Source organism: Schistocerca serialis, chromosome 2 (assembly GCF_023864345.2).
Source record: "Schistocerca serialis cubense isolate TAMUIC-IGC-003099 chromosome 2, iqSchSeri2.2, whole genome shotgun sequence".
Lineage (NCBI taxonomy): Eukaryota > Metazoa > Arthropoda > Insecta > Orthoptera > Acrididae > Schistocerca > Schistocerca serialis.
This window is the reverse complement of record NC_064639.1, coordinates 146,500,124-146,572,212: the sequence shown is the minus strand read 5'-3', so window position 1 is coordinate 146,572,212 and position 72,089 is coordinate 146,500,124. Positions and strand designations below refer to the sequence as shown.

General features: G+C 40.1%; 1 protein-coding gene across 1 annotated transcript; it reads right to left on the bottom strand.

Annotated features, from left to right (window-relative positions):
* Positions 1 to 18,775: 18,775 nt before the first annotated feature.
* LOC126455473 (mast cell tryptase-like) lies at positions 18,776 to 52,666 on the bottom strand. Its single transcript, XM_050091227.1, has 6 exons — positions 52,510 to 52,666; positions 50,889 to 51,055; positions 37,906 to 38,128; positions 35,072 to 35,233; positions 21,027 to 21,227; positions 18,776 to 19,008 (listed from the first exon to the last, which is right to left on the bottom strand). The coding sequence occupies exons 1-6, from the start codon at positions 52,601 to 52,603 to the stop codon at positions 18,866 to 18,868; spliced, it is 990 nt and encodes a 329-aa protein (XP_049947184.1). The 5' UTR covers positions 52,604 to 52,666; the 3' UTR covers positions 18,776 to 18,865.
* Between the last annotated feature and the right edge of the window lie 19,423 nt (positions 52,667 to 72,089).

Genomic DNA, 72,089 nt, shown 5'->3' with positions numbered 1-72,089 from the left:
TCGCCTGTTGCATAAAAACGTGCCTTTTCATTGGTCCGCGTCATGTGACGCGGCTTTCCAGAAATTAAAGACTATGCTGAAACAGGCCCCGTGCCTGGCTACTTATCGACCTGGCCAACATCTTGTTCTTGCCACAGACGCCTCTCAATACGGGGTTGGAGCAGTCCTTGCGCACCGTTTTTCTGATGGTTCGGGACAACCCATTGCTTATGCCTCCAAAACGCTCACGGATGCCCAACAAAAGTATTCTCAAATTGAGAAAGAAGCTTTGGCCATCATTTATGCTCTTCATAAGTTTGGTGTTTTTCTCTATGGCTCAAAATTTCATCTTGTTACGGACCACAAACCACTTGTTTCCTTGTTTCATCCATCAACGTCACTTCCCGACAAGGCTGCACACCACCTCCAGCGTTGGGCTCTTTACTTGTCCCGTTTCAATTATGAGATTCATTTCCGGCCAACGGCTCAACATGCGAATCCTGATGCTTTGCCTCGCCTTCCCATGGGTCCTGATCAGGCATTCGATAGGGACAAACTTTTGTGTTTCCACCTGGATGTTGCTGAGCAGCGGGTTGTGGACGGGTTCCCCATCACTGGGGACAGGCTGGCGGCTGCTACGGGTTCTGACCCTACCCTCTCCCGGGCTTTACGCTGTATTCAGAAGGGTTGGCCAGATCGCCCGTCCGCTAAGACTTCTGATCCGTTGCGGAACTACTACACTTTGCGCTACCGCCTCATGGCTAGGGATGGTGTTATCCTCCTCTCCACTAACAATGCTTCGCCGCGTGTTGTGGTCCCTGCGTCTTTGCGTGCTTTGGTCTTGCGCCTCCTTCACCAGGGGCACTGGGGTGTGCCTCACACAAAATCTCTGGCGTGCAGTCATGTGTACTGGCCTGGCATCGACTCTGAAATAGCACACATGGTCGCTGCCTGCGGCCCTTGTGCGTCACAGGCCGCTGCCCCGAAGTCATCTTTGTTACCGTGGCCTTCGCCTGAGAAGCCCTGGGAGTGCATTCATGCAGATTTTGCGGTACCCTTTTTAGGTACTTATTGGCTCTTCGTAATTGACGCCTACTCTAACTTTCCTTTCATTGTCCGTTGCACATCACCTACCACCGTGGCAACCACCAGTGCTCTCACCCGCATTTATTTTTTGGAAGGCCTCCCCTCTACTCATGTTACTGATAATGGTCCGCAATTTGCCTCTTCCAACTTTGCGGATTTTTGTGCTCGTCACGGCGTTAGCATTTCACGGCCCCGCCATTCCATCCACAATCCAACGGTGAGGCTGAACGACTGGTCCGCACATTTAAGGCTCAGATGCAGAAACTTCTGACTTCTTCTGCTGCTGATGAAGCGCTTCTCCAGTTCCTGGCTTCTTACCGTTTCCCCCCCATGGGCGATCACAGCCCGGCTGAGCTCTTACATGGCCGACAGCCCCGCACGCTACTTCATCTTCTGCGGCCTCCCACCTCACGGCCGCGGGTGCCTTCACTTGGCCGGTTCACCACCAACAACCTCGTCTGGGTACGGGGATATGGCAGGCGGTCAAAATGGAGCCCGGGCCGCATCTTAAGACACCGTGGCAGACGCCTGTATGAAATCCAGACGGACATAGGTGTTGCAGTGCGTCATTCGGACCAGCTTCGGCCTCGGGTGCCAGCAACGCCTGTTCCGAATGCCGCCACACCACCTTTGGCTTTACATGATGCTCAGGATCTTGGCATCTTTCAATACTCACAACGCAGCCCTCTCACCGTCATCGCGATGCCAGCACCAGAACGGACGCCACCAGGAGACGTGCCCATGCAGGAACCGGAGGACCATCCTCTGTCAGAGTACATCTACTCGCCTCCTCCTCCAATGGACGCTGACACATCACCCATGTCTCCTGTCATATCAACTGGACTTGCCGCAACAGGCAGATTGGTGCATGGGGCCCCAGCAGATTCGACCCCTACGTCTCCTGTCATCTCGACCCGTTATCATCAGACACACTTCCGTCCGTACGGGAAGCCTCCTCCTTGAGACTTTACGGCGGGTCAAACAACGCCTATGGACGTTAGCCATCTCCAGGACACCTCCATCAAGACCAGTGCAACAATTTCAAAGGGGGGAAAGTGTTGTGACTCACCGATCATTCAAAGTGCCGCCGCGCAATTACGCACGTCCTCTACGTGCGGCGCTGTCTGCCAGCCATGCAGCAGCTGCGCCCCCTAAGCGGCCAGCCGAGCAGCGGCCGCTAGACTGAGACTCAGTGCTTATTCAAACGCTAACGTGTACACATGTCAACTTACTCTGCGACTTATATGTGTTGTTGTGTCGTTCCTAAATATATGTGTTAAACTTGAAGTTCTAACAAAAAATATCAGTGAAACATCTTGGAGTGCAATAAACAAGAAGTGCAAGGAAGTCAAGATTAAATCATTGCTGGAAAAATGGGACGAAGCCAAAAAGGAAATAGTCATTGGAAGGGCTGCTTCAGACAACCTTCAACAAAATTAAAGGTGAACGTGTCAGGATTAAGGATTCCAATGTTAAACATGGAGGAGATAGCAGATAAATGAAAGGAGTTCAGTGAAGGCCTCTGTGACGGAAAGGATTTTTCTGAAGTTGTGTTAGAAGACGAAATGGGAATCAATATGGAAGACATACAGGAACCAGTTTTAGTGTTGGAGATTAATAGGGCTTTGGAAGAATTGTGATCAAATAAGTTAGCATGGTTAGATAACATTCCTCTGGAATTACTAAACTCATTGGGTTTAGTGAAAATAAAATGACTTTTCAAGCTGATCTGTGGAATCTATGAGACTGGAGATGGCAAAGAGCAGGTAAGTGCAAGAACAGCCGCACAGTCAGTTTAAATGCCCATGCATCTAATTTGATGACAAGAACAGTAAAGAAAACTGTGGACCTGTTAAATGACAATTAGTTTAGCTTTTGGAGAGATGAAGACACCAGAGAGACAGTTCTGATGTTGCAATTGATAAAACAAGACTTAAGAAAAGTCAAGACAGCTTCATAGGATTTGTTGACCTAGAAAAAGTGTTTGACAATGTAAAATGATGCACAGTTTTTTTAAATTCTGAGAGAAATAGGAGTGAGCTACAGGGAAAGATGGGTAATATCTAATTTGTACAAAAACCAAGAGGTAACAATAATAATGGAGGATCAAGAACAAAGTGTTCAGATTTAAATAGTATAAGACAAGGTTATAGTCTTTTGTCCCTGCTGTTTAACCTATGCATCAAAGAAGCAAAGAAAGAAATAAAGGGTAGTTTCAAGAGTGGGATTAAAATTCAGGATAAAAGGATACCAATGATAAGATTTGCTGATGACATTGCTTTCCTGAGTGAAAGTGAAAAAGAATTACAGGACTTGCTGAATGAAATGAACAGTCTGAAGAATATAGAACATTAATCGAGAGTAAACTGAAGAGACACAAAACTAATGAGGAGCATCAGAAATAATATTAGCAATAAACTTAACATCAAATTGGTTACCATGAAGTAGACAAAGTTATAGGACTCTGCTACTTTGGAAGCACATGATGGATGAAGCTCAGAGGGCATAAAAGTACGGTTTCATAGGCAAGGAGCGTATTCATGACCGAAAGAAGTCTACTGGTGTCAAACATCAGCCTTTATTTGAGAAAGAAATTACTGAGAATGTACATTTGTATCACAGCATGCTATGGTAGTTAATCATGGAATGTGGGTAAACTGGAAATAAAGAGAATCTAGCGTTTGGGATGTGGTGCAACAGAAGAATCTTGAAATTTAGGTGGACTGATAAGATAAGGAATGAGGAAGTTCTCCACAGAATTGCCAATGACAGAGGAACATATGGAAAACACAGACAAAGAGATAGGACAGAATGATAGCATCTGTATTAAAATATCAGGGAGTAGCTTCCATGGTACTAGAGGTAGCTCTAGAGGGTAAAACAGTAGGCAAAACCAGAGATTAGAATACATCCAACAACTGAGAATGCTGGGTGCGAAAGAAAAGGTACACTGAGGACCAATGTAGTGCAACATAACTTTCCTTCCAATCCTAATATACCAAACATGTTCCACTGGTGGCCAAATCTGCTCCACTTCATGAGGTTCAGAGTTGTTGGACATGGCTTTTTCATTATTTCCTAGTTATCTTGTCTATCAATCTACATCAAGGGTGGCCAAGCTTTTCGACTGCCTGAGTGTCAAAGTGCTCAGACTCACTTCACATTTCCCCCCATTGTCATGCCATGCTGTCTGTGTGGGAGGAGGGCAAAGAGGGGAAAACAGTGAACACACTGCATTTAAATGGCAGTACGGTTGTACTGAATATGACTTTGTTTTATATTTTGCATTTCTCAACTACATAGATCACAAATAAAACAAGTTTTTAATATTAAATAACTATTTCTCCCACACTAAACACATAATATAATTTTTATCTGGTACAAACTGTCTGCATACAGACAGACAGACAGTTTCACAGAGTTTCACACCCAACTTGCCACATAATCATGACTGATTTAGTTTCATAATCAAAAAAATATCTTTCACACAAATATGTCAAAGTATTGTAGCACTTTTGCAACTTGGAAAATCTACCTGAGAAAAGTAATGTAGGCATCCTGGACAATTTTATCATAAAAAGATTTGTAATTAAAACTGGAATTACCTTGCAGGCCAGTCATCTACATCTGCACATAAACAGGGCCACTTTCAGATGAAACAGCAAATGCTCTCCAAAACAGCTTGAAAACAGATGTAAGAGTGACAGCGTCCTCAAAACCTTTATAAAACTGACATAATTCTTGCAAGGCCACAGTGAATCCTTCAAACCTTGCACTTTCTCCAATGCCAGTAACCTTAGCGAATTTTGTTGTCTTTGACAGAATGTGTCCCTCCTACAATGTGATTTTCTTTTTAAATGTATCTCCATGAAATCAGAAAGAAGTTATCTTGCAATGTCATACAGTGGACAGTGTGCAATCAAGTCCACTTTAAAAGCAAAGTCCTAAATCCACTCCGGATGTTCTAATATTCATTCCTGCACTACTTTTTCCTTCATAAATTCGACAATAGTGAGACTTAAATTGAAAAATCATTCTAGCCGTTTCCACTTGACTTAACCAACTTACTTTGCAGTAATATATGAAGTCTCTATACTCTTCATTCATTTCTACTGAAAACTGTTGCGACTGAAAGTGGAATAACGGATACAACTTCAGAAATTTTACTATTTGTATGAACATCTTCTTCAAGTGCTCCATGCCTGCTAATTTAGCACAAAATGCTTCTTGATGTACAGAACAATGAATCCTGTGTGTTGATCATCGTAAGTTTTTGTCCTTTCATTGTCATCTAAAAGTTTCAGTTCTTTCTGCATGGTGCTATAACATCGTTTTGTAGCAAATAAGCAGTACCCATCGCTTAGGTGAATTGAAAATTCTCATCCCTGTCTTGTCATTCTCATTCATTTTAAAGTGTTGTAGTGATGGATTGCTAGATTGCCTCTTCTTGTGCAAACGGCCACTGGACCTATGAATGTCCTTCATATCATGAACAAATGGTTAAAGGTAAACAGCAGTGAAACCACAATTCTGTCAAACTCAGAGTTATGCTGACGGCAAAATGGTGCACTGCAATGCTAAATGAAATGTTGCACTGTTCTGAGTACTTCTCAGTAGGACAAAGCAAAGCCGAGTGGTGGGCTGGGGCTTGGGCTGCACATGGTCCACACACACGCACTGCATGTATGGCTGACCTTGCTCTATATCCACACTAGTATTGCACTCATTATGTCCCCAAGTGCTAATAGTGTTTTTGTAAGGGACATATAATGGAAGTACTGTATGTCAGAGTTTGACATGCACTTGGTCACATGTTTCTATGATCCAGATTGATGCAATAAAGTGCACAATAGTACCAGAAAAAATACAGTTACCACCAGAAATCAGGAGTATCTATGGGAGCCCATCGTACCTGGGGGCAAGGAAGGGCCACAGTCCCCCCCACCCACCCAACTCTCAGGGAAAGGAAAAAAATGTAGTGTAGTCGGGTGTTTTTCTTTCAAGTCAATGATTTAAAAACCAGTATTACAAAGGTTTTTAACAGGGTAGGAATGGGAACTTTTTTATGGCTACTTACAAGTTGGAATTCACCTTCTAAAATATTAAAAATACCTCGCCCCCCTCCCCAAACTATCATATGGGCACCCTTGGAAGTGTCCCTGTTACATTGTTATTTGACATAGGTTCGTCTGTCTCTATGGTTAATAAGTATGTATACTGTAGTACTGCTCTGCCTTTGGACACTGTACAGTCCATATTGTGGGCGTATGGGCATTATGAAATATCATTGTTAGGCCAAATTGAAGTCTCTGTAAAGTATAAACAAGTGACCAGAAATTTGCCATTTCTTGCGATTGCCAATCCATCTGTTAAAATATTTTTGGACTTGATGGCCATTTGCCTTTTGATTTTTCTCTTCGGCTTGCTGTTATTATTACTCAGCCTTCAGGCTTATCTAAAGAAACTGACACTCATCTTTCCCAATTTACACTGCTATATAAGCCTAGGCTAAGAACAGCTTTAAATTTTCATACACTTGTTGTTTTGGAACCTTATATGGTGCTGTATTTTTAAAGCCTGTCTCATCCCACTGGTCCTTCAGAATGCAGTGAAATTTGAATTAGAGAGGTTAGAACAATGGAAATGGCTTTTTTCTATTCTCTTTTGATAATGAGTCTTTCCTTTGGAGTCATGTGTAAGCCTAGTGGAACCCTACACCTATATGACGACTTTAACCCTTTCAGACCTGAATTTTTTTCTGAAGGAAGGAATATTTTTCTTTATGTGGTAATGCTTGTTGGTGACTTTTAAATGATTTTAGATACTGGATTTATAAAAAAATATGTGCCCATTTTCCAAATATACTTTGTACACTTGACTTCATTTTAACTGACTAAAAGAACTAATTATGAAATATTCTGTATTGTTATAAACAGTAAAATGATCATTCAACAATTACCATGAAAATAACAATAAAAATATTCAGTTATACATTGGAAATATAGTGAACCAACCATATCCCTTATTCTAGTGGTCATGAGCTACGCTGACTTGCTGATATTTTCAGAGCAATGCCCAACAGTTGGCAGCACTTGCACATGATGAAAAGGTTGAACATTCACAAATGCGTGCCTCAGGTTTCCACTGGGAGAAAAGTACTTCTGTTGCAGTTAAGACACGTTAAAACTTAATATACACAAATGTAATCAGAGGGTCTAAAATGGTTAAACTTTGTCAGTCCCAAGAAGAATTCTTATCACTTACCCCAGTCTGATGAACTATTTTTCAGACCAGCTGGTGGTGAGTTCTTTTCAAAAACTGACCTGGTGGAGACTTATTTCCATCTTCCATTACCTGCGGAGTCGAAGAAAATCTTGGTGTTAAGTACACCCTCTCGCCTTTACCAGTGTAATACGTTACCATTTGGGGTCACAAATACAACTGCTATTTTCCAGAGATTTTTAGAATCATTGATATTAGATATTCCCCAATGATTCAGCTCTTTTGGCAACATCCTGGCTAAGAGTCATAAGAATGAGCAATGTCCATGCAATTTGCATCCCTGTCTGAATGGGGTCTTAAGTGCAGTTTTTCTAAATGTTCATTTTTTCAACCTTCTGTCACCTGGGACACATTTTAGTGAAGAGGGGTTACACTCTACACTGGACTATGTCGAAGACATCAAAAATATGCTGGTTCCCACATCTGGGAAGGACCTAGAGGTGTTAGGTGTATCTTGACAGAATTACATATTATACTTGTTTTATTCCTTGGTGAGCTTCCATTGCCTATCTTTTGAATCAGTTCCACTGCAAGGGTGTTCCCTTTCAATGGTCTATGGCTTGTCAGGAGGCATTAGAAACTTTGAAAACTTGCCCTTAGTCAGCTCCTTGTTTAAGGATGTACCAGCTTCAGTTTCCATTGGTTTTGGTAATGTATGTCTCCTCTCATGGCAATGGGACCAGTCTATCCCATAGTTCTTGGATGATCCCAAAAGACCTGTTGTACTTGTTTCCAAATTCTTAAACTAGACTCAAGAACATGATTCATAAACAGAAAAGAAAGTGCTGGCCTTCATTTTTGAAGTACATAGATTCCACATTTTTCTTTATGCAAATAAGTTTCATTCAGATACTGCTGGTCTTCGCTGTGTTTGTTTGGGTCCAAGGCTTCGGTGCCAGAATGAATGGCTCACCATTCCCCATTGGGCTTTGTACTTATCTAATTACCAGTGCTCCATACGTTATTGGCCTTCATGTATGTCCATACTTGAAATTTAAGAGACAAGAAACTGTTTTTGGATTGAGTCCCTGGCTGAGCAGCCTTTGGAGGACTTCTCAATAAATTCTAGGGATGTTACAGTTACATCCCAGCAGGATTCCACATTCCAGCACATTTTCTAGTATGCTCGAATAGCTATTCTCCTGACCTCAGCACCACCAGCCTCCATGTTTTCTCATCTGGTGCAACCAGCCTTCCCAAATAGCCCTGCAGCTACTGATTTTCCCTATGTCATCAGGCTGCACGAAAAAATGACAACTGCTATGACCAGGCCCCTATAGAAAAAATTTCTGGAGAAGTTGCCCCTCACCCCTTAGTCATAGATAATGGGTCGCAGTTTATGGCAGTTGCCTTCCAGCAAATTCTGCACCTTTAATGGCTTTAAACATGTCATGACTACTCTTTTTTTTCCTGGCTCCAATGGCCAGCAGGAACATTTGTCCACACAGTTAAGACCCAAATGCCAAAGCCTACGAGGATAGCTGCTTCCCAATTGGCTGTAAATGCTTTTCTTACTTCTTGCAGAGCAACACTCATTCACAGCTGTAGTCCAGCATGTATTGCATGAGTATCCCCAAAAGATGCTTTTTGGTCTTTTACTACCACTGCCTGCTCGAGTCAGAGGGGCATTGCTTTTTGTGTGGGTGCACCCATCTGGGCGTGCACCCCAGGTTGGATCTGAGGGGCTATTATGGCACAAGAGGGCTGTCAGTTGGTTCCAGTGGCAAATTTGTAGGGGTTGTTCCACAGGCAGCCAAATCAGTATCAGGTGCAACATCCTGGCCAGATGCCTCCAACTTCCAGAGGGCTCCCACAGCAGTGGCTGCCCCCATGTTGTGACTTTCAACATCTCACCAGAGACAATGGGTGTATGGTCCTTCCATTTCTTTTGTACCTGGTGCAAGAGGTCCCCATGGACATCAATCCCATTACTCCACCAATGAAGTCACCTGTGCTTCTGGGCATCTCCACCTGAACAGCCAGCTCCTGTTTCTTCATCTCCTCTCCTGACCATCAATGCAATGGGATGTTGTCCATCACTAGCCTACTGCCAGTACACCATTTGCTCTCATATTGTCCAGATCATTATTAGCCCTGTGCACTGGTTCATGGGGGCAAGGGATCTAGTAGTTCTAATGGATGTAATGATGGATGATGCCATACTATCGGTACACCTATGCCTACCATCCAACAGGGTCGCTGTGAGTGGTGAGCAGACAGCTCCTCCAGTCGACAGGTCACATGGGTTGGTTGGCTGGCTGATTTAAAGCCAAGCAGCTGCAAGCACACCCTCACTTCTGTTTAAAAAAGATAATGTGTTCCTTTCCATTGCCAGATGAAATACTGATGACTACTCTGTACTACATCTCTTATTCTTTGAGCTGTTCATATAACAACTGGGCCTGCTTGAGTATAGTGGCATTCTGTTATCACTGTTAAGTTCTGCTTTGGTGGACTGTGATACCATTCAGCCAAGTGATTGATTTCAGTGCAATCTACGAGTTGTTCCACCACCTTAAGCATAATGTGTATCCAGTAAAGCGTTAAAAAAATGTCTTCTGTAATTTAAATTCAGAATAAATGATACATCTGAGACATTGGAGGAATCTTCAAAAACCTGAAAGTTTGCTAATGGCACAAGAAACTAATAACATACCCAAACAGGAAAATAACTGAACAGCTGGTTCACAACCAGCAGATGGATAACAAATTGAGGTGATGCCACTGTGTAGATAAGTTAATAAAAAGGCTCAGTTCTGCCTGCTTTGCACTCAGCAATTTCTTTCATTGTTGACCTGCAGACAGGTTTGCTGTATACATCATTTACTTAAGACTCAGTTCTGTCCTGTGGCATAGCTTCTGAGGCAACACAAGTAAAGTTATAAAAATATTTCTTCTACAGAAGTTTGCAACAAGGATAATATGTAAATCCAGTAACTGAGCACCCTGCAGAAGCTTCTTCAGTGGCCTAGGGATTCTCACACTAAGCTAACAGTACATATACTTGCTAATGGTAGTTGTAGTTAATAAAAGGGGTGAATTTAGAATGAACAATGCAGTTTACAGCCACAACAGTAAATGTGAAGATTATTTTCAGATAAACTATGTATTCCTCTCGAGGGAGCAGAATAAAGTTGTATACTCTGTGCAATAGTCTCTACCAGTAGACATCAGGGAGGGAATTGAAAATCCTCAAGTATTTAAAAATGCAGTAAAGAAATACCTGCTCCTACAGTTTATCAAGATATCTCAAGTTAAGAATGTAAATTCCATGCTACTCTAGTATTTGTGTCAAATGTATCTTCACTTTGCCAGTATATAGCCAACTGGTAGCAGTTTGTATAACGTTACACAGATGCTTTTTTTGGAGTATTAGATAAAAACAGCAGGTGATTGGTATAGCAGAAGTAGTGGCTTATTTCAAAGCACTGTAGACTTTCCACTCTACAGCTCATGACTATCTGCCCTCCACACCATCTGGCCTACTTAATTAATATTATAATAATACTTCTCCATGATAAATCTGAATCAAGTTATTGTATGTACTGCACTTTTCCAAAGCCTAAGTGAGTGGATGTAGGCTACACTCCTGTATGGCTTTTCAGAATGTTTTATCCCCCTTTTGTGCTTCTAGCACATCTGGAATCACAGTTATAAGGAACATACTGCATTGTTAATACTGAATTAATTACCAGAACCACTCTTTACTGAACAATCCTTAGGAAACCTCTTCAAGCATTCACAAACAACAATGAACACATGTAGAGAGCAGCTTTGTTGGCAACCCTTTGTTTCTTCAGTTGCATATCACATGTCCAATGTGCATATGTTGTTAGATTGTTGTTTTGTGCAGTCCTTCGTGTTTTAATTAAACAGTCTGAGCCTGATAAATGATAAAAACATGCAGTAACTTTGGATCAGGGACTTTGCACAGTACTGCAATTGGATTCTGGAGTAACAGCCAAAACTATTGCTTTGGGGTTAGGAGTAGGAAAAAGTGCTATTGGAGACTGGAAGAAAAATCAAGGAGAAATTGAATAGTGGTGTGCTTTCCAAGCAAGTGGAAGTGGCATAAAAGTAAGGAAGACAATGTTGAAAGGGAACCATAAAGATGTCAAGGAAGCTTTATTTTTGTGGCATGAACACTTAAGAAGAAAAAGTTTGCTCATTAATGGGTTAATATTGCAGGGAAAAGCATTCCAATTTCAGTGCCAAATAGAAGGAGAAGATACAGAATTTACTGCCATTGATGGGTGGTTGGATCAGTGGAAGAAACTATTCAGTATTTGTCAGATTACCATTAGTGGATAGGATTTATCCACTAAAAACAGGTTGTACCATTGTTTAAAGTCTTATCTTTCACAGCTGATTAATGAGGAGGGAATGTCTGGTGAACTGTTGTACAGCAGGGGTGAAAATGGTTTAAATTACGAGATGCTGCCTATGAAAACGCTTTCTTCATAAAGGAAGCTGTGGGACCCAGATGCGAGAAATGTATGGAATGAGTTGCCGTATTGACTTGCAGTAATGCATCTCACAGCCACAACCTTAGGCTTACATCAATAGGGAAATCATGGAAACCTAAAGCTTTCAAAGCCTGAAAAATCAGAAATCACTACCCATACATTACACTCGCCAAAAGAAAGCAGAAATGAATTCATATATCTTTAAACCTTGGCCCAAAATGAATTCATATCACCTTTAGAGAAATATCTGAGACACAATAATTTACCAAGGAAAGCTCTGCTGCTGTTTGATAGTGCACCCTCACATCCTGCCAGTGGCGAACTCACAGATGGAGATATCATAGTATTATTTTCCCCACCAAATATGATTGCTCTCTTTCACCCAATGGGCCAGGGCATACTTGAAATGTTGAAAAGGAGTATTTCCACCATTTTCTTATTGTGTTGATATCAACAAGTGATAATAATGAGACTATATAACAATTCTGAAGAAGACTGGCATGCTAGACATCATGAAGTGGTTGGCTGAAGTGTGGGAAGAGAGTCTAAACTTATCACCTGGAAGGTCTTGGAAAACTATTTTAGGCCATGTAGGTGGACATTTTAACTTGGAGTCCATATGTGAAACCAGATACAGATGATGAAATTGTTTCATTGCTCATAAATGTCCTGGGCTGTGAGGACATCAATGCAGAGGACATCACAGAATGGATGGCAAATGATGAAGTTGATTAAATAACTGAAAATGATGTTGTGGAAATGGTGATGCAAGGGGAGGAGAGGAGGACGCAAGGGTGTAACACAAGAGGACAAGGGCAAACTTAGTTGACAGGAGAAATCTCATCCAACATTTGGAAGGGTTATAGATGATTAAGGCAGTGATGCAGTACATTAGTAAGCAGGAGGAAGAAATGCTAGCTGATATCATCTGTTTGCACAAGTTGCAGGTTATTGCAGCAGGCAAGAGGGCTAAAGGAAACAGTCATCTATCAAAGACTTTTTTAACACTTCAACCTGTAAGTTTCACCTTTTTTGCTAGCCACATCTTTCCATATATGTGTAAACAAACATTCATACTTTACAATGTGGATTGTTTTATGTTTCCTTTAATAATTTTTGAAGGGTGCAGTACATACATAACAAGCACTTATAACTAGCTTGTATCACATAATAAGTCAGAAAATGTCAATAAAACTGCTTTTGGTATAAAGAAGGATGGTTTGAGTGGTATGGCTGGAGTCAGGTGAGAGAATTTTGAAGCTCTGGCCTATCCTCCTTTTTTTTCTTTTTATCTAGCTCAACGTTCACCACATTAGGCAGGATAGTCAAGAATCAACTGTAGCAATTTTGCTCCTAACATAAAATCCGTGGCACAGGCATGGGCACCCACATGGTACTCTCCTACGCCAACCTGTTTATGGGACATCTAGAGGAGAACATGCTAGCCTCCCAAAACACCAAACCCCTAGTCTGGTTCAGGCTCATTGATGGCATCTTCATGATCTGGACTCAGGGCCAATAGACCCTATTTTTATCTTTCAGCCTCAACACCTTCTCAACCATCCACTTCAGCTGGTTCTCCTCAAACCAGCATGCCACCTTTCTGGATATGGACCTTCTCCTACCTGATGACTCCATCCACACCTCTGTCCACTTTAAGCCCACCAATCACGAACAGTACCTGCTTTTCGATGGCTGTCATCCCTTTCACACCAAAAAATAAATCCCTTCCATACAGCCTGTCCACCTGGGGATGGCATATCTGCAGTGACAAGAACTCCCTTGCCCATTATACATAGGGTCGCATTAAGGCCTTCAATGACAGGCACTATCCCCCAGACCTAGTCCACAAACAGGTTGCCCATACCATTTCTCCTCACACCCCGAATCTTCCCACCACCTCCAAAAACTAGCCACAAAGGAGTGCCCTACAACTAGCCACAAAGGAGTGCCCTGTAACTAACCACAAAGGAGTACCCCCTTCTTCACCCCTGACTGGAACAACTGAACCACGTCCTTCACCAGGGCTTTGATTATCTGTCATCAAGTCCTAAAGTGAGAGACGTTTACTCAAGATCCTTCCCCCCCCCCCCCCCCCCCCCCAATGTGGTGTTCTATTACCCACTCAGCCTCCATAGCATCCTAGTTCATCCCTATGCCTATTTCAACCTCTTGCCACAAGATCACAACACCCCTGTGGAAGACACAGGTGCAAGACCTACACAATCCATCCACCCAGCACTTCTTATTCCTGTCCTGTCAAAGGGTTATCATATCATATCAGGGGCCAGGCCACCTGTGAAAGTATCTGTCATAGACCAGCTCTGCACAGCTTTTTATATCGATATGACTACCGAAAAACAGTCCACCAGGGTGAACAGCTACTGCTGAACTGTGGTCAACAGCAAAGTAGACAACCCTGTGGCACAACCTGCTTCACTACCTGGGCCATCTGGATCCTTCCCTCCACCACCAGTTTTTCTGAACTGCATAGATTGGAGTTCTCCATTTGCAAAATTACCCCGGCCTCAACCTATGATAACATAATGTTCCTACACTCTCCACCCAACAGTTTCCATCTTATAACCTCCTCCCTATTCTCGTCTCCCACATTCTTTGTGTGCTGTCCTCTGCCAATACTCCAACCCATCTCTCCCAACTCCTGTCCTTTATTGCTCCATTTTCCCCACCCCCTGCCTCAAAGCCTCCTGATGCCATGCCTGTTGGCAGTCTAGTAACTGCACAGTCTGCCAGACAGTGCTCCTCTCTCCCCCCACCCATACACTGCTATCCCTTCCCCTTCTCTGTCCCCTCCAGAGTGCTGCTTCCATTCTACGTGACAGTTGCATTTTGGCGTGAGCTGCTGGAGTTGGCAGTCATGAGTGAGTGATGTGTGCGTGTTTGTGTGAATGAACGGTGTGTGTTCCGCCTTCTTTTTCTGAATAAGGCTGTGGCGAAAAACTTATGTGTAGGGGTCTTTTAATGGTGCCTGTCTGCATGGCCAAAAACTTATGTGTAGGGGTCTTTTAATGGTGCCTGTCTGCACTTTCTTAATGTGATATCTTTATGGTAAGTTGCAATCTATCTTTTCCTTACATTGTTAACTATACATACATAAAGAACTCTAGAAGTAATAACCATGATTGCCTGTGTGACTAGATTAGCACTGGACATAATTTGCTGTTAGTGTATTTTACAGTCACCAGCATTGGCTGCTTCTGCCTGTCAATGTGTAACTAGACTCATTCCATAGCCCTGAAGGCTCTCCTTCATGATAGGGTTTACAGGTCATAATATGTGAATGAAAGACTATGAATCATTCAGTACATTTATTAGGAATTTATGATATAGGAGAGGTAGCACTAGGTTTTTTAAACTATTATGTTTGTGATAAGTATATTATCCCAGGCTATATTTCAAAAGTGAAGGGAACATCCTAAAGTGAAATCATCGTACAAGATCCTTACTTTTTAAGGTCTCACAAGGAAGCACTCATTAGTTACATTTGTCCCTTGTCTATATTAAAGATATCACACAGCCAGAAAAAGTTAATTATGTTAATAATATATCCTTTATTAGCTGGGGCTGTACTGATTAGATCACAGTGAAAAACAATAAAGCTGAACTTAAACTCACATTGAATAAGGATAAGAAAGTCATGATGAAGTTCCTGTAAAATTATAATCAACCTTAAGTTGATATAAATGTTAAATCATTGTCTTAAGGTGAAGAGTTTCATCACATAAATTTTTAAGCATCGTGTGGATGAGCATCTTACATGGAATGACCACATCAGCTACATCCATAAAAAGATTAGTTGCAATATTTAGTTATTACACATGTTGGAACCACAATAACTCCTCCTGCCCTAAAACAAATCTGCTACAGATCAATCCTCTCACATCTGCAACGTGGGTTTCGAATGTGTTAAATGTGAATCCTATGTGGACTATTTCATTAAAGATAATTTACTAACTGCAATCCCTGTGTCTGTTCTTAAGACAAATATGGTTGTAAAAGAGAATGTAGAAAATAGTAAATCAACAGAGACATTCATCTCCACAATATGGAAACCAGTGATGCTTATTGTACAGTACTAAGTAATAAAAGATCTACATATCATGCATACTTGCTGCTGGAAAACATTTTTTTAACAGCAAGTTCATGAAAATCTTGTTTAAGGACAAATTAAAACAGTTATTAACTGAAAGATGTTCATATTCACTTAAATATTTTAGAACTCCATTATCTATGTTTCCAAATTTTTGAAAATATTAAGTTCCAGTATTTTATGGTAATAATATTTATTTAAAGATAGTTGAACTGTAGTATCTAATGTGCTACCTTTTGTTATATAGTCATTGTATTTGTGGTATGTTTTTTTATTGTAATACACAAATACAAAGATATCCAAGACTCAGAAGTTCTTATAGACAAATAAAGATTATGTTATTAAATGGTGAGGTAGTAATATAGGCAAGCTCGTATATCATGATTTTGTTATTGTTGTGGTCTTCAGCCTGAAGATCTGATGCAGTTCTCAATGCTATAGTGGCATGCATGTAAGAAGACAGCAGTGCGACGCATTCTGCATAGAGAGACAAAGAATATTTTGTGGCACCACCACTGTGATCTTTGTCTTCATCCCATGCCTCACATTCTGTCCATTGCCTATCCTGGTAACCACCAACGCAGGTATGAGTGCTACGCCAAGCCACTGTTTCTGCTTCTGACTCTCCTTAGCAGAATTTGTAAACTTGGAAAACTATCACCGCCACTTCTAAATGTACTACTTGTCATATTTGCCTTATGCTGCCCCTAATGAACACCATAGTGGCTAAATAACCTCACCGAACCTGAAATACCATGAAAATCAACACTGAATGTTCTACATGCTCCCCAATGCACATGCTACTGGCAGATGAGGCAGAATGACACTATTGACTGGAGTGTCACTTGATACACCCTGCTCCTTGCCACTGCACATCACCCTACCACCTACCTTCTCATGTGCACACTGCTAGAGTCTATTCTGTGTAAGCCTCTTCAACCCTGCACTACTATTGCAGATAAACTAGTCAAAACACAAATGTTTAATTCCTAAAAAGTGTACAGATTGTGAAACAGTACATGGCAACAGCAGCTGATATACACTGAGGTGATAAAAGTCATGGGATACCTCCTAATATCATGTAGGACCTCCTTTTTCCCTCCATAGCGCAGCAACTCTTCATCATAGGTTGGACTCAACAAGCTGTTGGATGTCCCCTGCAGAAATATTTAATCATGCTGCCTCTATAGCTGTCCAGCGAAAGTGTTGCCAGTGCAGGATTTTGTGCAGAAATTGACCTCCCGATTATGCCCCATAAATTTTTGATGGGTCTCATGTTGGGTGATCTGGGTCGCTAAATCATTCACTTGAAATGTTCAGAATGTTCTTCAAACCAATCAAGGACAGTTGTGGCCCAGTGACTTGGAGCATTGTCATTCCATCATTGTTTGGAAATGTGAAGGCCATGAATGGCTCCAAATGGTCTCCAACATTAGCTCTTAGTATCTGAAATTCAGACTCATTTGACCAGTCATCTAGGGTGCAACCAAAATGGTCATGAGACCACAATGTGGCTTCAGTTGTCTGAGACTTCAGACATGTGTGCAAGTTGTGTTTGCGTGAGTGTGTGTGTGTGTGCATGTGTGTATGTGTGTCTATAGCTGACAAAGGCCTTAATGGCTGGAAGCTATAATTGTGTGAATCTTTTTGTTGTGCCTATCGCGACTCAGCATCTCTGCTACATGATGAGTAGCAACTTTCCTTCTCTAATATTGTTAATGTCATATTTTGCAACACTGTCCTAATTGATACATTAGTCATACATCCCACATTGATTTTTGCAGTTATTTCATCGAGTACTGATAGTCTATTAGCACTGACATCTCTACACAAATGCTGCTGCTCTCAGTGGTTAAGTGAAGGCCATCGGCAACTGCATTATTCATCCCAAATGAAATGTCCCATGAGCCTAGCTCCAGCTGTCATTCCACATTCTGTTAGTTCCCATTGTGCAGCCATAATTATGTCAGACATCTTTACATTATGAATCAACTGAATACAAATGACAGCTCTGACAATGCATAGCCCTTTTAAATGTTGTGTATCTGATACTACCACAGTCTGTAAATGTACATATCGCCATCCCATTACTTTTGTCAGCTCAGTGTATATGTGGCAGCATTTGGCAAAAATGGACCATACGTGCCTACAACTAATAATAATAACAATTATTGTTTTTGTTGTTGTTGTTGTTGTTGTTGTTGTTGTTGTACTAAAGACTATTTTGTATGTACAGCATTAATTCATAGAAATGGAACTGAATTCCAAGAGCTACATATTTATAAAGTTCACTTTCTTGTTCAGAGACACTCATTCTACCCAGTAAATGTCCTATGGTTGCATTTAGAAATTGTTACTAAACTCAACGAACAAACAACTCTGAATGGTAACAGTTAATAATTTCATAGATGACTTCTGTAACTTTTCTTATAAATATTTTATTTGACTGCAAGTAGGGGAATAATGGATTACATGTGTAGTTCTGTTGTTTGTGTGATACAGGACATTTTTACACCCTCAACATTGTACTTGCATGGGATTGCACTACTGTGTACAGAAAGCAGTGCATCTTGTCATTGTACTCATTTGTGACCAGTACAGTGCAAGGATTAATATTTTCAACAAACTTATTATGTCTGATGGTTGGAATGAGCTGAGAAACTTGTCATAAATCTGAAAATGTTTTACTGATTTCATTAGTGGAAGGTAATAGAGCATTAAAATAAAAATGCACAAATCAACAAAAAATAAAATTATCTTTATAAATTAATATGGCAGTCTTTTGGGAATTTTATGCAATATGTACATATAAATTAACTGTACATCTATATACATCATATGTACAATTATTTTTACAAAAATAGTTTCAGTGTAACAAATTTTTGGTATTCAGCTCTTGATTTTTTTTTGTCCCTTTTTGGGAAAAGTATAACATGCTGGGCTAAAGTTCTTGTTGCAAGCCCAGTTTCTTGAAAGATGCATGTATCCAATCAACATAATGTGAAATCCTGGTGTAAACACCAGGTTTTGATGGTTTAGCACAACCATCACCCCACGATACAAGTCCTGTTAGCACGAACCTCCCTGTAATCATATTGAAACAGTAAGTAATGATCTCATGTGAACAAAAATAAAACTTATTTAAAAACAATGTAGTTTATGCATACCATCTATGTCTGCTTCATGTTCCATCATTACGCATATTTCTAACATGAAGGGACACAATTAAGTATACTTTCAACTACAAAAAGAGTAAATATAATTCATAGTCAATAACAAGTTTTTATAATGAACACATTTGCCTAAAATGCTTTCTCACACATCTTTCTTATCTGATTAGGACAACTAATGTAATGAATTATAGCTGAAAACTAGGTTGACATTCATTAGTGATGGTCTGATTTGCATAGTGGTCATGTACAGTGATTTTTAAAACCTATGACTCAGTTCACCATGCCACCCTATTTAAGGTATTGCATGAACATGATATAGATAGCAAAACAACTAACTCAATCCAGTGGACTTTACCAAACACCTTGAAATAAAATTAATGTATGAAATATATTATTTGTCTCTTTATTTCTAAATAAATTGTTATTCTCAACTAGAACTTTCCATGCATTATGGTATTGCATCAAATAATGAATCTTTTAAAATTAAAAAAAAATGTAAGGCAAGGTGATGGGTTATCTCTATCCCTTTTCAGTCAGGTAAGGTCATAAAAACATGGCAAAGAGAAATATCTACAATAAATATGGGAACATAATATATAAAGCAATATCAAGTGCCTCATCTAAGTTGATGACCTAACAGTGATTACCAGGACTACCATAGAATTCATACATGTCCTAGAGAAGCCTCATGTGATCACTACCAAAACTGGCCTCCAAGAAAATACAGAACATGGATTTGAAGTGTAATAGTCTAGTGTCCCTTATGACGATATATGGAAACATCACACAGGTTAAACATGGGAGAAGTTACGAGGAATACTGATAATAGCAGAGTGACCAATAAAACCCAAACAGAAAATATTCATAGAGCCTATAAAACCACCTACAATATCTATAACAAGAAATCCCTTTCCACCTAAGCCAAACTGTTCCACTAACAGATAGTTGTCCTCCCAGAATCACTCCATGAAGTTGAAATATTATCATTACCCATCAAACAGCAATGTCACTGAGAAAATTATTCAGGCCAAAGGTTCAAGATAGTATCTGGGTGGATAGAAACTCAAAACAAATATATGCCCTGATTGAACTATTTATTTTCATTGCAAGGAAACGATATTGTTGAAGTAGAAGATACACTGCTTATTTAATGTATGGTTTGCTTTTTGAATATGTGTTCTTTTGGTTTCTGCATCAGTACAGTTCACTCACCAAGGGTTTAAACTGCCATGCACAGTTATCTCTCATTACATTTATGCCTTTAAAATGACAATATTTTCACTTGACAAAATATCTGAGGAAGTTGAGGATGTTATCTGAATTCATTCCCATAAGTTCTTTAAACATTTGGTATAACTGCAGGAACTCAAAGTTCACAATTATAAACTGGTTTTTCTTGAATAACTGATAGTCTGAATTTGTCGTGGTATTTTACTCATTGTGCCATGACTATTCAGTCTTTTTTCTCTTTAAAAGTAAACTTTATTTCATTCGATTCCATTTCTTTTTTGAAGAATGTATTAAGTGACAATTAAATTATAATGCTGAGTGTAATAGCTTAGGATGTGTGCTACTGTTTCTTCCTGGCTGCCAAACTGCATTTTAAAAGCCAAAATTCTTTAATTCAGTTCAGCTTTTCTCAGCTTTTTTTCTGAACTTCATCTCTTAATTAATTACTCACACAACTTTAAAATGGCATGTTTCAGTTGATTCCTTATGCTAAAACAGTATTTCACAGTAATTTCAATCTGTTCAAAATATTTATATACTTCAAAACTATGTTGTTTATCTTTAATTTCTCCACTTTGTGCATGTATTGTAATTCCAACGTTTGAAAGACATCTCTTGTAATATATGATAAACTACTTATATAAAATATGTGTTTTATTTACTCAGCTGTTAAAATTTAGGTATAAGACAAATCCTTACCATCAACTTCACAAGCCAGGGGTCCACCGGAGTCACCTCCACAAGCATCGACACCACCTTCAAGGAGACCAGCACAAAGCATGCCATCAAGAATCGCTTGATCTCGGTCCCCATAAACTTCTTTTGTGCGGCATGTCTCTTGTTCCAGTAATGGAACATATGCTGCTAGCAGTACATCAGAAAGGCTCTCCATGTCCTGAGCTATAAAAAAAAACAGGCAGTAGCAGGTGAGAAAAAGGGATATTGTCCATACTGAAGATTGAAAACGAGGCTGGAATGATTATGTTGTATCCCTCCTACCCCCCCCCCCCCCCCCCCTTTTTCCTCACAAGAGTCCATAAAGTGTAGAAATATTATCTAATATTCATATACAAAATTGTATCTTAACACCATTAAATTTTAATAATAGGAGATATCACAATCTGTTTAATCAATTAGAACAAGCTGTCACTGCCACAGCAACATAGGATGATGTCATCATTTTTTTATATTTCAGAAACGTTTGGAAGGAGAGAATACAGGGCTTTTCTTAGCCTCTCCACAAAAAATATGGATATGCATGACTTTATTAATCACTAGTTTCTGATGTAGAATACATAATTCCACAAGCAAGCACATGCTACATTGATCATAGCACATGCTATGTTGATCATACTTTGTTCATAACACATAATGTCATGTTTCAGAGTAAATTTTTCCTATCCATAGATAGGTTGAAATTGACCATTCACGTGGATTGCAGGTGGACAAATTGTTGGTGGTCACACCTGTTGTATCATGATCAGAGCATGGCAGTAGCTCCAACATGAATACCAATAAAGTACAATCAAAGCCCATATGTTACACAATAACCACAATAGGTGGTTTCCACTGAGAATTACATGGATGAATAAGCTGACAATAATCTGACCAATTTAAGATGCAGTACAAGCTGAGAATCACATGGACGAATAAGCTGACAATAATCTGACCAATTGAAGATGCAACACAAGTTCATCTTACCAGAAAAGTGCTGAATATTACATTACTAAAACTTACAATTTCATTTCAAGAATCACACTGTATCTCAGGACTTCGAAAATAAATGGTTTACTGTTTGGATCAAATACTTTTTGATTACCATCACCACAACTGTGCTTCATGGAGTGTCCATGAAGAATGGCTATAATACTTGTATTTAAAAAAAAAGAAGGGGGAAACAGTGTTTATGTAGGTACAACATTTCTGGTTTCACTGCTGATCCTACCAAGAAAGGTCAGTGTAGTTGTTAATGAACCAGACTAGCACTTTGGAGGAGCGAGGTTAAAATATCCGCATATTTAGATTTTCTTTGGTCCTTAAATTGATTAAAGCAAATGCTGGGGTGGTTCCTCAAATAGTATATGGCCAATTACCTTCCACATCTTTTCATATCAAAGATTGTGCTCCATCTATAATGTCCTCATCATGGTGTGTTAAACCCTAACTGTTAGTTCTGCGTCTAATGAAATAAGATATGGAAGTGACAGAGATATAACAAAATGTATTGGTTGGATGTATGAGAGCGATATTGAAACTAGATTTTTTTCACATGTATATGACCCATGTGACAAGGGACTGGCAGCACAAATAATCACTTCTCATTGCTGTTGCCATTCTATGTGATGGTTGCATTCTGGCCTGAGCTGCCGGAGTTGATGATCATGGGTGCATGAGGTGTGCTTTCTTGTGTATATGAATGCTAATGAAGGCTGTGACTGAAAGCTTTGTGTAAGTGTCTTTTAATTGTGCCTGTCTGCAACTTAATGTGTCTTCTTTACGGTAAGTAGAAGTCTTATCTTTTCCTACATTGTTGATATCCCTACATCAATTTTCTATTGTATGAAAGATGACACTCATATTTATTAATAATATAAAAGTTGAATTTAGCATATAATTAAATATTATTTTCCTTTAGGTAATCTACCTTGTAAACCTAGAATAGGTGCCCCAATTGAGAAAATCTCTGCTCTTGTGGACCAACACCTTCACCCAGTTATGACTCAGCACCTGCAGCCCACCTGTCTGGCCCGTTTGTGTGGCCTATCAGCAAAACATTAGTAGAAGTGACGCAGTCTTATGACTATGTACTGTAGTACTAACATTTTAAGTTTGATAGGGCCAATATATGGCATGTTTTACTTTTAATTTTATATTGTGATATTTCTAAAGAAGGCTACATTATTATAGCTGAAACCTAGTTAAAGTTACTTTGCTTACGCAACTGGAGGCTGAATTTTAATATTAAACTATAAAGCAGTTTTTAACCACATGGGGACAAATTTTCTTTGAAGCTACAGTCAAGAATATATCCTCATTGGAATGAGAAATGTGATCAAAACAGCAAAAATGTATTTGCAATGTGAATATTAGTAGTATGTGGCATTATCAAAAGAAGAGCAGTGAGAGATAAATATATGAATGAAGTAAACTGGGGTGTCAGGGAACAGTGTAAAAGGCTAAAAACATTATTTATGGGTCCTAAGACGTTTAAAACCACAGGTTGGGTAATAAGTGAAATTTGTGACTGGACCGAAAATTTTTTGGTAGAGAGAAAGCAACATGGTACCTTCAATGGAAAGTCATCAACAGATGTAGAAGTGCCACCAGGGGTTTTCCAGGGAAGTGTGTTGTGACCCTTGCTGCTCATGTTGTGTGTTAATGATCTTGCAGCTAATGCTGACAGTAATTTCAGACATTTGACAGATGATGCAGTTATCTGTAATGAAACACTGTCTGAAAGAAACTGCAGAAATATTTAGTCATCAGATCTTCATAAGATTTCAAAGCAGTGCAAAGACTGGCAACTTGCTTAAAATGTTCAGAAATATAAAACTGGGCACTTCAGGAAAAAAAAAAAACAGAAAAGCATAGTATCCTTTGACTATAATATCAGTGAATCACAGCTGGAATTGGTCGACTCATACAAATACCTAAGTGTAACAATTTACATGTATATGGAATGGAATGAACACACAGTGTTAGTTGCAAGTAAAGCAGGTGGCAGCTTGCAGCCCATGAATAGAATGCTAGGGAAGTGTAATCAGTCTACAAAGGAGACTGCATACAAAATACTCATGCAACCCATCCTTGAAAATTGCTCAAGTGTGTGGGAATCATACCAGATAGAATTGACAACAAATATTGAATGGACATACAGGGTGTTTAAAAAATGACCGGTATATTTGAAACGGCAATAAAAACTAAACGAGCAGCGATAGAAATACACCGTTTGTTGCAATATGCTTGGGACAACAGTACATTTTCAGGCAGACAAACTTTCGAAATTACAGTAGTTACAATTTTCAACAACAGATGGCGCTGCGGTCTGGGAAACTCTATAGTATGATATTTTCCACATATCCACCATGTGTAGCAATAATATGGCGTAGTCTCTGAATGAAATTACCCGAAACCTTTGACAACGTGTCAGGCAGAATGGCTTCACATGCAGATGAGATGTACTGCTTCAGCTGTTCAATTGTTTCTGGATTTTCACGGTACACCTGGTCTTTCAAGTGTCCCCACAGAAAGAAGTCACAGGGGTTCATGTCTGGTGAGTAGGGAGGCCAATCCACGCCGCCTCCTGTATGTTTCGGATAGCCCAAAGCAATCACACGGTCAACGAAATATTCATTCAGGAAATTAAAGACGTCGGCCGTGCGATGTGGCCGGGCACCATCTTGCATAAACCACAAGGTGTTCGCAGTGTCATCTAAGGCAGTTCGTACCGCCACAAATTCACGAAGAATGTCCAGATAGCGTGATGCAGTAATCGTTTCGGATCTGAAAAATGGGCCAATGATTCCTTTGGAAGAAATGGCGGCTCAGACGAGTACTTTTTGAGGATGCAGGGACGATGGGACTGCAACATGGGGCTTTTTGGTTCCCCATATGCGCCAGTTCTGTTTATTGACGAAGCCGTCCAGGTAAAAATAAGCTTTGTCAGTAAACCAAATGCTGCCCACATGCATATTGCCGTCATCAATCCTGTGCACTATATCGTTAGCGAATGTCTCTCGTGCAGCAATGGTAGCGGCGCTGAGGGGTTGCCGTGTTTGAATTTTGTATGGATAGAGGTGTAAACTCTGGCGCATGAGATGATACTTGGACGTTGGCGTCATTTGGACCGCAGCTGCAACACGGCGAACAGAAACCCGAGGTCGCTGTTGGATCACCTGCTGCACTAGCTGCGCGTTGCCCTCTGTGGTTGCGTACGCGGTCGCCCTACCTTTCCAGCACATTCGCCCGTCACGTTCCCAGTCCGTTGAAATTTTTCAAACAGATCCTTTATTGTATCGCTTTTCGGTCCTTTGGTTACATTAAACCTCCATTGAAAACTTCGTCTTGTTGCAACAACACTGTGTTCTAGGTGATGGAATTCCAACACCAGAAAAATCCTCTGTTCTAAGGAATAAACCATGTTGTCTACAGCACACTTGCACGTTGTGAACAGCACACGCTTACAGCAGAAAGACGATGTACAGAATGGTGCACCCACAGACTGCGTTGTTTTCTATATCTTTCACATCACTTGCAGCGCCTTCTGTTGTTGAAAATTGTAACTACTGTAATTTCGAAAGTTTGTCCGCCTGAAAATGTACTGTTGTCCCAAGCATATTGCAACAAACGGTGTATTTCTATCGCTGCTCGTTTAGTTTTTATTGCCATTTCAAATATACCAGTCATTTTTGAAACACCCTGTAAATGAGGGAAGTACAAATGGTCACAGGTTCAAACAATCCATGGAAGAGTATCATGAAGATGCCAAAAGAATTGAACTGGCAGACAGCTGAAGATAAATGGTAACTGTCCCTTGAAAGCCTACAAAGAAACTTTCTAGAACCAGCTTTAATTGATAAGTGTCAGAAGATATCACCCCCCCCCCCCCCCAAACCTACATATTACTCCCATTGGGATTAAAAGATAAGATTAGGCTAATGCAGGATGCTCAGAGACATTTCAGCAATCATTCTTCCTGTGGTCCATATATGAATGCAATGAAAAAACAACTCGCACAATGGGACGTAACCTCTACCATGCACTTCACAGTGTTTTGCAGAATACTGATGTAGATGCAGATTGCTTACTGCTGGATGGCATGTGTATGAACTGGTTAAGGTCTGCAAAATTCAGCAAGAAATTTATTGACATGTACAAAATTTAAAAAAAATAAAAATGAGTGATTTGGGGAGGGGGTGACACTCTCCTAAAAAAAGTCCATTCTGAAAACCATAATAAAATTAATAGACATTTCTAATGCATTTAAGCATCAATGTCTTGGATATAAAATATAAATCCTATACAAAATCAAAGATGAGGTGACTTACCGAACGAAAGCGCTGGCAGGTCGATAGACACACAAACAAACACAAACGTACACACAAAATTCAAGCTTTCGCAACAAACTGTTGCCTCATCAGGAAAGAGGGAAGGAGAGGGGAAGACGAAAGGAAGTGGGTTTTAAGGGAGAGGGTAAGGAGTCATTCCAATCCCGGGAGCGGAAAGACTTACCTTAGGGGGAAAAAAGGACAGGTATACACTAGCACACACGCACATATCCATCCACACATACAGACACAAGCAGACATATTTAAAGACAAAGAGTTTGGGCAGAGATGTCAGTCGAGGCAGAAGTGTAGAGGCAAAGCAGTTGTTGAAAGACAGGTGAGGTATGAGTGGCGGCAACTTGAAATTAGCGGAGATTGAGGCCTGGCGGATGACGAGAAGAGAGGATATACTGAAGGGCAAGTTCCCATCTCCGGAGTTCGGATAGGTTGGTGTTGGTGGGAAGTATCCAGATAACCCGGACGGTGTAACACTGTGCCAAGATGTGCTGGCTGTGCAACAAGGCATGTTTAGCCACAGGGTGATCCTCATTACCAACAAACACTGTCTGCCTGTGTCCATTCATGCGAATGGACAGTTTGTTGCTGGTCATTCCCACATAGAATGCATCACAGTGTAGGCAGGTCAGTTGGTAAATCACGTGGGTGCTTTCACACGTGGCTCTGCCTTTGATCGTGTACACCTTCCGGGTTACAGGACTGGAGTAGGTGGTGGTGGGAGGGTGCATGGGACAGGTTTTGCATCGGGGGCAGTTACAAGGATAGGAGCCAGAGGGTAGGGAAGGTGGTTTGGGGATTTCATAGGGATGAACTAACAGGTTACGAAGGTTAGGTGGACGGCGGAAAGACACTCTTGGCGGAGTGGGGAGGATTTCATGAAGGATGGATCTCATTTCAGGGCAGGATTTGAGGAAGTCGTATCCCTGCTGGAGAGCCACATTCAGAGTCTGGTCCAGTCCCAGAAAGTATCCTGTCACAAGTGGGGCACTTTTGTGTTTTTTCTGTGGGGGATTCTGGGTTTGAGGGGACGAGGAAGTGGCTCTGGTTATTTGCTTCTGTACCAGGTTGGGAGGGTAGTTGCGGGATGCGAAAGCTGTTTTCAGGTTGTTGGTGTACTGATTCAGGGATTCCGGACTGGAGCAGATTCATTTGCCACGAAGACCTAGGCTGTAGGGAAGGGACCGTTTGATGTGGAATGGGTGGCAGCTGTCATAATGGAGGTACTGTTGCTTGTTGGTGGGTTTGATGTGGACGGACGTGTGAAGTTGGCCATTGGACAGGTGGAGGTCAACGTCAAGGAAAGTGGCATGGGATTTGGAATAGGACCAGGTGAATCTGATGGAACCAAAGGAGTTGAGGTTGGAGAGGAAATTCTGGAGTTCTTCTTCACTGTGAGTCCAGATCATAAAGATGTCATCAATGAATCTGTACCAAACTTTGGGTTGGCAGACTTGGGTAACCAAGAAGGCTTCCTCTAAGCGACCCATGAATAGGTTGGCATACGAGGGGGCCATCCTGGTACCCAAGGCTGTTCCCTTTAATTGTTGGTATGTCTGGCCTTGCGGTCCCTTCCCTACAGCCTAGGTCTTCGTGGCAAACGAATCTGCTCCAGTCCGGAATCCCTGAATCAGTACACCAACAACCTGAAAACAGCTTTCGCATCCCGCAAAAGCATGCCTTGTTGCACAGCCAGCACATCTTGGCACAGTGTTACACCGTCCGGGTTATCTGGATACTTCCCACCAACACCAACCTATCCGAACTCCGGAGATGGGAACTTGCCCTTCAGTATATCCTCTCTTCTCGTCATCCGCCAGGCCTCAATCTCTGCTAATTTCAAGTTGCCGCCACTCATACCTCACCTGTCTTTCAACAACTGCTTTGCCTCTACACTTCTGCCTCGACTGACATCTCTGCCCAAACTCTTTGTCTTTAAATATGTCTGCTTGTGTCTGTATGTGTGGATGGATATGTGCGTGTGTGCTAGTGTATACCTGTCCTTTTTTCCCCCTAAGGTAAGTCTTTCCGCTCCCGGGATTGGAATGACTCCTTACCCTCTCCCTTAAAACCCACTTCCTTTCGTCTTCCCCTCTCCTTCCCTCTTTCCTGATGAGGCAACAGTTTGTTGCGAAAGCTTGAATTTTGTGTGTACGTTTGTGTTTGTTTGTGTGTCTATCGACCTGCCAGCGCTTTCGTTCGGTAAGTCACCTCATCTTTGATTTTATATGTAATTTTTCCCACATGGAATGTTTCCTTCTATTATAATAAAATATAAATCCCATAGATGCAAAAACTGCTAGTCTACAAATTTCTGTAGTAGGGAAGAAATATATCAGTCTTTTGTCTAAATGAAAAATGGCTAACAAAAAAACTGCATCAAAATCATTAATGAATGAGAGAACTATGCTGTAGCTATTATCTTTTGTAGAAGTAAGAAAATGCATGTGGGCTCCTGTATACTTATTAAAAATACTTTAGCATTTAAGGTAAGAGATGATTTTAATATTCTAAATGATAAGGACATATTTGAAAGTTTCTGCATAAAATTAAGAAGACAAACCATTCTAATATTTCAATACATAGAATCCCTGGAAAAGAAGTAACAAAAGTATTTCCATTTAACTGTTGAGTAGCAAAGTCAGGTCAAAATAACCTAAGAGATTTTTCTTTTGCTTGATTTCTTTGGCACTTGACATTCTGAAACTTGCCAGGGGCATGAATTTCCTTTTATTGCTGGTCTGTTTCAGGTAATGTATTCAGAGTACTTTCAGTCTTCAATGCTTTGCATTAAAATGCCACTATTCAGCGTCTGACCCAACATGATTTCTGGTGTTTTCGCATTGTTACCCATCTGACCTAACATGTTTGCATTCAGCTGTTTTTGCAGTTGTATTCTGATGTGAGTCTGAGTTATCAGCCATAAAATACAGACGCTACAAGTGTTTGAATAAGTTTAGTTTTTCTTTTCTGTATAAGTAAATCAATTATTAACCAATTTTATTTTTGCTATCACATTTTCTTCTCTTAGTCGAAAGGAAAGTGACATGGCTGTTCTTTTGCCCTGAAACAGAATGCCTAAAATCATGACTGATGAAGAAATTATTGTGCATTTATTTCATGAAGATAATGATGAATCTGTGGGAGAAATCTATTGATTTTGATTATGACGTTGTTGTAGAAAGTGAACTTGGCACTGATTCAGATGTTTCTGCTGCTTCTGATGATGAAATGGTGACTATGAAAAATGACTAACTTTTTCTGGGCAGAGATAGGAGGAGGAGGAGGAGATTACAGTTTAACGTCCCGTCGACAACGAGGTCATTAGAGACGGAGCACAAGCTCGGATTAGGGAAGGATGGGGAAGGAAATCGGCCGTGCCCTTTCTAAGGAACCATCCCGGCATTTGCCTGAAGCGATTTAGGGAAATCACGGAAAACCTAAATCAGGATGGCCGGACCCGGGATTGAACCGTCGTCCTCCCGAATGCGAGTCCAGTGTGCTAACCACTGCGCCACCTCGCTCGGTGCAGAGATAGTAAAACCAAATGGAACAAACAATCATTTAGTCAAAGGGCTTTGCTAAAAAGTACAAAATTATTACCATGCATTTACATGTAGCTCAAGGCACAGCAGTCTTCTCCCTTCATTTCAGTAAGAATGTAATTGGCAGATTGAATGTACACTAACATGTAGATTAAGAACATTGCCACAATTTTTGTTGTTGCTTCATTCTGTTTACACCTATTCATAAATTTCTAGTACTAATAGGGAAAAATTTCATGAAAGCTTATACCCAAGCAGAATATTTGATGATGGATGAGCAACTCATTCCATTTCAGGATTGTTGCTCATTTAGGTAGTATTTGCCTAAGAAACCTAAGAAATATGGAATAAAAGTGTTTGTCATACTAGGTTCTAGAGCATTCTCCTTCATTTGAGGTGTATGCAGGAATGCAGCCTGATGGTCCATTCAGGCAGTCTAACAGTCATTTAAATGTTGTTCAACAACTTGTTGCTCACATTAGAGATTCAGGAAGGAACACAACCATTGATAACTAGTATAATAGTGTTGCAATTGCCAAAACAGTTCTGGATATTAAGCTGACTTTATTGGGAACAGTGAGCAAAAATAAGTCTGAAATTCCTGCTGAGTTTCTGCTCGTTAAACACATGAAAGTGAGTTCAAGTTCATTTGTCTCTTATGTTCCCAGGAAATATTACTCACCTCCACTAATATCATCAATGCACAGTGATGTCAAGGTAGATTCAGAGACAGGTGCTGATAAAAACCAGAAATTGTAGGTTTCTACAATTGCACTATTGACATACACAACAACTATATGGTTGGCTGAAGAACAAGGAAGTAGCCCTTCACTGTGCTTTTCCACTTTATGAATGTCTCTGCATCTAATTTTGAACACTGGCCAAAAGGTACAAAGAAGAATATTTCAGAAGGAGCTTGCAAACAAACTTATCATGGAGAGTGTTGTCAGGAGAACACAGCATATACTCCACAATTTTAGGGAGAGAATAAAGTTGTCTCTGATAGCCAGAGGCACAGAAGTACCACAACAGTAGCAGCAAGACTGTTGACATCAAATACACTAGGAAATAGCAACTAGACTAAAATCATACCAATGGAAGAGATGCCCCATCTGGCCATGTACAGATGACAACAAGCATTCAACAGTGTGTGCTTCTTGTATGGAGCATGTAGGCAAAGTGCCTTTCAAAGTTATCTGGACAAAATGCTTAGCTCACTGAAATATTTTGATGGTCTTTATTAGTGTATAACATTTTTTTAGAGTTAGGGTAAGTTTTCTTTGCCCCTCACATAATAACTCACAGCGTCATTAAATGATATGAAGTACATGGTGTTTTTATTCATTTGTGTTCAAAAACCGTCATAAATCATACCACTTCATTTTTTATAAGACTAGGCATATGTTGCCAGCTTAATTTTTGCCAGGGTCGAATTGACCTGATGCGAGTACTTAAGTTACTTCTCGTCATGTGAATATTTAAGTGTTAAACCAAAAAGTCTCTTACAGAAATTAAAAAAGAAAAGGATTATGATAGCTGTCAATTTTAACATCAGCATAATAAATGAGTCCTATGAATCAGCACAAGTTATTGATCTGGTCCGAGCATTTTGTTTCAAGCTAAAATTCACAGAATTCACAAGAGGAAATAGACTTCAGCCTTATAAATAACTTTTTGACAAATTACACATTTGTTGGTACAAGAAAATTCCCCTTTATTTTGGTATGTCTCATATTGTTCATTATTTTTGGAGCTACCAAAAGTAAATGAACTAGGCATTTGAGAAATGTTCATCAAATGATACTCCAACAATGAAAATATAAACTTCTTTTATTGTAGTCTTGAAGAAGTAAAATGGCCAGTGGATCATCGTAATTGAAGTTCTAAAAATTATGACACATCTTGAAAGATTTTTGGACATTTTTAGCAAATTCCCCTACCATATGCCATTAAAAAAGAGAAGCAAACGGAAGTAGATAACTGCTTGTTTGAAAGTGTCAAGTGCTAGAAAATGACAGTTACACAATGAAGTGAAAAGTAATACAAATTTATACTTTATAAACTATGTAAAAAGATATAAAACTGTATTTTGAAGGATTAGAAAGGCAGCAAACAAAAGGAACATAAAAAATTCATTCTGAACCATACAAATAGGTCAAAGGCAGTATGGTCAGCCATAAAATGTGAACTTAGTGTCATCGCCAGCAGCCCAAAATCTCCAAAATTGAGTTGGTCACAAATTGATTGTAAATTCTCCAGAAATATCACCATATTTCATTGAGTTTTTTGTAAATGTAGCAAAATCAAATGTTGATGTCAGTGGTTAGCTAGATAATATCCAACCCATTAGTCTTGATCATGATAACATAGAAGTTCTCACTTAATTTGATAGAATTACAACTGAAGATATATAAACATAGTATTATCCCTCAAAAATATAAATTCAACTGTGTGGGATGAAATATCCACTAGAGTAAATGCAACAGTTTCTACTATATCATAACCCCTAGTTGAAATAACTAGTCAGTCATTTGAAGAAGGATGCTTCCTAGCTGCTCTGTTTACACTTTAGTAAAGCCTCTACTCATGTAAGTCTCACAGGAAGATGTAGGAAACTACTGGCCAGTAAGTCTTATTCCAGTCTTCTCAGAACTATTTGAAAAGGTTGTTGTAACCCAGATTCAAAATTTCATAGAAAAATCTAGTATCATCACATTACATCAGTTTGGCTTCCAGAAAGATGTGAATACGGTATGTGCAATCAACAAATTTGTTACTGTTTAACAAGTTTGAAAAAGTCTCAGAAATTTTCTGTGACCTTATGTAGTCTTTTGATTGTATAAACCGACCTCTACTGCTACATAAATTAGAAAGATACCGAATAAACAGTAGGACTTTGAAGAGGTTCAAATGGTTTTTAACAAACGGAAAGCAAATGGTGGTTACTACGTCAGGAACAGTAAATTGTTTCTCAGTCTGGAAAATTATTTCACAAGGAGTTCCACAAAGTTCCACTTTAGTCCCTACCCTGTTTTTAATTTATATAAGTGATTTACATCCAAATGTAACACCCCAGTCAGTTTTATTTGCAGATGATACACCTGTACTTATTGAAAATGATACCACAGAATAAGTTCCCCAAAGGGTCATTGATGCTCTAAACAACTTAGAACATTGGTTTGATGTTAATTAATGAAATTAAACAGGTCATAGACCCAACTAATACTGTTTAACTAAACAACCAAAATCAAATGACTTCCAAATTACCCATAAAAATCTGAAACTTAGGGAAGCAGATACTGTCAAATTCATGGTGGTATTTCTAGACAAAATGTATCATGGTCTTCTCACACAAGCTACTTGGCAAACAAGTTAAACAGTCTTGCATTCTCATTGACAATATTGTTCTACGCAAGTGATATCGACACTGGAAAAGTTGTTTACATGGCTACCCCGAAACTGATGTAAGATATAGAATAATCTTTTGAGGAAATGCAAGTAATGTAAATAGGATATTATTAACACAAAAACTATTATTATAAATGTATATAATGTTAAGCCTACTCACAATATTGCAGAGACACTGAGTCTCAGATAGGCACAACAACAAAGACTATCAAAAAAAGCTTTCGGCCAAACAGGTCTTCATCAGAATTAGACAACATACTCACTTACACTCACACAAATGCAACACACACACACATGATCACTGTTTCTTACTCCTGTCTGGCCTTGGAAACCAGAGACTGTGAGTTGCATTTGCATGAGTATGAGTGCCTGTGTTGTCTAGTTCTGATGAAGGTACGTGTGGCTGAAAGCTTTGTTTGACAGTCTTCTTGTAGTGCCTATCTGTGGCTCAGCATCTCTGTTTGTGGTGAGTAGCAACTATCCTTTTCATAACAATTGTCATTATTCCATACTGGATTTTCCATTGTTTAATATTAAGCCTATGAATTAATGTTAACAATGTTCAGGGATCTAAATATTTTGACTATTCTGTGTATTTATATTTATGAATTGTTTATCTTTGTATGTAAGAATCCAGAATTATTTATAGAAAACCATTTTGAATCATTTCATGACAACATCTCTTAGATTAAAACTGTACTCCCAGACTCAGTAATTATGAGATATTGAAGTTGAAACACTTTCATAGTATGCACCTGGGTTCACTGAAAAGTCAGTCAGTAATTTTTAAATGATGATAAAGATATTTTTGAAGAGTAATGTAATAAACTTTTACTGATGATCGTAAATAAAGATTAATTTTGGCTCTTGTCTTGACAAATTATATGTACCTTAATTATGTTACTTCCATCGGTGAGTTTCCTGTGCATTGTATCAATGATTTACGAGTTTATGTAATGAGATAACAAAATTCTGATTCTGACATTTGGCATGACCTGGTGCACAATACAATAAGGGTTAAATTGGGCTTATTATTATTATTATTAATAAGGCAAAATGTGTCATTGAAAAATAAAAAACTAAAATTGCAACCAAGACTGTTTTTAACCAACACTATTATTAAATTTTTTTATTAAAAATCATAGTAGATGTTATTGTGTTAGGCACAGGGAAAATGACACACCATGCTATCTTGAAATTAGGTACTGTATGTGACTGTACCAGTACTGTGATGATGTGCTTGCTGTTGTCCAGTCTCTAATGCAGTGAATAACTGCACTAGACAGTGAAAGATCAGTAAATATTTTTTGCCATGTCATCCTTGTCAAACTTGACCCATCTTATGTGACAGCCCACACCAAGCTATCTGTCCATTATGTCCATATAGCACTGTTTCTCAGCAGCTGCTGAAGTCCAGGTTATTCTTCAAACTTGTTAACATAAACCATTAACGTTTACATTCCTCTAAGTTACTTTTGGAGCAATCCAGCACACTGACACAAAAAAAAAAAAATAATTTAAAAAATGTTGTAAGAAGAAACAAACCTATGTTTTCCTCTGACAAGGGGAGGTGCATGAAACATACAGTATGCAGTATTTGTTCGGTCTGACTCCATCTACACACTGAAAAAATTAAATTGCTTATATTTGCCAAAAGACTGGGCAAATGACAACTGAGGGTTCCTAAAGAGAGACGCAGGGTATACAATTAAACAAATCAGAGACTTACGTTTCTGTGCTCCCCATCCTGTAACAGTGCACCAAGTCCCTGCAGCATTTCTGGTATGTGCAGCCGGGAGACATATGGGTCGTACATGTGAGTTATAACTGATCCCTTTATCATCCGTGGCTTTCAGTTTCAACAACCCAATATCATGACTGTAGTAACCATCTGTAACAAAAGTACTGTGTGTTCATCTTTGACTTTTACCAATAAAATGATTACTTAGTCAAATTTATATATAGAATAATGTTTTGCAAGACAAGTAGCCCTGTGTTTCATACAAATCCTCTCTTCTTGAATTTTATCCATTTTCTGTATTGTAATGTAAAATTTTGTGCTATTTTATTTCAGTATCATCAACTATGATGGTACCATACACATAACACAATCTAATTTATCACTTTAACTGCTCTGGATGTGTTAAAGCCCGCGCCTTTGTACCTGTCCCAGTGTGCTTTGAACGTGCTTACGCGTGCCACCAGTCCTTCTACCTGGTACTCTGAACGTGTCTAGAGTACCAGGTAGAAGGACTGACTGGTGGCGTGCATAAACACATTCAGAGCACACAAGGACAGGTACAAAGGCAAACACGTTAACACATCCAGAGCAGTTAAAGGGTTAAAGCATTGTTTTTCTTTCTGCAGAATTTGATATTTTTAGCTTATGTTCATTTTCAGAGGCAACCATTCAATAGTGCATTACTAATCAACTAATAACTTAATTTTCTGTTACACTAAATATCTGTTTTAACAGCAGTTTGGGGCAGACAATATGCTTCAGAAACTTGTGGATGTTTGTCTTTAAATTTTTCTGTCACAAGATGATTGAATATTGGAATTATAATCTTCCTTTCCTTTTTTATTATGGATATTGCTATTGTAATACATTTGTTTTTTAGATATAATTATAAGCAAAGTTATATGTTCTAAAATTGAAATAACATGCAAGGCAATTTTCAGTCTGCACCTCATCTGAAGGTGGCTCATTTTAGAACTGTTTTTGCATGTATCTCCATTGACTGAAGGCACCTGATAAATTTTAATCTTCCTTTGATTGCCTTGTGATGAACAGTGCTAGGCAACAATAAATGCTTAACTCTAGACTGGAACATGGGTATACTTCAGTTCAGTCCAGTTTTATCCTCTGCAGTGTCTGTGTTCAACTTGATGCTGAATGGTTTTTGCCATTAAGTAAAAAAGATATAATGAAGGCACTGTTATGAGTCCAGTGTAGAGTGTATAGAATATAAACGAGGCTGTGAGCAACTTGGACACAATCATAGATGTGTGAAGTACTGTCTATTAACGGGTAAGAATAGTACAGTTGAATGGTAAAATTTGCTTAACAGCTACTTCAAAGTATATTTAAATGAAAATAATAAAAAAACATAGTTCAGAGTTTTCTTTTTTAATTTCTGTGTATATCTTTTGAAACACAGTAGTTTAAATTTTTAGCAGACTACATACACCTAAAATCGTAACAGATTTTCACTGTTATCTTTTCACAACAATATAGAGATTCATGATTGTGTTCCTATACATCTGTCTCAGATGCTGGACAGTTGTGATTTGTGTATTATAGAACTTTATTTTTGGCTAATTGATTGAGTTACAGCATTGTGGGCTACTTCAGGAACATTACAATATTTTTCTTGCCTCCAACTCAATTCAGAGTTTTAGTGATACATATGCTTCTTTCTGAACTGACTGTATGGCATTGTTGGCCAGGAGGCCTCATCTGAAGTTGTTCAGCTGCCTGATGCAACTCTTTCAGTTAACTGCCACTTTGGTGATTTGCCTGTCAATGATGGTGATGGGATCAAATGGTTATGGCAACACAAACACCCTGTCCATGAGTGAAGAACATCTCTGACCAGGCTGGGAATCAAATCAGGGACCCTTCAATCTAGAGGTAATGGTACTAACCAGTAGACCATGAGCTACAGATTTGCTTCTCTCTGATTACTAGGCACATATCACCATGATTACAGCTGTCTGCAAATGTTCTAAAACATACTTTTTATCATGTTTTAATGTCTGTGTGGTAAGATTGCTTGGAATCAGAGTCAATCCAGTTCTGAAAATTAAAAGTGACTGTATTGATGATGACAGTTGTTTTGAAGGAATGTATTTCTGGATGAACAAACCAGCAATTAAATCCAGATTCCCCTCTTCTCCACTTTTTTTAAAAATAAAAACAGGCAACCATGCTTTGCTTCTATTCCAGATTGCTTAATATAACAATAAAAAGAAATTTATGTGATAGTGACAGAGAGAGTCAAAGTCTTTTGACTCTTTAAAATAGTTGTACTACAATTAACATGAAGTTAATCATGTGCAAGGAATAAAAAGAAAAACTTACACTTGACTAACTGCATCTTGGAAGAAAATATAAATTATGCCCATCATGTATCTTTTTGTGTCATTATAATCACATTTTCAACATTCATATGTTTAAGTTTTTGCCTCCCTCTTTGGTCTAACCATATGCAAGGATGTAGTGGCATCATGTGGTAAGCCCCTTGACAACCTGTTTCTACAACATTCTGTCTTGGGCATGATGACTTGCTTGCTGTAAGCCAATAGCAGTCGGGCTGATAATCTGGTCTATCCATCATAATGGTGGCCATTCTCCATGTCTTTTCCCTCTATGATTGTTCCTTCTGTTTCTGCTTGCCTTCTGGCTATGTGACCAAAATATTTGTACTCTGCCATTGTTTAACATGTAGCTGCATGAATAATAAAGTTACATTTAGACCTACAAGCAAGGAAGCGGTTTCTTGCTTCTGCAGAAAAAAATTGGATACTTTTGCTACAAATTTTTATTATTACAGAATTTACCTCTTCTAAATTTTGGATGGAGAAGGATCTTGTCAACTCTGAAGACTTGCTCATATTTATTGTGCTGGCTGCGGCGATGTTTTCCCACTGTGACACGCAAACGTTCTGGATCATAACTCTGAAGACAGTGGGCAGCAGTCACAATGAGCCTTTCTGATATTATAGCTCCACCACAGTGGTGCTCATATGATTTTGCACCATATTTTAGTATTTCTATTTCAACCTGCCAATGCAAAATCATTACTGGAGATCAGCAAAGCAACTGACAATCTCAATGTGCTTTTGTAGACTAAGCAGTCAATAAATTAGTTTAACATCAGAAATACATAGTAGTAAGCAGAATTCCTTCACCAAGAGCTCAATTAAATTACTTGTACCTACAGATAGTTAAAATTATAGTGTTATTACTTTATTGAATAATTGGTGACAACAGGTCTTTTCTCTAATTTCATTATAGAAGTTTATTAAAGTTTCTGCCAGTGTTACATACAAATTGTGACTTCTGTACTAAGTATGTTTTGAATAACTTATAAATATGGTAGGAAAATGTCACTGCTGTAGAGCATAAATTGAATGCAGAGTTATGTATAAAAATGTATTATCTGTAATTGATTTTTCTGAAAAATCATGAAATTACTATTTGCAATGTCCAAGCACATACATGTTTTCTTGCATAAAAAGAAAAGGCCAAACAAAAAGAATCACAGCCTCTATGAATTCCATAGTTGTTACTAACATTCATGTGCATATTGTATTGGGAACTGCAGTTTGCCGTTTCTGATCTCCATCCTGCAATCTGTTTCTGAGGATAAGCTGAAAAAAGATATGGTCTAGAACTGTGGATGACACAGTTTAAGTGCTGCAACTAATAATAAGAGAATGCAATAACAATTCAAGTGCAGAAAAAGTAATTTTGGGCTGATAAGTTGGGAATTTAAGCAGATGGGACCTGGGTAAACTGAAAGAACCAGAGGTTGTACAGAGTTTCAGGGAGAGCATAAGGGAACAATTGACAGGAATGGGGGAAAGAAGTGCAGTAGAAGAAGAATGGGTAGCTCTGAGGGATGAAGTAGTGAAGGCAGCAGAGAATCAAGTAGGTAAAAAGACGAGGGCTAATAGAACTCCATGGGTAACAGAAGAAATATTGAACTTAATTGATGAAAGGAGAAAATATAAAAATGCAGGCAAACAAGAATAAAGACGTTTCAAAAATGAGATCGACAGGAAGTGCAAAATGGCTAAGCAGGGATGGCTAGAGGACAAATGTAAGGATGTAGAGGCTTATCTCACTAGGGGTAAGACAGATACTGCCTACAGGAAAATTAAAGAGACCTTTGGAGAAAAGAGAACCACTTGTACGAATATCAAGAGCTCAGATGGAAACCCAGTTCTAAGCAAAGAAGGGAAAGCAGAAGGGTGGAAGGAGTATATAGAGGGTCTATACAAGGGCGATGTACTTGAGGACAATATTCTGAAAATGGAAGAGGATGTAGATGAAGATGAAATGGGAGACACGATACTACGTGAAGAGTTTCACAGAGCACTGAAAGACCTGAGTCGAAACAAGGCCCCGGGAGTAGACAACATTCCATTAGAACTACTGACGGCCTTGGGAGAGCCAGTCATGACAAAACTCTACCATCTGGTGAGCAAGATGTATGAGACAGGTGAAATACCCTCAGACTTCAAGAAGAATACAATAATTCCAATCCCAAAGAAAGCAGGTGTTGACAGATGTGAAAATTACCAAACTATCAGTTTAATAAGTCACAGCTGCAAAATACTAACGCGAATTATTTACAGACGAATGGAACAACTGGTAGAAGCCGACCTCAAGGAAGATCAGTTTGGATTCCGTAGAAATATTGGAACACGTGAGGCAATACTGACCTTACGACTTATCTTAGAAGAAAGATTAAGGAAAGGCAAACTTACGTTTCTAGCATTTGTAGACTTAGAGAAAGGTTTTGACAATGTTGACTGGAATACTCTCTCTCAAATTCTAAAGGTAGCAGAGGTAAAATACAGGGAGCAAAAGGCTATTTACAATTTGTACAGAAACCAGATGGCAGTTATAAGAGTCGAGGGGCATGAAAGGGAAGCAGTGGTTAGGAAGGGAGTGAGACAGGGTTGTAGCCTCTCCCCAATGCTATTAAATCTGTACATTGAGCAAGCAGTAAAGGAAACAAAATAAAAATTCAGAGTAGGTATTAAAATCCATGGAGAAGAAATAAAAACTTTGAGGTTCACCAATGACATTGTAATTCTATCAGAGACAGCAAAGGACTTGGAAGAGCAGTTGAACGGAATGGACAGTGTCTTGAAAGGAGGATATAAGATGAACATCAACAGAAGAAAAACGAGGATAATGGAATGTGGTCGAATTAAGTCAGGTGATGTTGAGGGAATTAGATTAGGAAATGAGACAATTAAAGTAGTAAAGGAGTTTTGCTATTTGGGGAGCAAAATAACTGATGATGGTCGAAGTAGAGAGATATAAAATGTAGACTGGCAATGGCAAGGAAAGCGTTTCTGAAGAAGGGAAATTTGTTAACATCAATTATAGATTTAAGTGTCAGGAAGTCGTTTCTGAAAGTATTTGTATGGAGCGTAGCCATGTATGGAAGTGAAACATGGAAGATAAATAGTTTGGACAAGAAGAGAATAGAAGCTTTCAAAATGTGGTGCTACAGAAGAATGCTGAAGATTAGATGGGTAGATCACATAACTAATGATGAAGTATTGAATAGAATTGGGGAGAAGAGGAGTTTGTGGCACAACTTGACAAAAAGGAGGCACCGGTTAGTAGGACATGTTCTGAGGCATCAAGGGATCACAAATTCACAAATTTAGCATTGGAGAGCAGCGTGGAGGGTAAAAATCATAGAGGGAGACCAAGAGATGAATGCACTAAGCAGATTCAGGAGGATGTGGGTTGCAGTAAGTACTGGGAGATGAAGAAGCTTGCACAGGATGGGGTAGCATGGAGAGCTGCATCAAACCAGTCTCAGGACTGAAGACCACAACAACAACAAGAAGTTGAGGGGCAAGGGGTAGAAGGAGAATGTTACTTATGTTTGGCAATAAAATAACGGTACATCATATTTGTTTACAAGTTGGACTAACTGTGTGTATTTATGACATATTTAATATTATTACCAATGATATTATTGTAGACATTGTAGTTTGTGTAATAACCCGTGTGTGAAAGTTATTTCATAGCAAGTGCCGATGTGGGACCAACATCCACTATGTTTATACCCACTGATAAAGATTTAAATTCCTCAGAGTCCTCACTCAGACCAGATCTCAATTAACCAGTCAGCTTGAGGAATATATAAATTATGATATTCAGTTAATTAGTGATTGGTTTGAGAAAAACAAGCTCATAGTTAACACAAAGAAAACCACTTACCTAAACTTCCACCTAAGAACAAATAAAATTATGCCGGATATGAAATTACACAGTTCCCAAATATCCCCAAGTACAGAAACAAGATTTCTAGGCATATGGATCCAGGATAATCTAAAATGGCAAACACACATTAATAAAACTAATAGTAAGCTAAACAAAGTGTGCTATGCCCTACAAATCCTCGCATACTGCACAAGCCCAGAAACTGTTCACACAGCCTACTATTCACAGTTCCACAGTGTAATGCAGTATGGTATTATATTCTGGGGAGACTCTACACATAGTCCAAACATTCTCCTCACCCAAAAGAGAGCTACAATAATAATGAACAAGGCAAAGCCGACCGATAGCTGCAGACCTCTCCTCCAAAAGTTGCTCGTCCTACCCCTTGGCAGTCTGTGTATACTAGAACTATGCAAATTTGTAAAAAGTAATATTACAAAATTTAATAAAAATGTAAATGTCCATGACTATGGCACTAGGCAGAAAATGAAACTCCATGTTAAAGAAATGCACATCTCTGCCTTTAAAAACTCTCCCTTCAACAAAGGCATTAAAATATACAACAGCCTGCCATTAGGAATAAAAACAGTAAGTCCCTGACTGTATTTAACAAAAAATTAAAATCATTCCTACTTGATCATTGTTTCTACAGTGCAAGTGAATTTCTGCTCCACATGGATGGAAAGAAACATGAAACAAATTGCACCAAAGAATTTTGTAAAGAGTAAAACATTAATGCAAGTATGTGCAAAAATCTTGCATCTATATCATATGCTACTAAGCAAATTAAGTGCAGAAAGAATATCCAACCAGGTACTTTTGTATATATGTGTGAGAAGAATACAGCACTAAAATATAAATGTGTAACTAAGTAATTTGTGTGTTCATAACTTCTCAGAAAATATGTATGTAAACTAATGCTTGTGTAAACTTTTGGCATATTACTTCATGCCAGCAAATTATCATAATGTCCAACATCAGCCGGCCGGGGGTGGCCGAGCGGTTCTAGGTGCTACAGTCTGGAACCGCGCGACCGCTACGGTCACAGGTTCGAATCCTGCCTCGGGCATGGATGTGTGTGATGTCCTCAGGTTAGTTAGGTTTAAGTAGTTCTAAGTTCTAGGGGACTGATGACCTTAGAAGTTACGTCCCATAGCACTCAGAGCCATTTGAACCATTTTGTCCAACATCAAATGTATGTTTGTGCATGACCCTGTGCATGTGATGTACAGTATTGATTCAGAGGACAATAAATAAAAATATTTTTGATTTCTTGTACTTCACATTGTGCCATATGCTGTCATGTAATGCCATAAATACTAAGCATTTAGCACAATGGAGGACACTTGACATCCACAAAAAGGATCAAGGCAAAATTTTTCACGTTAAAGAATATACTGTAACGATGGTAGTTTATTTGACTTTGGAGAATGTGGATCATGGGAAGATGGAGGGTATTCAATTCTGTGAATGCAACACCAAGTAAATATTACTAAATAAATACCTTACATCACGTGGGACTGCTTCACTAATATTATTTGAGATCTAGATCTTTACGCAAAGCTATTCATCAGTTAACTTCAGGGGAGATCTAGATTGACATGGAAATGGAGCATCTGTCAAAATTGTACTTCCTTTGAGATATACAGCCACTGACAAGCAGACAAGAAAAATTTTAATTTATTTTGCTCATTCAGAAAGGAGATAAACAGATACTCATAATTCCAGATTCTTAAAGGCTCCTGGCAGAGATTTTCAAACTGGTCCATCACACTGGTCTATAGTGCATAATGCTTAACATTCCTGGCTTTCTCTCTCTCTCTCTCTCTCTCTCTCTCTCTTCCCCTCCCCACCACGTCCAGTATCTACATTAAAATTTATACACTCCTTCAGTACCAGTAAGCAAAATCCTGTACTGCATTAGTTTGTCACTGGGACTTCTTCTTTCACAGATATTTATTATTTTTTTGGCAGTTCAGTTTTATCATCTCCTTTGCAATAAGCAGCATACCTTCAGTTTCAGCTCACTGTGACACTAACAGCAGCAAAAACATCATGTGATTTTTTTGCTGACTTCAAGTTCTGTAGCTACGCTTTCCCAAATAAGCCCAGTCTCACATGTTGACTTCACTAACATGTAAAAGACAAGTTCAATAATTAAGAAGTCAAATGCTTGTGGGGAAAAAAGTATTCAGTGAAAATTAAGCTTACATAACTTTTCAGTGAAGTCTCCAGCAAGATCTATTCCATATCTCTTTTAAATTTCTAAATGTCCAACATCAGCCGGCCGGGGGTGGCCGAGCGGTTCTAGGTGCTACAGTCTGGAACCGCGCGACCGCTACGGTCACAGGTTCGAATCCTGCCTCGGGCATGGATGTGTGTGATGTCCTCAATGCCTAGCATTTGGTCCATTTTGCACACATTGTTTAGCTGTACTTTTGTATTTAAATTTTATGAAGCTTAAAAATGCTTTGAACAGGTAAAAAGGGGATGGCACAAGATTGGCTCGGAAAAGTAAATATGGCGAAACACTCCCATTCAATATTTTCAATCACGTCTCATATTTTCTAGTCAGAATGAACGCAGAATACTTTTTGTACTGGACTAATGTCTTTTGAGCACCTAGTGTTTTCTTCTTATTTCAGTTTGCATTTTATGTTGAAACATTTTCATAGCATGTTCTTCTAAGTAGTTAAAAAAATTTGATCCTTGGGAGCCACTGGTGATCATTAACATGGCTTTATTAGCCTGAGATTAGAGTTTTTTCTTAGATAGGGTGTCCAAATGTTTGCATTCAAACTTTACCATTTGGGTTCAGTTTCAGAGTAGTGAATCCACATCTAATCACTAATCACTAATAACATGGTATAAAAAGTTATTGCTTTCCATAAAAAACTATTGTGTGAGTTTAGAATAGAAGCATACACTGCTGTCTTTATGGAGATAAATCAACTCTCCTGGAACCCAATTCACACATTTTGTGACAATTAAGCTTTTCAAGACCAATTAAATCCACATTTCTAGTTCCAGCATTTTAGAATTGTGTAATATTTTTTTAAAGTTTGTCATCACAATTAAATTCATTATGCAGTCTTGTAGTTTATTGCTTGATACTTCATTTAGTTGTATAGTTGGTTGAATATTAATGATGTTTGTTCTGATTGTTTAAAATGTTCAATCTGCTTATATACATTTCTGCAGATTAAACACTTCTCAGCATATTGTATCAACAGTACTGAGTAACTTGCAGCTCGTTTCACACCTATAGCTAACAAAAGTCTTATCACCGGACACCGTTTTTCTGATGTACATATTTTATAGGAATCCAACATTCTGAGATGAATGAGAGAGGTTGTCTTTATTAATGTTTCTTTAAAAGCAGTTCTCAACTTGGCCTACAGAAAGTTTCATCCATTAGTACTGAGTTTCCTCTGCAGTTTGTCTTGTTTAGTACTGAACACCTCTCACATTATTACAGAACAGTACTAATTTACTAGACACAATATGAACAATACTGTGTGTCATGTTCCCAACACTCAACTAACAACATAGTGTACTCCTATACTGTGCCCCATTCTTGGAATTATCTTGGTAAATTGTGTAACCAATAAAATAAGTCAAGGGGAGGTAGGGAGGGGGGGGGGGGATAAGAACATGGCACATACAGTAAAACAAAATTAGTTCAAAATTAGTTCAACCAGACGACACGAATCAAGAATTTTCTCCAGGATAAGGACTTCTTTCTTGTGTTCTGGAGCAAAGAATATGAAGTGAAATATCCCCCTGGGATGCAAGTAGAGAGTCTATCAGCAGTAAGCTGCTGTTAGTTAACACATAGGAAAATAATAATCCATAAATGGCTAACGAAAATAGAAGATAAATGCACAAACAAAGAGGATGAGACAAAGAAAAGACACAATCAAACAAAAGCAATAGAAAGTGTAGAACACTTAATAACTTTTCAAAAATAGGGAACTGCGACAATGAAAAAGCAGAGGATAAAAGTAATCATAAGAAGTAATGGAAAGCTGTGGAGAGGTCCTGAGAAGAAGCTGAGGAGGAACAGCTGGTGAAAATTAAGAGCAGATAAATGTCAAGAGTGTCACTTCCCACACTGATAGCCTCAAAGCAACAACAATAATGAAGTGACTCCAATATCAGCAGTGATAATACTGTTAATCTGGTCCATGCTCTTACGAATGAGTTTGTGTGTATATGTATATATGGTACAGTCTCATTTATGTGAGTGCATGTCAAAAGCTGAAATAACCATCTTTTGCAGCACAGACCAGCAGGAAGAGAGTCAGTGAGGTTATGGAAGGTATTGACAGTGATGTGGAGCTATGCCGACTCCAGTGACATAGACAGCTGTTCTAGGTTTCTCAGTTGTGGATCTGTGGTGCAAACAGCTGGATCAAGGTTCATCCACAAACTCTCATTTGGGTTTAAATTGGGGGAGTTTGATGTGTATGGTAAACTCATCCTGGTGCTCTTTGAACCATGCACATACACTGTAAGCTGTGTGACACATTGAATTGTCCTGCTGATACATGCCATTGTGCTGGGCAGAAATAAACTGCATGTGAGGGGTGGACATGGTCCCCAAGGATAGATACATACTTGTGTTGATCCATTGTCCCTTCCTGAATGACAAGATTACCCAGGGAATGCCACAAAAACATTCCCCAGATCATAACACTCCCTCCTCAGGTCTCGACCCTTACTACAGCTGCTGTAGGGCTGAACACGTCAACAACCATTGGGTCCGATGGAGCATAAAAGGTGATTTATTTGAAAAGACAACCTGTCACCATTCACTGGATGTCCAGTTGTTGTATTGGCATGCAAATTCCAGCCTTTGTCGCTGATGAACAGCAGTCAGCGTAGATGCATGAACCTGGCTCCTGCTATGGAGGTCCATACACAGCAACATTCACTGAACAGACTCTGGTCGGTATCCCCTTGATTCATCTGGATGGTCAGTTGCTCAGAAGTCACACATCTATTCACCTGTATATATCTCCACAGCCATCATACACCATTGCCACTTACAGAAGGCCAATATCATGCCCTTTTGGATGTCTAGATCAGTCTGTTTCTTGTGACATCCGCCCAGACCAAACGTAACGAACTATATAGAACAAATGGTAGAACAGCTGCACGCGAAAGGCAAAGGTCCCGAGTTCGAGTCTCGGTCCGGCACACAGTTTTAATCTGCCAGGAAGTTTCATATCAGCGCACACTCCACTGCAGAGTGAAAATCTCATTCTGGAAACAACTGCATTGTTTTCTGCATACCTCTTTCCCCCCTAGGCACACCTTATATATGCTTCACTATAGTGCTGCCACCTGCTCTCTGTAAGTGATAATTGCATTATTGTATGTTCACATTGAACATAGGCAGTGGTCACATTAATGTGACTGGATTGTGTTTATGTTAGGGATTTTGTTATTTTATATTCTTGATAAATTCCTCTCTTTCTTGCTGACTCCTTTTTTCTTCATCATCATCAGTATATTGTGTTTTACGTTTCATCTTTGTCTGGAGCAACTTAACATCTTCACCTACATGTATTTACTGTGTCACAAAGAAAGCTATCTGAAAAATATGAGGGCTCATGATTATTTTTCCATTTGTGTTTCTGTCAATTCTGCCTTGATTGCCTCTGTTTAGTAATTTTTCATGAAAAAAAACATTAATAATGCACATAGAAAGGCCTTACAACACACATGTTAATGCAATGAATGCCAAGAGAAACATGACAAGCTGCCATTAAGCAGAGAAGGTGGGAAGAATCTGCTATGTGTAAATCTACACCACAGTTGGAAATTGGCCAGTGTGTAATTAGTGATGGCATAATTGAGATCAGACAGGGACTGGAAGTTGCTTCTGAGACATAGAGGGAGTCATGGAAGGCTAAAGTGAAAACACAATTAGTCTCTTACTTTTTAATATGGTCTATGGAAACTACACTCTTATCTGGTTAATAGCTCTGTGTTGAAGAACTAGTAGTGAATTGGAAGCAGGATGTTTATAGGTATTTAAATTGGTCACCATAGAGGTAATATCACTGTAGGTCAAATAATTTCTTATGCATTCACTCACTGTATCCTGTAGATTCTGTCAAGAAGGAGAGTTTTTAGCATTGTGGAACAAGTTGAGGTATGTACAAGTACATTCCTGGCCATTAAAAGTGAAGCACCAGAATGTATATCAAATAACATAACTGTGCTTATTGTGCATTTATAGTATAGTAGGAAGAATACATTGTTAAATTTGTAAGTGATTTGGGAGTATACAGGGTGTGAAACTTAGGAGGCTACAGAGAGCTGTCAACTAGGCAGAAACAGTAACTCCAGTCCTATTTGATATCAAATTGAGCTAAGCCTGGGTGACAAACAAGAATGTCATACAATGCTGTATCAACTCTACACCAGAGTAGTTCATCAATCACAGTGGCTAGCGTGTGGTGGCATACCAGTCTCTCAAGAGCCCATGGTCAGACGTTTTATTGGGTGAGAATTTGGAGAACATGTTAGCCAGGGTAAACAGACAAACACCTCCTTATTGAGGTAATTCTGGACAGCACAGGCAACATATGGTCTTGCATTATCTTGTTGAAAGATAACATCACAGAGACCCTGAAGATGGTGTGCAGCAATGTTTGTTAACACATTAGAAATATATATGGGCTGCTAGATTGAAATTTTCACTCTGCAGCGGAGTGTGCACTGATCTGAAACTTCCTGGCAGATTAACATGGTGTGCTGGACCAAGACTCGAACTCGAGACCTTTGCCTTTTGCAGGCAACTGCTCTACCATCTGAGCTATCCAAGCATGACTCATGAGCCATCCCCACAGCTTCAATTCTGCCAGTACCTTGTCTCCTACCTTCCAAATTTCACAGAAGCTCTTCTGCAAATGTTGCAGAGCCTCCACACAGGTACATCCATTGTGGTGCTGTATGCAGAACCAGCACTTGTCTGAAAAGATGACGTGGTGTCAGCCTTGTGCCCATTATTAGATGGCTCCCTTCTGGAACATCTCCCTCTACTGCCACAACAATGGAAACTGCAATAATAGTTGCCGTGCTAACAGTAAGCAGTGCTAAAGATGACATTACATTGTGTGTTTGTGTACTTTTCTTGCCACAGTCAACAATATGCCTATCTTCTTTGGCTAGCCACTGAGACTTTGCAGGGCACTGGGTATGGCTGTCCTGAAGCAAATGACTCCATATTCACATGATAATTGTGGGATGCTGACCAACATGAGCAGCAATATCACAGAACGATAATACACCAAAATCCTGCCTCTGTCAAATTCATGGACTGTTGTCATGATTTCTGCAAAGAAAATATAGGAAGTTATATTCAGTTTGTGATATTTGTGTTTGGATACATACTGTCATTTATGCTCCAGAATGCATCATTGTTTTGAAATGTTGTTTCCACATTTCAACTAGAAAGTGTGGTAAGTCACAATATGTAATCATTATTCTGGATAATCTTTCCAAACTGTAGGGTCACTGACATTAGTTTGTTGTAGAATCTTAGAATGTATTCTGAGCTCAATCATAATGAGATATCTTGAACAGAATGAACTCCTCCTTGCCAACCAGCATGGATTCTGAAAACATCGATCATTTGAAACCCAGCTCACAGTTTTCTCACAAGACATACTGAAAGCTTTGTACCAAGGCAGTCAGCTACAGGCAGTATTTCTTCATCTCCAAAAAGCATTTGGGTCAGTATCACATCTATGCTTATTACCCAAAGAACAATCATATGGGGTAGGATTGATGATTTTTTGGTATGGAGGATGCAGCATGTTATCTTGGTTGAAGAGTCATCATCAGATGTAGAAGTAACTTTTGGTGTGTCCCAAGAAAATGTATTGGTACCCTTCATGTTGTATATTGATGAACTTGCAGACAATATTAATGGTAACCACAGACTTTTTGTGGATGATACAGTTATCTATAATGAAGTGTGGTCTGAAAGAAGCTGCATAAATATTCAGTCAGTTCTTGATAAGATTTAAAAGTAGTGTAAATACTGGCAAATTGCTTTAAATATTCATAAATGTAAAATGGTACACATCACAAAATGAGAAAATGTAGTATCCTAAGATTACAGTATCAACGAGTCACAGTTGGAATCAGCAACTCATACAAATACCTGGCTGTACCACTTTGTTGGGATATGACATGTAATGATCACACAGCCTCATTCATGGGTAAAGCAGATGGTACACTTTCATTTATTGGAAGAATACTGCAGAAGGGCAATCACTCATGTGAGCCCTCCTAGAATATTGCTCAGTGTGTGGGACCCAAGCAAGAGAGGACTGCCAGGGAACACTAAACACATGCGGAGAAGGGGAGCATGAATGGTCACATGTTTGTTTGACCCATGTGAGAATGTCACAGAGATGCTAATAAAACTGAACTGACAGACTCTTGAAAACAGACGTAAACTATACATGGAAAACCTACTTACAAAGTTTCAAGAGCCAGCTTTAAATGATGATTCTAGGAATATACTATGACCCTCTACATATCGCCAATATAGGGATTGTGAGGACGAGATTAGACTAATTACAGCATGCACAGAGGCATTTAAATAGTCATACTTTCACTGCTCCATACAAGAATGGAATGGGAAGAAACCCTAATAACTGATACAATGAGACGTACCCTCAGTCATGCATCTCACAGAGGACTTTGAAGCATAGATACAGGTGTGGATGTAGATGAAAGTGGGTCAAAAGTCACTAAACCATCATAACCTAACTAAATATGAAATAAAATGATCAGAATTTTGAAATAACTGAACACTTTATAGAAGTTATAGGGCTATTTATAACATTCTTTCTTGAACTGTTTTCCATCTTTGTTGATACAACTCATTATCACATCTCTTAATCAATTTGATATTGTCTTGCAAAACTGAAGCCTATGGTCATGACTGTCTCCCAATAGCCCATGTATGAAATGAGTTATGCAATGTTCAAATTTGGCCTTATGTAAAATTCTTTGCACAGAAGTTCTAGAAACATCCTGTCTGAGAAATAATCTGCTAGGAGGCACTTTAGGACACTAGATAACGTCTTGTAAAACTTTAAGCTTAGTTTCTTCACTTAATCATGGCCTACCTGATCTGCGGCAACCGGTGTGTGATATCTGACAACCTGCTGCAGATCCATGTTTCTATAAACATTTCCATAAATTGTAGACAGCATTGTTTGTAGGTGAAATGGTGTTGTAATTATTAGTCCTCTCAGTTATTATTACATTATAATCACCTTCGTATGACATTTTTAGAGCAAAGCCCCTCTCTTCATTAAAAAACATCTTCACAACAAGTTAGAATTAGTAAAGAATGATGTCAGAGATATTTGATTTAATAGCAGTAAACTCTGGTTTTTGTATCTATAATTATCACAATCAGCCTACAATTGGTAAAGACTTTTTGCCCACCCCATACATAAGTTTCCTATGAGAAGTACTAGTTCACTGGTCTCATAATTGCACCATTTTTAGTACTTTGTTATTAACTCACCTGCCAGGGGTATGCTCCATAAGAGGTCTCGGTGCCACCAACAATCTTAGGATAAGGGGCTCCATTCCTGTGTGGATGGTGCTCAACCTCTCTTGTTCCACAACTGATGACTGGCACAGGGCTTGTAAAGGGAAATTTAGGATAGCCACCACTTCTTCGTAATCTGGCTGTTGCAAAAAAAAAAAAGGAATTAAGTTCAATCTTTTAATTAATTTATATGCCTTAATCAGTACTCATTTAAAAATTACTTTTTACAGTGATCAAACAGTCCACGAGTGTACTGTTGGTCCAAGTGTCAATGGGCCCAATATTTCAGCACTCAACATGTCACCCATATCAGATGCACTGATGAACCAAGCTCCTGAGGATGTGTACTTATATACCCTCCCACCACAAGCCATTCCCTCCATGGTCCGCACCTGAGGGCATGCATCGGCAGTTGAGCTTGTGGAGAGACTTGCAGCAGCATCAGTTTTGATGTAGTTTCTCCGTCTACCTTGCTTGCCAGATCACTGAGTTTACTGCTCATCTTCTTAATTAGGCCCAATGCTGATTCTCAAGCCTTGCTGAGATTATAGCTGCAGTCCTGATTGATAAGATTATCCCTGTGTGAATTTCAGTGGCTTCTTTAATGACTCTGTCCCATTGGAGGTCTGCACAAAAATCCTGGTATGCCCATATTCCATAGAGTAATTCTCTAACAAACAGTGCTCTGTGACTGCCGACTTATTGGGGTACATTATTCAAGTGTGCCACTGGTCTTCTCAGCATCGACCACTGATGGTGCACACTGTTTGTCCAATATATGTCTTGCCACATTGGCACTGAGTCTGACATACCCCAGCCTTCAACAAACCAAGGTAATCTTTGACACCCCCAAATAATGCCTGTCTTTTATTTGGTGGGCAAATAATGGTTCTTACATGGTGCATTTTCAGTACGCATCCAACTTTTTCCAATAGCATGCTGGTGTATAGTATAAATGCGGTGGCTACCTTTTCCTCCATATTTTCTTCTGTCTCCACAGGCTGTACTGTGGTGGTGGAGCAAGAGTGTGTTTAAATTATCATTCTAATATCCATTTTTTGATACACAGTTCTGAGGTGCTCAAGTTCCTGTGGCAGACACTCTGCATCTGAGATGGGCCCTGTAGCATGTACCAGGATTTTAGCACAGACTTCCAAATACAGGGGCAGCGTCATTAGAGAAGCCAAGAAAATTTGCACCAGGGACAATCTTATTAATTGGTAGTGTGGCTATAATCTCAGGAAGGCTTGGGAACAAGCACTGGGTCTAATTAAGAAGACGCTCAGGAAACACAATGATCTGGTGTGGGCAGAGAAATTATGTCGAAGCCACCAAAAATGCCAATGTGACTGGTAACACTTACCCTCAGGCATGGATCACAGAAGGAATGGCTTGCAGTGGGAGGGGATGTAAGTCGGCCATGCACCCTCAGAAGCTCAGTTTGTCAGTGCACCTGATGATGGTGATATGTCTGTTTGCCAAAATATTGGGACTGTTGGAAACTGTGGACTGGCAGCACACCTGTCAACTGTTTGATTAACAATTACACCATGAGAAACAGAAGAAATACTTCTTACAGTGTCTGTCGACTTACGTGGAGCCTGTGTGTATTTCATATCTTCATGTGGCGCAGCCAATAACAAGTGTGCCACAAACAAAATTCCAGTTGTTTTACCAATAAGCAGCATTTTCAAAAAAATTGTGTGGTGTCCTTTTTTTTGTATATCCTTGTTTGGCAGAACACCAAGACCCTCCTTCTGAAATGTACAGAAGAAATGATTGTAATATGGTGATGACACACACAAACATATTAAAGTTCTTATTTAAATATCTCTGGAAAATGTTATCATTACAAGCCAAAATAAAAAAATATGTGGAGCACACTTGGTAGCTCCAAAAACTGACACTGTGATCCTTCACAAAATAAATTTATACCACAGGAGTGGGAAAAGGCTTAACTCAAGTTATGCTTAAATGGGTAGTAATATGTGTTAGACTATAGCTCTTATATAGAGTTTTCTCAACTACTAACATTAGATGGTAGCTCCATTTGAATGACAATTATTTGCAGTCTACTTTTGTGCTGCAGAAGGTTTTCTGTGTGCACTTGAAAATTCCTATCAGAAATTTGTCAGATTAACAAAGAGACAGATGAACTGAATAGTTATTATCTTCAGGAATTACATCTCCTAACAGATAAGAAATAAAGTAAAGAGAACCCCTGATTTCTGGAACGGAAGGTTGCTTCTTCAGCAAAAAAAAAAAAAAAAAAAAAAAAAAAAAAAAAAAAAAAAAAAAAAGAGGAGGAAAAAGTCTGGAAATGGTGATAACATACAGGGAAAGGACATGTTGGGTGGTAGGATAGAGCAGAGGGGGTAGGGGAGAAATGAGTTACAGCTCATGAAGGCACTTCTAACAAGGGTTTTGAGTAACCTGTATTTCATATTTCCCTCAACAATTTTCCTCTTTTAAGACCATGATGTGTTCTGTTTTTTAATGTGTGTTTCTATTGGCTATTCTGGGAGTTGTACCATCTGACAGTAAGAGTACACTATGTGACCAAAAGTGTCCGGAAACCTGGCTGAAAACGTCTTACAAGTTCATGGTGCATCCCATCGGTAATGCTGGAATTCAGTATGGTGTTGGCCCACCCTTAGCCTTGACGACAGCTTCCACTCCTGCAGGCATATGTTCAATCAGGTGTTGGAAGATTTCTTGGGGAAAGGCAGCCCATTCTTCACGGAGTGCTGCACGGAGGAGAGGTATCAATGTCGATCAGTGAGGTCTGACACGAAGTCGGCATTCCAAACCATCCCAAAGGTGTTCTATAGAATTCAGGTCAGGACTCTGTGCAGGCCAGTCCGTTACAAGGATGTTACTGTCGTGTAACCACTCCGCCACAGGCTGTGCATTATGAACAGGTGCTCGATCATGTTGAAAGATGCAATCGCCATCCCCGAATTTCTCTTCAACAGTGGCAAGCAAGAAGGTGCTTAAAACATCAATGTAGGTCTGTGCTGTGGTAGTGCCATGCAAAACAACAAGGGGTGCAAGCCCCATCCATGAAAAACATGACCACCCCATAACACAACCGCCTCCAAAGTTTACTGTTGGCACTGCACACAGTGGCAGATGATGTTCACCAGGCATTCATCATACCTATACATTGGATCACCACATAGTATACCATGATTTGTTACTCCATACAACATTTTTCCACTGTTCAATTGTCAAATGTTTACACTCCTTACCCCAAGTGAGACATTGTTTGGCATTTACTGGAGTGACGGGTGGCTTATGAGCAGCCGCTTGACCGTGAAATCGAAGTTTTCTCACCTCCCGCCTAACTGTCATAGTACTTGCAGTGGATACTGATGCAGTTTGGAATTCCTGTGTGATGGTCTGGATAGATGTCTGTTTATTACACATTACGACTCTCTTCAACTGTCGGCAGTCTCTGTCAGTCAACATATGAGGCTGGTCTGTATGCTTTTGTGCTGCACATGTCCCTTCACGTTTCCATTTCACTATCACATCTGAAACAGTGGACCTAGGGATGTTTAAGAGTGTGGAAATCTTGTGTACAGATGCATGACAGAAGTGACACCCAATCACCTGACCACATTCGAAGTCCATGAGTTCCGTGGAGTGCCCCATTCTGCTCTCTCACGATGTTTAATGACTATTGAGGTTCCTGATATGGCTTTCCTGGCAGAAGGTGGCCGCACAATGCACCTAATATGAAAAACGTATGTTTTTGAAGGTGACCAGATACTTTTGATCACATAGTGTGTATATTGCAATTGAGTACTACTCATTAACAACATCCTTTTGTACTTATTTGTTTATGTATTAGTTATGTAGCTTCATGGCACTGATTGGTAGCTATATGCAATACTGTATGCAAACACAATTTTTTAAAATTGTTCTCCTATTAATGGAACAAAAATGACTTGCTCCTCTTGTAGTATGTAAACAACCCAGTGCATAAAAATGCCATACAGCTGTGGACATTACTGTGTCAGAGGAACACGAGAGATGTACATGTCTATATTAACCCAAATAATCAGCTGTAACTGAAGACGTCTAGAAAATCAAATTAAATAAAACCATCATCAGATGGACAAGTGGCTTCTAGAACTAGGTATATCTTATACAAGAAGCTATATTAATTTAAATAACAAATAACATGCCTAAATGCAGTATGCAACCCTGTCATCATGAGGTTGCTCCAACCACACAGAATATTGAGTAAAAAACAAAGTTTTTCATGACAATGACTAAGATACCAGTTCTGTTGTGATGACTGACATAGCTATATTAACATGGTACTTTCATGCTGACTTGAGCTGTGAATGAAAGATGAAAAAAATAAGTGGTTAGCACTAGACAGTGAGGGGAACACCGGACCAAAAAGTCATGAGAGAGTAAACTACTTGAGACAAATGAAAGCTCAATATTTGAAATCATTAAAGTAAATTTCATGCTATAGTGATATTTTTCTGTTTTGATTGGTTTGTCCAAGCATCAAATCCAAAAGAAGATGCATTTACTTCCATAGGCTTTTCTAACTGGAAAAAAACTTTGGAACAATTCCGTCTTCATGAAAATATGTTGAACCATAAGGAAGGTGTTCCGAACCTAATTTCTATCACTAACTGAAGTGTGGCCTCCCAATTAAATGAACAGTTAGATAGCGATATGAAAAAAGGCCGTTTAGCTCTTGAGGTGTGCAATTTATATGCCGACAAGGACTAGCAATTAGAGGGCACGAAGATGTAAACACAATTTTTTTTCAATTGTTGGAGCTCTGAGTTTAAAGATTGGTTAGGGTTCAAAAATGGTTCAAATGGCTCTGAACATTATGGGACTTAATATCTGATGCCATCAGTCGCCTAGAAATTAAAATTACTTAAACCTAACTAACCTAAGGACATCACACACATCCATGCCCGAGGCAGGATTCGAACCTGCGACCGTAGCGGTTGCGCGATTCCAGACTGAAGCGCCTAGAACCGCTCATCCTCACAGGCCGGCATTGGTTTGGGCGTTCGGGGTATAAGTGGACATCCCACGATATTCAAAACGTGATCATTGATCGACTAGGAAAGTCTGTGTAGAGAAAGGAATTGGCTTCAATCAAGAAGACTGAGCTTTTTTTCTATTATGGTTGACGAAACAAGTGATTCTTTGATTCACGAACAAGTGTCTTTTGTATTCGTACTGTTGATGATTCCTTAATCATAAACGAAGACTTTGTTGGGTAATATGAGACCACAAACACTGAATCACAAACTCTGTGTAGTATTTTAAAAGACGTTTTTACTCTTGATTTGTCAATGGATAACATAAGAGGACAGTGCTATGATGGTGCCTCGAATATGAGAGGTAAGTTGAAAGGACTAAAAAAGTTGGTTTTGGATGTACAACCAAAAGCACGTTAGGGTGTAAGTCCCAATTAAAACCCGCTATTTGCATACTTTTTGACTGAAAGTATTAGGCATACTGTATTAACTGTATTAAAACATTAACTTTGAGATGATGTTTTTATTTAGTGAACCCTGAGCCTTATTCAAAGTAAGCTTAAATTAGCTCTTTCACTTATTAATCAAAGTGCTATTAAGGCGACAGCAAAATTTTTGTTTTATTCTTTTAATGATTTATTTAAATATAATTTCAGTCTTTTCAGAGCTATATATTCACTACTCTGTAATAGTCTATAAGCGTGATTATTATTGTAAATTAAATTAGCTTTTTACGAAAGTGCTGTGCGTGTTTTGTTTCTTTTTTCAAAGCCAAAAAACGTGTCAGGCTTGTCGAGTTTCCCGAAGTGTCGAGTTATCGAGAATCCAGTTTTCGGGGTTCTAATGTTGATCTTATGGCTCTAAAATGCTTATAAAAACTTTATAACTCACTATTTTTCATAAAAAAATTTAGAAAATTTCCCGGGGCAAGACCCTCAGTATGCCTCTCCCCCCCCCCCCCCCCCCCCCCCCCATCCCCCCAAATATTTTTTTACAAGTCGGCACCGTTGCTTGGCATCACCGGTAGTCCGCCACCTTATGGACAGTCATCTTCTGAGGACACTGGTCTTTGAGCATCCGCTGCTTGATCTACATATGACATCTGGCTACAGCTACTCAGCGACTGTCAGAATCGAAGATACAGAAGGCCACGACAAGTCATGAAGAAGTGAGAAAAGAGAAACTCAGACTATACAGGAAGAATCGCGAATTGCATGCCACAATTCTTTTGTTAAAAACTGAGCTAAATGTAATGCATTCTTATCTGCAACACCTCAGATGGCGCCAGCACCACAAATCAAGCAGACTGGTAGCAAATGGCTACAAGCAGCCAGAACTGCTGTCGATGAACTGCCTCAAATAGGCATTGTCAGACAGTCTGACAGCACCTGGGCTATGCCCATTAATCTAGTGCCTAAGAAACATGGACTGTAAACATTATGTGGTGATTCTCGGGCTGCCAATGCTTGCACAATCCCTGATAGCTACAAAATACTGAGCATACAAGTCTTTACTCACACCTTAGCAAGTGTTTCTATGTTCACTGTAATACACGGTAAAAAAGCTTACCTACAAATTCCTTTGGTTACTAAGAACAATTCCAAAACAGCGATAATAACAGTACTTCTGCTCTAAGAACTTTTGTTCATGCCTCATGGTTTGAAAAATGCAGTCCAAACACGGCAATGCTCAATTGACGATATCCTCTTCAAGTTTCCCTTCTGTCATGCATACCTGGGCGATATTTTGGTTTTTCTAAATTTTCTGTATGAACACACCACACCCATTTTCGAGACACTGAAATACTTTGGTATAGTGATAAGCAACGAAAAATGCCAACATAGTAAATTCTAAACAATATTTCTCAGCTACTCCATTAGTTGTAACGGGATTCGACCCACGACTCATCGCATGGAACTCATCCGTCAGCACCCACAGCCTAGAAATTATCAGAAATTATGCCATTTCTCGTCGCGAATAAGTTTTGCAGACATGATTATTTCATGCAGTAGCCACTCAGACCCCACTGATAAATGCACTGGCATATGTCCATGGGGCAAAACCCTGCAAATGTAACAAGCATTTGATCAAATTATGCTCAGTTTATCACATGCTATGATATTAGCTCATCCACTGACGACAGCTCCTATGTCAGTCATTTCTGATATGAGTAACACTGCCGCACTCAGAAGCACTGTAAGTCGTTAGCTTATGACAGAGAATGCTGAGGGAAGACCACTTACTATTTATTCTGACCGCCAGCCACTGGTAGAGTCCATATGTAGTTCACCAATAGACTGTTGTGCCCCTCGTCTCTGACACTTTGACTGCATCACACAATTTACGATTGATGTCCAGCACCTCAGCGTTGTGCACAATGTCATGGCTGACTAACTTTCTTGAGTAAATGCACTATCTGTTGACGTGAACTACAATGAGCTCACCAAAGTCTAACAGCAGGATACACAGAATATGTAATCCCTTACAAGATATTACGGCTGGTTTCAAACTTGAACGGTGGGCCATTCCTGGTTCCTCTGTGCAAGTCTGGTGTAATGTGTCACAAAATCATCTCTGGCCTCTCGTCCCACTCAATATGCAGAAACGTGTTTTTCACAGCTTGCACGAACTGTCACATTTGGAAAGATGCCCTATGACTAAACTAGTTGCAGACTGTTTGTCTGGCCACATGTGAAATGAGACTGTAAATTGTGGATTCAAACTTTCACAGCTTCCAACACTGCAATCGGATGGCACACACAACTGAAGCACAGGTGATATGAAATACCTAAAGGTCGTTTCCAACATGATCAGACCCTTCCCAGAGTCAAAAGGTTTCCAATACATTCTTTCCACCACGGACTACCTTACCCATTGGGTCAAAGCCACATCCTTGCCAGACATCATGGCAGAAACGACAGCAAGAGTACTTGTCCACTTGTGGATCTCATGTTTTAGTTGCCCTGGCTGCATCATGACTGAACAAGTTCGCCAGTTTGAATCTACATTATTTTCCAAACTCTGTAATCTTTATGGTGTCCAGCATTACTGCATCACAGCCTGTCATCCAAAAAGTAATAGTTTAGTGATACATTGGCATCGAGGGCTCAAGGCAGCACAAGGATCACAACATCCCATAATTTTTCTTCTCTCTTGCCGAGAAATTGTCCACCCGTGGCCTGCATAGCGGTCAGCCACGGCACAATTGATCATGTGCACCTGTGCTAAGCTGACTTCAACAGCGGTATCTACTCCCCAAGTGCATGGTGGGCGGGGGGGAGGCGGGAATCCGTGGAGTCGTAGCGTCGATAACGCAAGTGAGGGTTAATAAGACTTTGGTCACTGGTTGAGAGCCTTTGAGGAGATCATCTTCGACACTGTCAGTTTGTGATGAAGAACTGTCTAGTGTACATGTATTCTTGCTGGATCTCCATGTTCTCAATAAAGTGTATCTTAACAGCATTAATATGGTGCCTGCATTTCATTTCAAGCATTCCAGCCAGGAATACATACAAACTCGTGCAGTCATTACTACCAAGATCAGAAAAACTGCCTATCCTGTGAGATTTGATACATGGACTACACTTTTTGACAGTGATTACCAGAGAAGCTCACAACTTTCGCTGTTTGAACGTCTGTCAAAGTTTCATTCACGCTAGAACAACACTGTGATGGTATTACATAAGTTTAGGCCCACTTTCTGTGAACTGAATACACCAGATATTTCAGCAATGTATCCAATGAGCAACGAACAGCATATGTTTGTTTACGTGAGGATCCAGTTTAGATGAAAACAGTACAGCTGCATTTAAGCACCATGACTAACAACTCACGTAACAATATTATTAATAAGCCACGAAAGGCACAGTCTTAAATTCTATTTTATTTACACAGCAGACTGTTCCGACAGAAACTTTATAGCAGCAGGAGTACTTGCTGGAACGGCAAGTAAATTACATATCCCCTCCACCGTTGTTTGCTTGCTTCCTCCACTATTGTTTCTTTTTCTACTCTTCAGTGGATGGAAAACGGCAAAAATCGAAAGCTTTCGGCCAAGTAGCATATTTGCTTCAGCATCCACTCGCCGACTGAGGAAAATACTGCTTCTCAAAGACAGAAACAGGAATACTCACGCACCTCTTCCGGTTAGTTGTTAAAAAGTGTTTCTTTCTTTTTCTCGGTTAGTTTTTGTGCCCCTCCATACCTTTTGGGCCTCTCTCACCAACCCTTTGGTATGACTGTCAGCTTACGGACGTATGACTTTTTTAAAACTTGTTTAAGGGAGCACTGAAATGAGAGTCGTGTGTACCACGTCCCGTACTGAGAGGCTGTGATGTGTTCCTTGTTACAGAAAGGAAAAGGTCTTCCTATGGCCATGCGTTTCCTCTGGAAACCAGTTCCGTCAATAACCTTGCAAGGCAGGGGGCGTATGTGGCGCACGGCGCATTAACGTCACCAGCGATTACCTCTCTCCGCTGCAGAGACAGCGGCAGCCAGAGATAAACGAGCTGAGGGCAGGCGAACCGGTTACAGCCGGTTACCCACTCAGCCCTTATCTCTGCAAATTGGGGTTACGCTCCCTTTCCCCTGGAGAGGAATCTCTCGCCCGCACACCACGGCAACACACCGAGCCACCGCGACTCCACATCTGGTGGCTAACCTCGAATTCTTGGAATGCATCTAGCGAAAGGCGGCACTGTGGTTTTGTTGAAATCTAGAATCCACAGGGGGCACACTTCCCGAATCCACTTCTTCATACATTTACTGTTTTATTTATCTTCTCCTCGTTTCATTTTCAGATGTCGCCACAGATTACATAAAAATATCGTAAATTTTCGAACTGTCCTCCATTGGTAAACGTCATTACTCGCCGCATACAGTCGTTATCGTTTAAAATTTGCACCTATTGTCCGCCTGTTTCTCTGACTCGATCCACGCTTTGAATTAATTTACTCTGTAAACACCACAAGGCAGTAGTAGTGGTAGCAGTAGTACCCCAGATCATGCTTGGTGTTAGTTGTAGTTTTATTCAACTGCAGACCACTTGTACAAGGATGCTAGACATGTTGTAGTATTAACATATCAGAAGAACAAAAATGGAGTAACTCGTATTACAGCCATTTACATACTTATAGGTCTAGTCTGACAAGAATGTGGCAGGAAGTTGGCCGCAGCTTTAAAGTAAGAACCATCGCTGCATTTGCTTGAAGTAATATAGGGAAACCACGGAAAATCTAAATCGTGACAGCCGAATGAAGAATGGAGCCCCACCCTCCCGAATACAAGGCCAGTCCATTTAAAATGGTGTTATCTCATTTGGTTTATTCCAACCGTCCTACTGTACAATACTGTTTTCTCTATAAAAGGCTAGTGCAACAATGTTCATTCGTTTCTCACTACCAATCACAGTAAGCATTACACATGCAACACACTTATTACTTCATAAGTTCACCAGAAAACATTAATCACGCCTAGACAAATCATGACAAGTATCATTTAATATCGTGTAATTCCGCACTTGGAGTTGATAAGCGTATATATTGGGTTTGAAAGTGAGCCCACAAGATTGCGTAGGTACGTTGCACCCAATTTAAGCCACTCGCTGTGGACTTGTAGTAATTCCACCAAATTGCGGAGATGCCGATGTCGGCGTTTTACATGCTGATGTCACACAGATTTTCTATGGTGTTCAAGTCAGGTGATTACGCAGGCTAGTCGAGATATGGCAGTGTGGTGGATGTGTATAGAAAATCAGTCACATATTCTTAATCCGATGAACTTTGCAGTTATCGCCTGCATGTGCGTGTGTGAGCAATAGCCTCTTGCGAGGTGATCGACTCCAAATGTTCACTCCTTGCAATTCCCGTCGTAAAGTTCTCGCGCTAACAGGTAGGAATGGACCTCCATTCAAGCCGGCCGGGGTGGCCGTGCGGTTCTAGGCGCTACAGTCTGCAACCGCGCGACCACTACGGTCGCAGGTTCGAATCCTGCCTCGGGCATGGATGTGTGTGATGTCCTTAGGTTAGTTAGGTTTAAGTAGTTCTAAGTTCTAGGGGACTGATGACCACAGTAGTTAAGTCCCATAGTGCTCAGAGCCATTTGAACCTCCATTCACTGCGTGCACCAATGCCTGACGGGTTTGGAGACGATTTTGATTCACAAGCCGCGAAACGCGTCTCTGGTCTCTTTCAGTCAGAATCTTTTCCCGACCACAGTTTTAAGCTCGTGTTTCGTGGCCGCGTGTGTTGTACACTGCTTGTAGACACGTTCGACAGTCTGCCGCGAAACACCAGATGACGCCGGGCATGCCCAAACATGATTGCCCCTTTCTGCCACTCTGCAACATCCTAACATTTATTTACGTTTACGTGCGATGTCGGTTAAAACATGAATGTCTCACTGGTCGCTACTGCCTTATGCTCATGGAGAGGTAGTGCGTACGCGGTTGAGCATGACACGCTCGCTACGCCAACTGGGGCTTAACGATTCATCTGTGCTTGCGCACTGGGATGACACAGGTTTTGTCGGTGAGCTTAATTTAACACTACAGATCTATCAGCTGATATCAGGACCATGGCGACGATGTTTTTTCTACATTTTTTGTGCCACTACTTCTCATTTGCTAGCCTGAAAAACCGAGTCAGCAATCCTCCATAATGATTAAGGTGTTGAACTCAGAAAGAGGATAAGGTGTTAGTATTATACATCGCATAGCTCTCGGAGTAAGGTGCTCCAGAGAAGAATAAAAGGAAGAAAACTTAACGCGAACGTGTTATGTAAAAGATAGATATTTTACATTCTTTCTGTTATTATTTAATTACTAGCTGCGCCCAGCCACCCTTTGGTGTGATTCAGTCTGCTTAAATGAAAAAAAGAGCAGTCACACATTTCTGCCATGTATGGGAATTGGATATACGACCTAATCTCCTTCTCTCCCCTGTCTCTGTCCATCTCCGAATCCTCCGTTCTTTGTCCATCTACTCCTCTTCCCCCCCCCCCCCACCTCGCTGTCCATCACCTCCTCCTTCCCCCCCTCTCTCTCCTCTGCCCCCTCTCTCTTCCCCTCTCTCTGTACATCACCTCCTCCCCCTTTCTCTGGCCATCTTCTCCTCCTCCCGTGTCTCACCATCTCATCCCGCCCCCTCTCTCTGTCATTCTGGATCACAATTTTTCCGAGCAGTTTGTCCTTTGTTATTTTTTTCCTGCGGTTATTACAAATAATACTGAGACACGTAAGGCAGAGACTATACCACGCAATTTGTATTGGCACCGCCGAGTCTTAATTAAATTAGCATTACAATTTTTTTCCACTCACAACCACCCACTTCCACCCGCTGCGACCAAAACACCATAGCGCACAATGGGAGGCTTATGGCTACTCTCATGCATAAACGGCATTGGTTTGGAGTGAATAGTTGTGGCTACAAAGTGAAATATAGAGACACCCGTCCCAAACCGTTACTCTGTGTCATCTAAGAAATCCTTCTGTTACTGTATAGTGGCTTGCGGAGTATCTGTGTAGATGTAGAACGTCATTGTAGATGGATGCATGGTGCCTGTCTATCGGACATGTCCGAAAGAACAGACACCACTCATTCACATAACGGATTCGCCTCGGTGGGCAATGAATCCACAATCTTCAGTACGTATGCACATTTCGTTCGACCTCCGGTGGGAATCGAAAATTTGCAAGCATGGAGGACATGAACGGGGACTGCGATAGGTCGGTATGTGGGAGAGTGAGTCGGCCGGGGACCGTGCCGAGAAAGTCTGCGCATTTGCGATAAACACTGTGTCCGTATTGTGTAGTGGTTAAAGCAACTGCCTAGGAAACAGGAGACCCTGGGTTCGAGTCCCAATGAGGCACATATTTTCATTCGTCGCCGGTGATTTCGTATAGGGTCCTGATAGTTGATATCAACAGCTAGAGGAACTATTGATATCAGTTGTATCGGGACTTTACTTTCCTTTACATAAAATCCTTCACTACATAGCATGCTTTACTTAACAGATACTTTTTAACTGCCTTTTTAAAGAAGTTCGTTTCAGTACTTCTCGTATCACTTACCGCTACTTTTACGTCTGGAATTTATTTATTAGAGAGAAAAATGCTAAGTTATTTAGTAATTCGAAGTCCACGATAAACTGGAGGCCTCTCATAACTGGCTGCGTAATTACTCGTGTTCAGGTTAAAGCCACCGTCCAGTCACGCAGGTTCACGTTTCGTACGGCTTTCCTAAGTTACTTCAGACCAATGCCAAGATGTTTCGTTTGGTACGGCCATAGATGATTGCTGTCCTCTTCCGTGACCCACGACCAAATGAACGACAGACGCATCTTTCACTATCTCACTGCTCATGAGAGGGCACACACTAAGGTTCTGTTAGTTTCGATGACTTACTGAAACAGCCTCCAAAGGCAAGAGCGCTGAAGCCTGCTAGTGTGATGAAGGAAGAAATTTTTATCACCACAGTTTCGTAAGTAACGGGACAAAAGATGTTGGCGCAAATATTCTGAGCGCTCAACATTGTGCCGGTGACCCCTAAAACCCTCAGACCTCTCATTTAATGAGCCAGTGGGACATAGTTTCTGGCAGTATACATCGACACTTTTCTTTTTACCTTTTGACAGAGATACCGGTAATCTGTTCTAACCTGTACAAATACTCGTAGTACCAAGGTAGTCATGAACGATGACCAATTTGTTTTCTTAACCTTACTCACCATCTACGTGAATCCAAGGTTTCGGGATTCAAGCTTCAGTCGGTCTTAGAATTTATTCTGCCGCTTAAGGAAGGAAGGAAGGAAGAAAGGAAGGAAAGAAGAACAGTGTCTAAAGTCCCGTCGACATCGAGGTCAATAGGGACGGAGCACAAGCTCGAACATTTCATAGGAAGTAACTCGGCATTCGCCTGGAATGATTTAGGGAAATCATGGAAAACCTACATCTGTATGGCCAGAGGCGGACTTGAACCGTCTGCCTCCGAATGCGATTCCAGTACGCTAACCACTGCGACACCTTGCTCGGTTTCTGTAACTTAATGTATCGCTTCTTTCATAACTGGCAGCGATTTATATATTCAAAACAAGGCTAAATCAGTAAAATTTCATGGTTCTGATAAAAAAATGTCAGTACAAGCTTTTAAGTCTGTCGTGGGCTGAGTGGTGTGCCTTCCGGGTTTTTATGCCACTCTGTTCATAAACGTGCTTCACCGATGTAGTACACATTTGATCAGTTGTGTGTTGCCCTCTAAAGAGTTTGAATGAACTGCTGGGGAACTACTGCACTGTTCAGGGGGATCAAATTTTCTGTGAAACGTATCGTCTATGAGGTGTTTACAGTGCCCAACCTTTATTGATTTCCAAATATTTTGGCGTACCAGAAAAGATTTTACAAATGCAGGGTGTCGTAAAAATGCACCGAGAGAAGCGGAACATCTACCAACGTAGCAGTTGATGTGAGTCTCGTCAATGCGCTGTACCACGCGTTTTTCCTAGGAGTGAACTATACATGTTGCTCACCATGCACGTCTTAAACGTAAGTACATGTATGGGGTAGGGCACTCTGATAAATGTACATCAATTATCCTCATTGTGTCGTTACCGGAGTGCAGTCTTCCAGGCGTTGATGTAAACGACCGAATATTAACGCAAGCGATGCGTAATCGGTTGTCAAAGGGCGAAAAAACAAGCCACTGCTAACTGTGACGACCTCGCTTCGGCAATAGAGGTAACTTTTTTTTGATAACTGACATTTATTACCTTCTTATGTGGGTGGTTGTCATGAAAATTACTGCACTGAACGGTTTATGTAAAATATATTCAGTAATATGTTATTTGATCAATAGAAGAAGTGATTGATAAATTGAATTCTTTATCAGTAAAATAATTCCTTGAAAATCATTTATTGAAGAGCTACAGCAGCTAGTGAGGAGCCAGTTCCCTTTTTCTCGGTAGTGACTTTCCTTTGCCGTATATGTTTCCGATGCGTTAAACATCCAGTTGTTCTCAATTTGTTGTACACATATTTAAATGTACGATGTGTAGGGTGGGGAAGTTGAGGATATCTTTCAGCCCATAAATCTCTAGCTCTCACTGAATTTCGTTGGCATTCTCCGTAAATGAGAAGCACATTGACTTGTTCTTCAAAGGAGTACATCATTCACATTCGCTTGATTCCTATTAGTGTTGTACTGCGAAACAGTCGAATGGTGTTTACATGTCAATGACACTTTAGATGGGTATTTACTATTTGCACGATATACGAGACAGAATTGTCAGAGCATGTGCTTCGATAAGTGCCGAAGTGATACGGAATACCACTCAATCCATGATAACAAGATTGCAGCACTGCATTGATACCGATGGTCATCACTCGAACGCGTTCTCTAATAGGACGTTCATGCCACTTTTTTGACCTTCGTTGACCTTACTATTACACATCATTGTATTCGTCTCGATAGCCACTATCAGAAAATAAGTACCAAACTATAGCATCCCATTTAAAAAAAAACAAACAAAGTTGTCCTTCATATCTCTGACACCAACCCACATAGCAACAAAAAACCAACGTCATGCAACATTTGTCCCACAAATTTTTCAGCTACTATCATACTTTCGAAGTTATTCTAGATGGCAATAGTTAGTGACTCACCCTGTATAGCAGTGAGAACCCCAGACTCGGGATGATCAACACGACAGCGCCCAAACCACGATTATTAATGTACTTTTTGGAATTTACGAAAGATTAATTGGCGACCGTTGTCATCCTCTATAAACGATTCACATATTTCCCAGAGTCATTTCGAGACAAAGAATGCCTCGATCACACGTACGGTTTCTCGTCGGTTTGTGCAGAATCCCATCCTGAAAAAAAAGTGATAAAGGAATTGAAGCCGGCCGGTTTGGCCGTGCAGTTCTAGGCGCTTCAGTCTGGAACCGCGTGACCGCTACGGTCGCAGGTTCGAATCCTGCCTCGGGCATGGACGTGTGTAATGTCCTTAGGTTAGTTAGGTTTAAGTAGTTCTAAGTTCTAGGGGACTGATGACCTCAGAAGTTAACTCCCATAGTGCTCAGAGCTATTTGAACCATTTGCACCAAGGAATTGAAAGAAGGATATTTCAGACTAAGAGGTTTTCAGGACTGTGAAAAGGAAAGACAGCGATATAATAGATTGTTTGGAATTAACAGGTGGCGTGGCCATAGGCATCAAGGACCAGAAAGCAGTGAAGAAAAATATTGAACTCACTGGAGTAAAAGGGAATGGATGAAAAAAAGAATTTTTAAGGTAATCGGTGTGAAAAACTTCGCGCAAATAACGAAGAAAACAACTTTGATTCTGTTCAGTTACATCCTGGAGAAAGTGATTAGATACACTATGTGATCAAAAGTATCCGAACGCAACTGGCTGAAAATGACTTACAAGTTCGCGGCGCCCACCACCGGTAATGCTAGAATTCAGTATGGTATTGGCCCACCCTTAGCCTTGATACAGCTTCCACTCTCTCAGGCATACGTTCAATCAGGTGCTGGAAGGTTTCTTGGGGAATGGCAGCTCATTCTTCACGGAGTGCTGCTCTGAGGTGAGGTATCGATGTCGGTCGGTGAGGCGTTCCAAAACATCCCAAAGGTGTTTTATAGGATTCAGGTCAGGACTCTGTGCAGGCCAGTCCGTTACAGGGGTGTTACTGTTGTGTAACCACTCCGCCACATGCCGTACATTATGAACAGTTGCTCGATCGTGTTGAAAGATGCAATTGCCATCCGCGAATTGCTCTTCAACAGTGGGAAGCAAGAAGGTGCTTAAAAGGTCAATGTAGGCCTGTGCTGTGATAGTGTCACGCAAAACCACAAGGGGTGCAAGCCCCCTCCATGAAAAACACGACTACACCATAACACCACCGCCTCCGAACTATACTGTTGGCACTACACACGCTGGCAGATGACGTCCAACGGGCATTCGCCATACCCACACCCTGCCATCGGATCGCCACATTGTGTATCGTGATTCGTCGCCCCACACAACGTTTTTCCACTGTTCAATCGTCCAATGTTTACGCTCCTTACACAAAGCGAGGCCTCATTTGGCATTTACCGGCGTGATGTTTGGCTTACATGCAGCTGCTCGACCATGAAATCCAAGTTTTCTCACCTCCCACTTAACTGTGGTAGTACTCGCGGTGAATACTGATGCAGTTTGGAATTCCTGTATGATGGTCCGGAGACATTACGACCCTATTCAACTGTCGGCGGTCTCTGTCAGTCAACAGACGAGGTCGGCCTGTACGCTTTTGTGCTGTACGTGTCCCTTCACGTTTCCACTTCCTGGCACGTAGGAAACAGTGGACCTAGGGATGTTTAAGAGAGTGGAAATCTTGCGCACAGACTTATGATACAAGTGACACCCAATCACCTGACCACGTTAGAAGTCCGTGAGTTCCGCGGAGCGCCCCATTCTGCTCTCTCACGATGTCTAATGACTACTGAGGTCGCTGACATGGCGTACCTGGCAGTACGTCGTAGCACAGTGCACCTGATATGAAAAACCTATGTTTCTGGGGGTGTCCGGATACTTTTGATCACACAGTGTAGTACTATAAAAGGAATTTCATAAGATTTGCACCAGGGAAAGACGTTATAATAACAGATTACTTGATATACGCGGTGACATAGCGGTACTGAAGAAGACCAAGAAACAGCGAATATTAGAGTTGACTAACTGCATAATACGGACAGATTCATTGGAGTATAAATCTGTAATGGGAAGACAGTGCTTTGACAAACATAAAAGATGCTTCCGTCATCTGGTAGTATAAAGAAACAACTATCAGGCAGCTAAATAGCACCTAGTGAGTGAAGGAAGATATACAAGATCCTGGTTCCGAAAATAACGCGATAAAACAGCGTTTGAGAAGAATAACAACAACTTAACTACTAACGATGCGCTATAAGAACAGTAAAATATTATGTCTGACCTACATTTTTATATGCTACTGAAAGTACGACTAGAAAAGGAAGGTTAGAGAACACCCAAAAATAGAAAGAGAAAAATGCTCCGAAAAAGGGTGCGCCAAAAATGAAAGCTGCTCGGAAAAGACTACACCTCGACAAATAGTTGGTACATAAAGTTGGTAGAATTGATGGAGAAGAGAAGAACAGAGTTTTATGGAAGTATATGCTCTGGACGTATGATGGAATAACGTAGGCTATGCGAAATTGAAGATTGTGAATTATTTGTTGTTTTTCACTGTTGTAGTGGCATATACATTTTTCATTATGATGTGACTAATTTTGTGAAATCGTCATCTTAAAGTCATTGGAGAATAACCGTCATTAGACCGCAAGGAATCGCGGAATAAGTTGCGACACAAAACGTAGAGAATCTGTGAAGACAAGCGAGAGAGAAAATGTAGATCTCTGGTGTTGCGATATGACAGTGTTGTTGCCGTTTTGAATAACAAATAACTTTGAAGAGGGAAGCTATTAACCACATATAATATTAAAAAGTAGCACAAAACGCAAAACAACAGACACGAATGTTGTGAAGGCTTAGCATTAATACGCAAGAAAATTACGCTACGCTATGTAAGTGTACCAATATTCCGATATCTCTAAATTACCTCTATAAGGTCGCAGATCAGTACCTTTATGTTACAAACATATAAAAAGTGCCAGTTGTAAAAGATTTCGCTCAAAATATTTCACTTTTTATAAACCAATTAACTGAAAAACGTTGTTATAATATTTTTAGGGAAGCATTACGCCACCACAGAGACATTAATTAAATCTAATCCTACATAGAGGGCTTTGCTCTGTCGTCATCAAGTTATCATTATAAACATGCAGCACCGGATGCTGTTGTACATATAAAATGTTCACAGAGAACTGTCGATGTCATCAAGGAGTAAGTAAATAATGATTTTAAATAGTGAGCAGAGCTAACTCTGTAGCATTTCTCCGATTGCATTAATACTGAAAGTATTTCTAAAGCGTACAGGTATACCTCCCCATCGCACCCCCCTCAGATTTAGTTATAAGTTGGCACAGTGGATAGGCCTTGAAAAACTGAACACAGATCAATCGAGAAAACAGGAAGAAGTTTTGTGGAACTATGAAAAAATAAGCAAAATATACAAACTGAGTAGTCCATGCGTAACATAAGCAACATCAAGGAGAACGCGAACTGCGGAGCGCCGTGGTCCCGTGGTTAGCGTGAGCAGCTGCGGAATGAGAGGTCCTTGGTTCAAGTCTCCACGCGAGTGAAAATTTTACTTTCTTTATTTTCGCAAAGTTATTATCTGTCCGTTCGTTCATTGACGTCTCTGTTCACTGTAATATGTTTAGTGTCTGTATTTTGCGACCGCACCGCAAAACCGTGCGATTAGTAGACGAAAGGACGTGCCTCTCCAATGGCAACCGAAAACATTTGATCACAAGGTCATAGGTCAACCGATTCCTCCACAGGAAAACACGTCTGATATATTCGATACGAGACTGGTGACGGCATGTGCGTCACAGGAATATGTTGTCGACCCACCTAACTTGTACACTTGGCGAATGGGTAAAAAGGTTCTTCTACCTTGCCCGATTTAGGTTTTCTTTTGGATGTGATAATCACTCCCAAAAAAGTGATCGCATCGGACGGACGAACGGACAGATAATAATTGTCTGAAAATAAGAAATTAAAATTTTCTGTGGAGGGAAGACTTGAACAAATGACCTCTCGTTCCGCAGCTGCTCATCCTAACCACGGGATCACGTCGCTCCTGAGTTGACATTTGTGCTTGATGTTGCCTATGTTGCGCATGGACTACTCAGTTTGTATATTTTGCTTATTTTTTTCATACTTCCACACAACTTCTTCCTGTTTTCTCGATTGATCTGTGTTCAGTTTTTCAAGGCCTATCCACTGTGCCAACTTATAACTAAATCTGAAGGGGGTGCGATGGGGAGGTTCCCTTCTTAGTAATTTGATCGTTGCGAACGCAACAATGACTTAGCGAAAATTCAGCTTCGGCTACATAAGTAGTTTGAAATATAGTTGGTCATATATTTTCTGTTAGGATAGTATGTTTAACACGTTCGCTGCCGTCGGCGCACCAGGACCCCCGTGCGATACTGGTGCACGTGCCGTGGACGCGCCTGCGCGGCGAGAGACAGCTGTTGCGAGGCACCACGGTTTAGCCGGGTACAGCCATTCGGTGTGTTTTATTTCGCGCAGGCACTTTAAGGACGTATTGTTTTCAATTTTACGGGTGCGGCTCGCGTTTTTTCCCTACAGTTTTTCTCTGTTGTGGAACTGAAAATGGAAAACAATCGTGACACGGCGGGCCCTTCAGAACCTAAGAAGCGTAACATACTGGACACAATAAACGTACAAAGCTAACGGATGCGGAATTATTACGAATATTAGAAGAAAGCGATTCGGAAACGGAATTGGTCAGTGCTAAGGACGGGAGGGAACCCAGTGAAGCGTCTGACGAAGCCGAGTTTGCTTTAGATGAGACTATAGAAATGGCTGTGACTCCAAGCGACAGGGGAAGAAGGGCAGAAGGAGTAATAACAAATGTTAATGTAGCTGTTGCGCATGGGAAAGCGAGCCAGTTGGAACGGTAGATTGCCCGTTTATACAAAAATGAGGGACTGCTAATTCAACCAACAGGAAACACTCCCTTAGATTATTTTCGTCTTTTGTTGACGGACGAATTTCTATTGAAAGTTGTAGAAGGAACAAATCGAAACGCAATTGAATTATTGCTTTCTGTGGGAACCAAAAAACAATCACGAATAAGTTGTTGGAAAGATGTGACGGGTGGCGAATTGTTAGTGTTCTTGGGAGTTTTCCTGCACATGGGAAATGTAAAGGTGAGGAAGTTGCAGGACTATTGGAAAAAGGACCCTTTATTTCACGTGAAAGGGATTGCCAATAGTATTTCACGAAATCTTTTTCTTCTAATATTACGTGCATTGCATTTTCCTGAAAATCCAAAACAGGGCGAACCAAAGCCATCCGACAGATTGTGTAAAATACGTCCAGTTATCAATGTTTTCAATGAAAGGATGTGCCAAGTGTACTACACTGGCATGGAAGATTACATTTCCGCCAACACACCAAAAATAAAAAGCACAAATATGGCATAAAGCTATATATT

Excerpts from the sequence above, each read along its gene's own strand:
- LOC126455473 (XM_050091227.1), bottom strand. The coding sequence starts at position 52,603 with ATGCTGCTTATTGGTAAAACAACTGGAATTTTGTTTGTGGCACACTTG. Across the intron at positions 51,056-52,509 it reads GAAATACACACAGGCTCCAC|CCAGATTACGAAGAAGTGGT; the intron begins GTAAGTCGACAG and ends TTTTTGCAACAG. Across the intron at positions 19,009-21,026 it reads CCTGGCTTGTGAAGTTGATG|GGAGGTTCGTGCTAACAGGA; the intron begins GTAAGGATTTGT and ends ATATGATTACAG.